Below are 60948 nucleotides of genomic sequence, written 5' to 3'. Positions count from 1 at the left end.
TGGCATTTGGTGTGTCAAAGGCCTGATGAAGTTTAGAGACAAAGGGTGAAGGATCAGTGATTGTGGATAGCTGGGGACCCAAATCTGTAATCACTGAATGCTCTAGAAACACAGTAAGATGTGAGTAACCTGCTTTTCTCCCCCTCTCTGCCCTTAATATGCTTCTTAGTAGATCCTGAAGTGCTGTTTCAACCAGTGACCCATTAATACAGACTTCTGCCTCAGCTCAGATATTTTCAGCCGGAGCAGCTCCCAACAACTCCATGACTGAACCCAAACTGTTGGCATTGGGAGGAGGAGGGAGGACACTCACTGCTCATCATTCTCACTTCCACAGTAATAAAGACATACATAGAGAATTCTACTTCTAAATCACAGAGCTTCCATTTGAATTCAGGTGTTGTACTTTCTACTCCTACTGTATCTCAAAACAGTTCACCAAATCTGTGGCTGTTGAGCAACATCGGTAACCTGAAAAAAACCAACAAAACAAGAAAAGGCCAGTGTTCACAGGATTTGAGCCCGTATCCTGCTGCTTTAACAGTAAGCTTTGTTACATACCATAGTAAACTTGGGTACTTCGTAAACGGGAGCTGTGGTTGAGGGCTGGAGGCAAACAAGATATACAGTATGGAGAAGAGGGTTGAGAGAATATGAATGGGTCCAGTGTTTTTTTATTGTTTTTGTTTCTTTGGGGTTTTTATTCTGCATCAATAGTAGCTATAATGCCATTTATTTACATGATGCCTATTGAAGGTGGTTAAAACCTGACAGTTTGAAATGCATTGCTCCAGATTTCAAAGACGCCATATAATAGCAAACATAATAGCACATAAAGTGCCCAGACAATTAATTTTTCAATGGCCTAGATGGAAACAAAAGGTCTCAAGTGTGTTTTGAAGACAGACAGCGTTATCAGTATTAAACCACGTGAATGGGTTTAACACAGGTAACATTGGCAGCATTGCCATGTGGTGTATAAAAAAGCTGGATAGAGCATTTGGCATGAGAGGTATGATGGAGCAAAATAATTAGTATTCTGACACACTACTTTTCTTTCATAAATACAAATATAAATGGGGGGAGGGGAAGTAGAAGAAACTTATTAGATATTTAAATATACTACCATTATCTATATTCTAAGTGGTAGGGATTGATTTGTGTCAAAAAGCTTTACAATTTCTAGTTGGTATGTATCGAGATCCTAAATAAGGTACTCTGGCTTTGGCATGCAAGTATCTGTAATGTTGGTTTTCATAAACAAGTCTTCATTCACTGGAATTATTTAGTCCATCAGTCCACTACCCTACTAGGATTCTCATGTATGTGTGTGTATACGTATGTATATATAGGGCTTGTGTGTCCAAACTGGTATTTAGTTGGTGTTTAGACTTGACTTACTGATGAAGCATCTGTTCAAAACAGTAGAAGGAACATTGTCCAGAACAGTGGGGTAGGCTTGTGCCTGGTGCCAGCTTTAGAGATGACATTCCCACCCCTCTGTTCTCTTCCCTCCGTGTCCTATCTGCCAGAAGATAGGCATCCTGTTCCTGGCAAGATGTCTTACTTGGGACAAAAGTACCTTTTTTTTTTTTTTTGTTATTAAGTGTCTGGTAACTTTTCCTGAGCTCAGCAAATCTCTTCTAAAATGAAGACATCTCTGCAAGTCCCTACATCAGTCTGGGTAAGTCCAGCCTTTGACAATGCAGGGGTCACTATTCACTGAATGGTTTGAAATCCCTTAGGATGGGCTGCTAATTAACAGGTCTATCAATTTTGTTGTGATATTTCCTCACTCTCGCTGTGCATGATGTGAATAAAACCAGAGTTTTTGAACTATGTGAATACATAAATTTGGTAAAATAACACATACAATGTCAACTCCTGGAGGGGGCTGGATAGATGCAACCTATATTCCTACTTGTTCCAGCTGGTGAATGCTACATTCAGATGGATAAATGCTCTTCAATTTGAGCGGAGTTTTTCCTCTCCACTTTAGTGGAACTAGATTTATTTTTCACTGAAACTTTCTTGAGTTAATGCATCATCAGTGTTCTATCATAACTCAAACAAAAAAAAAAAGAAAGACTGGTTGGCTTCCCCCTCAGTCTAGTTATCATTTTATGTAGTATATTGCTTTTTCATTTAATTTGTCAGTAGTGTATTAAAAGTAATTTACTGCTTCTTGTGCATGGTTCCATGGCACTGATGTTATAGATGTTACCTTGGAACAAAGTTAATATCACGATAGAAGAAATAAGATTTCTAGCAAGCAATTCTCAACTTTTTGCATCCTTGACTGCAGTTAGCAGTAACCCCATCACGTGAGCTCCCTGAGCTCTGAGGCAATGAAAATATAGCACTCACTTCACATTCAGCAGGTTCTGAGCAAAGATAGATTCTTGCTGGGGGCTCAGGGCAGCACAATGAGCCCATGGAAGGGGTTTCTCCTCAAGCAGTTACACCCCTGCTCTTCCACAAAACTTGCTGCAGAGCAGCACGTCAGGGATGGCATCATGGGTTGTAATTTCTGTCCCTTAAAGTGCACTGGTGGGGCTTGTCCAAAAGTTCCAATTTTACCGTAAGTGGTATTTCTTATGCAAACACTTCCTTTTCAAAATTACTTTGGTTTTAGTCATCATCCACTTGTGTCTGTTGTTCCTGATGCAAACCTTCCCACATGGATCTTGTCAAGAAATGCAGACAAAAATGTTCTGAAATGGAGTATGTTCCATGGAGCAATAATTTTCTGTGAGTCTCCTCACCCTGAAAATCTTATATTGAACTGGGGGTAGAAGATTGTTGGGGAAAGGGGAAAAAAGTTGAAATGAGAACTCTCACAGGAAATAGGAAGCCTGGAGGGATTAAGGTTTCAATTCACCTTTTTCAATTTCGGGCAAGCTTGTGCTGCTTGAGAATTGTGTCCTGTGTTCACTCCTCTATGAAATAATGGGAGGATAGGATCATCCTGGTTAGAGACAGGACTTCTAAAGTCAGAACAACTGCACTTGCACGCCTTTACAGTTTTTCCTTCAGCTCTGCTGCTCGTTAGTTCTGTCACTGCACCATCAGCAGCAGCTACTGATCGTCTATCCTGGGGTGATAGACCACGTACTAGTGTGATTTCCTTTGTCAGGTCAAATATCCATGTAGGCTACTGTCTTCGTCCACGGGTACAAACGTAGAGATGCCTTGCAGGCTGAATACAAAGGGAATATTGCAAACAAGTGTAACAGTGCTCTCACTAGAGAATCACTGACACCATTCAGCACCCCCTGTTCCCTGAGCAAACCGGAGAAGCCCTTCTTCCACAGCTAAGCAAGGTACTCCATGAGAATGAAGGTTCTGGCTTTTAAACTGATTTGTTGGATTTATAAAGTCTGAAGCAGAGTTATTAATGTAGTTCATCAGCAATAAACTATGCAACCATACTGTTTCATGGATGTCATTGGAAAACAATCTTGTAATCTTTGTACATCATCTCAGCCTGATGGTTTTGGGTAGGTTTGGTCCAATAAGAAACAAGAGTGCTCATTATATACATGTTCACTTAAAAGTGTATTCTAGACCAGCCATCATTTTCTGGAAGGAGTAGAGATTTGGTTAGACTTTACTGTTTAATAATATATTAATTGTAGGTAGCATTTCTTAGACTAGATGTGTTTAACTACAAGATGCCTCCTGGTATCAATGAGTAAAGATAAACTCATGCACATATGTTATTGGGGATGGTGGGGAATTAAGGAGTAGGAAGGAAGGGGTTAAGGTTGTTACAATATATAATTAAAATGTGAGACTTATTATGGGAGAGTTTCATTGTTCAATGTTTACATGTTACAGATTCTTAACTAAAAAAAAATGGTGCAATTATGATAGTAATATGAGAAGAAAAGGGGAAGCTAAAATACGCAACAAATGCTAAGCAAAATAATGCTTGGAAAAGCCCTCAGTATCTGTCTTATTCAAGGAATAATGTAGATGCAGCTAAAAAAAATGTTACAATGGGGAAAAGAACAGAAAATTGCAAACTGACATCTCCGTGAACTTTTAAATGAAAACTATGGTTCTGCCTTGTCCTGTGTAGATGATTTAGTAGTGGCTCTGCATTTGTGTGATGGAAGTGCAAGGGTTAACACTACCAAATCTCTGATAGAAATATGCCCACTACAAATTTATGTAATTTGTTGTGGAAGGTATGTACAAGACAAGTGTTTTTAGCTATTTATAACTAGAGCTCCATTTTGCTTCACTGCAAGGTCAGGCACTTTGCTTTTCTGAAAATCAAACAAAAAATTTGACTTAATAAAAACCATGGTACACCAAGGACAAACTAATTAGGACAAATGGAGTTTGATTTTGGTATTGCTCATGAGAACACGGAGCATGGCTCTTCTACTGTGCGCTGCACTTCAGAGAAATTACCAAAGTGAACAGCACAGGCTGTTAACAGGATAGAAACAAAAGGAGAGGGTAGTCATGATTAAGAGTTGGTAATTAGTGTTCTCTTCCTCCTTTCTGGGAACATGCTCTGGGATTGGGAAAAACTTGTATGTGTGTGTTAGCAGCGATGAACTGAGTTGTGGTGCTCCAAAAGAGAGTCTGGTAAAACCATTCACCATACACAAGAACATCAGTGGGCAATTGGATGGTGAACTTGTCTGCTGGCAGTATCAGGGTCACAGTGAAATATGTTTGTCACCATTACACCTGGTCATACTGAGTATATATGTTTTTATAGATTTCATCACTCCTGTCCAGCACTTGGGTAGCAGCTGTCATGTTCTCATTGGGTTTGGCTTTATCACCTGCTTGAAAGTAAGTTTACATGTTAGATTTTCCAAAGGCTGTGAGATACAGAGGAAGGACGTACAGTAAACCACTGGATTCTGCTCTGTTATTTTACTGGAAGGGAGAAAGTGGTGGAACATTCTTCCTGATGTACCCCTTTAAAGCTTGTAATGAAAATTGAAAAGCCTTTCCATTTTATGTAGTGAGATGAAAAGTACATTTGGGGATTCTATTAAAATGAACAACTAACCATTTTTTAATCAGAAATGTTTATTTAAAATCATTAAATTGTTTTTAATTTATCATTTATTGATAAATTAAAATGATAAAAAAAAATGACTTTTCATTAAGAACTGCAAATTTCTTACCATCTATAAACTTTGATTCATGTTCTTGACAGGCACAGGAGATACTGTTTTCTTCATCACTTCTGTGAAGTGTGAACAAATGTGTTCTAGAGATTATTTTTAAAAACTGAAGAATAAGCTTGTCTAATTACATAGTTAATAATTCTGTGTCTTCAACAAAAAAGCAGATGTAATAATTACATGCTATGAACAAGAGATGACTCTGCATGAGATGTATTTACACTTTCTAGTAGCACTGAGCAAATGAAGTTATTTGTAAGTCTTCAAGAGGGGAGAAAGAAAATATGGATTTGCCAAGAACAGTGCTACATTTATCTGATTTTGTCAGAAAGAGCAGTAGCTAGATGTTAGTGAGGATTTTCACATTGTGGCATTACCACAGGCAAGAGAGGATCTACCTGAAAGTAACATATGGCTGAACAGGTACTTGTCAAGCCATAGTCAGAGAGCACTTAATACCTCTGTTTTCAGAAGGGAAGGAGTTGCAAATTTTTCTTATTTTATCACTTTGATATCCAAACCTGCGTTTATTTTTTTCTTATTAGACCTTGGCATGTATTTTCTAATTGCTTTCCATTATTCATAAAGCAGTAAAGGTATATAATATGATGCTGTGTTACTTTTCAATGCAGTATTACATATACCTACAGTGTTTGCTATGAAATAATCAGCATGTTGAACTTAATTGTAATAAAATGTTGTCATTCCCATTGCATTTAATTGATGATGGGGTGACATGATTGTCCATGGAAGGGGAAGAAGGGAAGACCACATGTCTCTACAACCTGCAGTGACTGGGGACGCTGCAGCTTTTGTCCCCATGCCCTAAGTGATGTCCCTTTGGTCTATATCTGCATGCACACAGAGTTGGAAAGGAAGGCAGTTATGCTTCCCCTATGGCATGCATGTTGTGTGGTTCTCTTCCTTACTCCTGGGAAGGCACCTCCCTTGGATACCCCTTTCATATGGGAGTGCTCAAGTCCTCAGTGGCACCAGTGCTCAGTTGGCCTGTGCTCTTCCACAGGAGCCAGAACAGCATTTTTCAGCTGCAGAGCTAATCCAGCACTTGCCAGGTAAAGCCTTCCATCACTGATTTTATTTCTGCACAGCTTGGTACTCCTTCTCTGGGACATTTTGAAAGAATTTAGTTAGATCTGCTTACTTTTTCCAAAGCAAGTTATGAAGGAGGATCCAAGGCTTTGGCTCCCAAGTCAGCAGGAATGCCTTGCTGTGGTGCCTAAGCTCAACAGGATGAGGCGGGAGCATCAGCATGTCCATGCACTCAGCATTTACTATTGGCACATTTTCCTTCACGTTATTTGGGCCTCCATTCTACAGCATCAGACTCTTAGTTGAACTGATTCCTAAATTCATTTGCTAATGTTAGCAGCAGAGCATTGGAATGCCTTGAATTCCCAAATCCGAGGACCTTGCTGAAACCCCCTAATTATAACTGCCTTGGAAGAGGTATTCAGAACAACAGTCATTCAAACTCACCAAGTGAGCAAGTTGGAGGGAGGCTCTGTGTGATCCTAGAGTGGAGAAACATCTGGCATTAGGAGCTAGTAAAGGTGAAGATCTTGTGAATATGGCTGGTGTTGTGACCCTGAACAAATACTTATGGAAACTGACATGAATAAAATCAATTGGTAGTAATATAATTTTTTCCCCTCAGGCATTTTGATACAATTATGGAATCTCTGCCAGCACATTTGGAAATACCAGGTAGAACAAGGTAGATTGCAAAAGGCTGTTTTCACAAATGTCACTAACTTCAGTACTGAAAAAAAAAAACTGGAAAAAGATCATTGCTAGGAATTACTGTCTAGGGAAACCTAAAAGGCTTAACAGAGATGTCATAATAATAATAAAGTATTGCATGGCAGTAATAAAGACCTAGGGATGCATGCTACGATGTGTGGGAAATAATGTTTTTACTTTAAAATAAATATAGAGAAATGGAGCATGTGCAACACCTTCCTGAAAGTAATTTAGGTTACGTAGTCTGCTCCACTAACACTTTTAGTATAGACTTGATTATATTTTGATTTAGATTTTATTGATTTATTTTTATGATGGTACATGTAAGTAATACTGAGCATTTGGGGCTAAATGCTGCAAACAATGTCACAGTGGTTTGTAGTGTGTAAGAGAGCTTTTTTGGATGCTTGTGCTATCCAGGCTGAAAGGAGAGGATGGAGTTTATGAGGGTCTTGATGAAGAATAGATTATAACAAGACATTGAATGAATGCTGAAAACAGTTCAGAATTTCGCTGTTTGTGAGGAATTTGGCATAGCCTGATGAAGCAACCAAGGGGAAGAATTCTAGATTCCTAGAAGGGTTTGGGTTAGAAGGGACCTTTTAAAGCTCATCCACTTCCAACCCCCTGCCATGGGCAGGGACACCTTCCACTAGACCAGGTTGCTCAAAGCCCTGTCTGACCTGGCCTGGAACACTGCTAGGGATAGGGCAGCCACAGCTTCTCTGGGCAACCTGTGCCAGTGCCTCCCCACTCTCATAATAAAGAATTTTTTCCTAATATCTAAATGTTTCCTCTATCAGTTTAAAGCCATTCTTCCCTTGTTCTGTCACTACATGCCATTGTAAAAAGCCTCTTTCCAGCACTGTTGGCCCCTTTAAGAACTGGAACGCTGAAGAACACTAATATGTGCTTGGAAAAAATCGTAGTTAAAACCTGATGAGGAGAAGCCGTCATTTCTTCTGGGCTAGCTTTACGTTTACCTGCCTTTGAGACTCTTAGGAGGGCTGTCATGGTGAACAATCGCTCGTGTAGCGAGCGATGAGGCGGTGCCAGCCCGCGTTTCCCCTGGCAGAACGGGGGAGCTGAGCCGAGCCCTGCTCCAAGGTCCCTTCCCCTCCGGACCCACGGCACCGAGGGAGGCCGAGCGGGACGGACAGGGGGGCTTCGGGCGGGGAAGGTAAGGGCGGGCGGGGCCGGCCGGGCCCCTCCCCGCTCCGCTATAGCTGTCGCCGGCAGCGCGGGGCGGGCAGCTGCCGGCGGGGCCGGCGCCCGGCAGCAGCGGCAGCAGGATCCGTGCCCGCCGCCGGTGCGTGGCCATGTGGCGGGCGCCCAGCCCCGTGCTGCGGGTGGCCCTGCCGCTGCTGGGCGCCGCCGTCTCGCTGTGCGCAGGTAGGACCGGCACCGGGCGCGTCCCGCCTGCCACCTTCGGCAACCGGGACGCGTGGCCGCCGCTGGCGCGGGTGTAGCAATCGCTGCGCCGAGCGTCGGGACCCTCTCCCCTTCTCCCGGGACCTTCCCTCACCCTGGGTGCCCCCCGCCCCGCCGTGCGCCCGGTGCTCGACAGCTGTGCCCGCGCCAGGCCGGGTCAGCGCTGTTTCTCGGGAGGTTAAGGAGCTTAATGCTTTTCGTTGTGACCGACGTGTCCGCGCAAGAAATGGGTCAGCTGGGATTTACGGGGAATAACCGGCCCGGGGCTGGCTCCAGCTCGCGCCCGTTTGGGCACTGCGCTCTCAGAAGTTAATCACGGAATGGTGAGGGTTGGGAAGGACCTTAAAACCATCCGGTTCTCCGTTGATGGGTTCGAGCAAGTGCAGCCTGGTGGATCTCACCCCGAGGGCGTTCGGGCGTGCACCCCACGCTTTGCTCGTGCACCCGTAGCTCTGCTGGGTGCTTCAGAGGCAGCTTCGTCCAACTGAGCGCCCTTGGTCACGGTGAGAAGCTCTGGCATCAGCCCCGTGCTGGGTGTCCTGTGGGGCCGCCCAGGGCGGTGTGCTCCATCCTGTCCTCCCAGCAGGACACAGGGACGGATAGGACAAGGTTCACAAGTGCTGGAGGTTTCGGGCGGGGGCATAAAACACGCAGTGTCTAAGTTCTTCCAATACAGGTTCTTCTCTTGCGCAGCAGGTGTTATGAAATATTCATTCACCTCAATTTTTCATTTAAAGCCCAGGCTTATGCTCTCAAACTGTGCTCTGCAAACCAGCAGTTAGGCAGCATAGGATAGACCCTTTCAAACTTTTTTTTTTTATTAGGTTTATTCTAATTTACTTTTCTCTCAATGTTTTCACTCCAGGAGCTTCTTGGTGTGATGCTCATTGCACTCTTGCAGAGAGGGGTGGTCGCAGCTCCAAGCTGAAAGGAAGGACTGTGCCCACCCCCCATCCCAGTGCTCATATAATCCCTTCTTTTGGAAAAAGAGGAGTAACAAGGCTCCACTGTTGATATTTGAAGTACTTCTATAAAGTATTGTACATCTGGTAAATCCTTATTTCCTTCAACGGGTGTCAGACCTGATCTATCTGAGCTCTATGTGTTTGTCTTACCTTTTGTTATTCAAGCTTGGAAGTGAACCACAGATACAGACAGCCCTGTGCTACTCAAGGGTTTTTATGCTTGAACTGAAGCATTGCCAGTGCTGTGGCCATTACTACTTCCCTCTGAAGACTATTCAGTACCCTAATGAATCTCATTGGCTTTGAGTGTTATTTATGTAAAATAGTCTTGCACTGTTTTGCTCTCTGAAGTTTCAGTAGTACTGTCCTCTGGTTTTATTATCCCATTAGTTACCTTTTAAGAGTCTGGATTGGATAATGGAGTGTGTCTGTATGGTCCAGGGTAGGCAGACATCCTCTGCACCCTTACAGCTCTTCAGAGGGGGCATTGAGGGGACTTACACATACCTAGGAGCAGTCTTCAGGTCTTGAGCAGTGATTGCTGTTCAGTGTAAAGCATTTAGCTGTGCATCTGCTCGATTTACTGTATACCAGCTCACACTCCACTGCAAACCTGTCTGATCAGGGTATGTGACTAAGCATGCTCTGATCATAGAATCATAGAATAGTTAGGGTTGGAAAGGACCTTAAGATCATCTAGTTCTAACCCCCCTGCCAAGGGCAGGGACACCTCACAATAAACCATCTCACCCAAGGCTTTGTCCAGCCTGGCCTTGAACACTGCCAGGGATGGAGCATTCACAACTTCCTTGGGCAACCCATTCCAGTGCCTCACCACCCTTACAGGAAAGAACTTCTTCCTTACAGCCAATCTAAACTTCCCCTGTTTAAGTTTTAACCTATTACCCCTTGTCCTGTCACTACAGTCCCTAATGAAGAGTCCCTTCCCAGCATCCTTATAGCCCCTCTTCAGATACTGGAAGGCTGCTATGAGGTCTCCACGCAGCCTTCTCTTCTCCAGGCTGAACAACCCCAACTTCCTCAGCCTATCTTCATACGGGAGGTGCTCCAGTCCCCTGATCATCCTTGTGGCCCTCCTCTGGATTTGTTCCAACAGTTCCATGTCCTTTTTATGTTGAGGACACCAGAACTGCACACAATACTCCAAGTGAGGTCTCACAAGAGCAGAGTAGAGGGGCAGGATCACCTCCTTCGACCTGCTGGTCACGCTCCTTTTGATGCAGCCCAGGATACGGTTGGCTTTCTGGGCTGCAAGTGCACACTGAAGCCGGCTCATGTTCATTTTCTCATCAGCCAACACCCCCAAGTCCTTCTCCGCAGGGCTGCTCTGAATCTCTTCTCTGCCCAACCTGTAGCTGTGCCTGGGATTGCTCCGACCCAGGTGTAGGACCCTGCACTTGTCATGGTTAAACTTCATAAGGTTGGCATCAGCCCACCTCACAAGCATGTCAAGGTCCCTCTGGATGGCATTCCTTCCCTCCAGAGTGCCAGCCGAACCACACAGCTTGGTGTCGTTGGCAAACTTGCTGCGGGTGCACTCAATCCCACTGTCCATGCCACTGATAAGCTGATAAGCTTTTTTACCCCCTGTTCTCTGTCATGCAAATGTGTCATGGTGCCCCCGTATTCAGGTATGTTTGTAGCATTAAGGGCAAAAGTGGTGAATGTTCCTGCTGTTTCCTGTCTGCTTACCTGCTGTGGGCTTCTCAAAATTGCTTCCCCCTCCTGGCTGTCACGACCTTTGCTCTCCATCACCTCCATGTGTGCTGTATCAAAAGCTTTGCACGCTCTTCCATACTCTTCATAGCATTATTTCAAGGAATTAGAGAGTACTCAGGGTGCTGTAAGCATTCCTAAATAAACAAGAGTTGAGGGTGCAGACTGCAGTAAGGAAGAATGTTGCTGTATCTGCTGGTGGCATGTTAGCCTCTTCTAGCACTCAACACTGAACTGCCTTGTATTCCTTGAGAGCCTTTAGGCATAGGCTAAGTTTGTGAAAGTTTGTTTCCCACTTAAAAGCATTTTAATCCCCAGAAAGCAAACCATGAAAACTGTAAGCTATCCCTGATGAATGGCAAAGATGCCTGTAGGTACAGTAAAATGGGTAGGCGTGGATCTTCACTGGAACCATGGGAGTGCCAGGAATTTGTGTAGCTGAAAGCACAGACACACAAAAGCAACGACTGCTTACAGCCAGGTATAATATACATTTGCTGTATAAAAGTGAGAAGCAAAATAGGTTGCTATTGTAAATTGCTACATAATGATAAATATATGAAAATAGCATAAAATTGGACTGTTGCTATATGAGTAGTAATATATTAAAGCAACTTTGTCTTATTATCTTTTTCATGCTTTATAATATCCCTGTATTGAGTTATAAACAGTTGCTGAAAATGCTCTGTGGATCTCAAGTCTGAATGCTTAGCACACTGTTTATTCTAGCATTTCCTATAGGATGTAAACTTGGGCTACAAGTCCGAGGTGTGTAACTCTCACGGCAATAGCTGCTGTGAACCGTCCACTGCGCATCTGTGTATGTGTGTGCTGCTGAAGGGTCCAGTGAGCCACATTCTGCGAAAAGCATCTTTGTTCCAGCTTAATCATTTGGTTTACTTACTCTTTATTAACTGGCAATATTGAAAAGCCTACATGTTGTCAAGCACCAAAAATAGTATGTCCCTGGAAAGAAGTATGGCAGTAGCAAAGCAGTTGTACTTCACTGCACAATTTAATTCTCTGCTGTGTGACAAATTATCAGTATGATGCTGTCTTCTCATTTCTGTGGGTCACTGAAGCTCTGTTTTCCTAGCTTTTAGTAAAAAGCTGTAAAAATAAATAAGCTTTAATGAAACAACATTGATGAGAAGCACAAGCCCAGCTGTGATCTACCAGGGTGTCTACCAACAATTCACACAGATAAAGGACTCTATGTGGGATGAGTGGGTGCCATTTCATTTTGCTTTTTTTTGGAGTAGGCTCTAGATTCTTACCAGCTGTGTGCAATGATTATTGTAGTCTGTAATCTGGCTACGATATTTTGTCGCTTTTGAGGAGCCCTGCTGATACAAGAGCAATACAGTTGCTCTCCACGTGCAGCAGTGCAGCCATTCATCCCTATCAGGTAGTGGATGAGCTGCTGCATGTGCCTGTTGGTTCAGCTGTACACATGTTGGAGCATCTGTCCTGGGTTACGGCATTGCGATGTCACAGCTTTCAACAAAAATCCCTGGGAAAAGGGGTCTTGGATATCGTGCTGAAGCCCCTTGAAGCCATAGTCTGCTACTATATTCTTTGTATCAGGTGCTGCAAGGGATAGGCTCAGGGCTTTTTTCCGTGCTTATTTTTGTAGGCTGGAAATTCAGCTTCTGCCTAGCTGGGAAGGTTCTGATAACCTGGTAATTAACATAACCATGACATGAAAGTGTTGAGCAGTGAGCAGATAATAGGGAAGAGATATTTGGATAATAACTCCCTGTTCAAAAATGTGATTTCCTCTCTTGTAACTGAAGTGCTGTTAGGCTCTGAATTATCATGGTTCGTCTGTAGCTATCAGGCAGAGAACAAAGTCCTAACTGAGACAAAGTTGGATACCTAAATCTCGATGCTATGAATACCCACTGAGGAGGGGGGTTACCTCCCCAGCACCTCTGGACATGTGTAGGTGAATCTGGGCACAAGAAAATCACTCTGGGGGTTGATGGTTTTGTCACTTTAGCACATGTCCTGTCCTGAGTGCTGTCAGAGATGCTGCAGTCCTGAGGTCCCCCAGGATGAAAGGATTCTTCCATTGCCTTAGGGCTGAAGTGATGGATGTAACCCTGGCTGTGCCAGCCCTCCTTCAGAGGTGGTTGCATTTCACTGCTGGATGTAGCCTGGGGAATGCCTTTTTCCAGAACAAGTGGTATTTGCAAATTAAGATTTTCTTATGGAAGAGAATAGGAAAGGACCTACAACAGTCATCTTGTCCAACTGCCAGTATGCAGTCAGAATTTATCTTTTCTGTGCTTGGTTCGTCTTCAGTTTGACAGTGGCAAAAATAAATAAAGTGCACTCAAAAGTCAATGTTTCCTCAGTTCCATGTTTACCAGGAAGCTGATTCTAGGCGATCGGATCAGTATTTGCAGAACTTGCATCCCTCTCACTTCACCAGCAGTAAACATTTTCAGTCTGACATAAAGTGGGGCAAAACCACCATCAGTTAAGTAAAAGGGATGTTTTGGGTTTCCAAATGATTTAAAATACTATGCTCTTCTTAGGACAGCAATTTAAAACCATTCAAATTTTCATCCTAAAAATAGAATTTCATCCTTCAGTACCTACCTATGTTTTTGTGAAAAAAAAGCTGTATTTAACTAGAGGGGAGCTGTGTGGCAATAGAAAAGGCAGTCAGTGTCATTTCCTGGATGTGAAGTACCTTGTCTGACTCTTTTCAGATGTTGGCTATATTCAGCTTTCAGTGCTAGGGATTCTTTTTTATGCAAGCCATTTCACAGTGGCAGTTGGCACTGTGTTATCGCAGCTGCCTCCCCATGGAACTCGTACCCTCAGCCCAACACTGCATCCTTCTTCAGTGCCTTACAGACCAAGACCAGCACGTTCTTCTTCAGCTTTATGTGTAGGCTGTATCTCACAGAATTCTTGCATGCATTGTGTTTGGCCGCGTGGCTTCTGTTTCCTAAAGCACACCTTTTCAAAGCATATCCTGCATAATCAAAACCAATGAGAAATTAGCAAATGTCCTTTGACAGCTTATTCCAACAAAAATAGTATCTTTGGGTTTTGTTGCTCTTTCCCTGCTCAGTTAGCGTTAGTTTAAACGCCTGGCCTCAGCTTCTGTCTACTGTTTTTCTTGGTTATGGTTGCTGAGCTTTTTTAGAGGAGGGATTTTGAGCACCTAGTGCCCTACTTCCAAAATTAAGATACTTGCAGACATTAATAAAATCACTTCCCATACATACTTTTAAGGAATCAGAATATTGGAACTACTTAGTGCTGTCATTCTAGGACATTTTCTTCAGTTCTGGAATATGTACTTTTCCTCTCTTCTCTACAGCTTTCTAGTTTTTGCCTAGTTTGGTATCAGTCCTCTTTGCAGTATATTTATGTAGTGAGCTTTTAATCTATTATTACTCCTACTGCTTTTTGGTTTATTTTTTTTTTCAGAGTGGGAACTTCCCCATATTTTTCATAGTAGCCCCCAAAACAAGGGTTTTTCAACACTTGGCATTACTCAAGGTTTGGGTTTCCTCTTGTGAAGAAAAGCGTTATAAGAGAATGAATGCGATAGGGACGTGCTGTCACGTCCATGGATGTGGAGACCCATGTGAGCAGGCGCGGTGCTTTGGGAAGGAATGCACATCACCGGCTACATGGAAAGATTTGCAGAGTTCTAGTCAGCAATTGCAAGTTAATTCTTCCTCTTGGCTTGGGCTCCTGGCTGCATGCAGGAGGCAGAGGAGTGGTCTCAGCAGCCCCAGCCATCGCTGCTCCTCCAGCACATGCTTGAAGAGGGAGGGTGGGACACAGTGTGAGTACAGAACATGCTTTCTGGACTCTCCCAGCTCTCGCAGCTGACAGGTTAAGGGCTCTCAGTTAGAAGATGGGTTTGTATCTTTGTGCATGGCAGCTTCTACAAATCTCTAGCATATAAGGGTGGAATTAGCCAATGATTTTTTGCATACACTAATGCTTTATCCTAAACAGTGGCAATAATATCGACACCTAGCGCTGTTGGGAAGGGTGGCAAGGCAGCATGAGAAAGCAGAGTGCTTCCTCTTGCTTGTTGTAAGTCTTCTGTCAATAACACCTGTGCTGCCTGAGACTGTCAAGTTAATGGGCAGTGGTGAGTGGCTGATCCCATTCGCCTTCTCAATATGATCTATGATTTCTTTATAAAACTTTCATATCTCCCGAAAGTTGCCTTTGACATGCAAGAGCCCAGTTTCCTAATCTGTGTCCAATCCCCTTTGCCATCTGTCCCATAACAATTTCTACTTCTCTGCGCTTCTGGAGTGTGTGAGGGAAACCAGTCCCAAATGGCAGAACAGGGCACTGGATCTCCTGGCTTCTCCTGGTTGTGCTTCCCTCTGCAAGCTGAGCTGATGTTCCCCAGAGAACGGCAGAGCCATCTCTGTTCTGCATGCTGATATTGGGCTGGTTACTGCACATACGCAAGTGAAGTTGTTTCTTCTCCTGTATGATTTTACTCTCTTCTGTCTTTCAGTCCCTTGGCACGGTGATATTTCTTTGTGATTCTCTGAAGTCTGATTTTTCTATCCTCAGCAAAGCTTGCTGCTTTCTTATCGATTCCCCTTTCCAGATCACTGGAGCAAACAACATGCATTTTTGCAGCTCTGCAGATAAAAGTCTCTCACTGTGAAGGCTGGCAGTTTCCCTCTACCTTTTATCCCAGCTGCTAGCAGGCAAGTGGGCTGACCTCTGGATAAGACTCAAGCAGCTCTGCCTCATGGCAGTGAAGTTTCTTTGCTATGGTTGGTTACCCGCAGTCATGCAGACTCGGTCAGAGAACGCCTGCTGAGGGACAGTGTCAGAGCCGGCTGACCCTGTGGCACCTTTACCTGTGCCTGAACCAGTTTTTGTTCCAGCACCATCATAAGTAACGGACTGGACAATGGGAATTGGCCAGCCTGCAGGTCTTAGGGTCTCCTTTGAAATGTTTTTTAACAGCACTGAAGCTTTTGCCCCCTGGCACCCTCCCACGAGGGGGGTGTCTGGGTTGAGTGGTGGGTCAGGTCCAGGTATGGTCCTTGCAGTACTGCAACACTTCCTCTTATGTGAGGGTGGCCTGGGGGGCAGCTATGTCCTCACACTGTGGTCTGTGCCTGAGACGGGGACCTGGGCAGTGTGGAGAGCCCACTCTCACATGAGCCCCAGATCTCTTAATCTGGAAATGAAAGGATATGTGAAGTGCACAATACAGAATAACTGTACAGAAGGATCGAGGATGGAAACACTCTGGACATTCAGCCCTCCTTCCCATTATGATTAAAGACAACTAATTGCTGTAAGGCCACATAGATATTTGCTTTCCAATTTAATTTTGAAATGCTCTGCTGCCCTGTAGTCACAAGAATAAACTGCTAAGTGTTGTGGGTAGTGCTGGTTTATGACTTAATGGAAGATTAATGCCTTGTTAAATCTGTATAGTAAAAAATCTTTGTTGAAATGTAGAACCTTGTGTGGTTCATAAGAGATAGCAAGTTGCAGTTTTATGTCCCTACAGTTTTTGGTTTATTGTTTTAGTCCCACAGTCTTAGTCAGTTTATGTCAGTTACATGCTCAGTTCTTTCAGTTTAACTGCAGAGATTGCACTATGTCTATTTACTTGTTTTAGTTGTTAGCTGCTTTTGTTACCTGGTGTCTAAACTCATTTTCTTTCATCTGTTGCTCACATGTAGTTTCATTCTTGTTCTTTGATTATCTAGTGCTTCATGTGTTTGAAGCTGACACTTGAGGAAAAATGGATGGAAGCATATAAAAAACAATCTTCTGCTGTGCATCCTTGTGTTAGTTTGTTGTGAATCAGTTGCTGGTTCAGCTATTCCTGCTATGTAAGTTAGTTGCACAATGTATTTGCTTGTACTTGTGTTTTCTTACAGTTGCATTGAAAACTAAATGGCAAAAAAAAACCTGTTGCTTTTTCTGTAAGTCATGCAGGTTATTTTCTGCTCGAAGAGCAAATCGTCCTGTCCTTGATTCATGGTAGGTCTCATCCAAGAAACTGGTATATAGTCTCAGCTCCTATTGCAATAACAAGAGGAAAAAATGCTTGAGAACTACTTGTGTCTTTAAAATGATAAAACCAGGGAACACCTCTTCATCCTGGCCTCAATATCTAAAGGTTGCTTTCCTTGTGTATTGGGCTGCTCATGAATTACTTCCTGGTAACCTCAGTTGGCTGTTGGTTTCTCCTGTTGTTCACTTGGGTCTTGACAAGTGCTGCACTTCTCTTTGCAAGTCAAGGGAGCTGCACACCCCTGTCATGCAGTGTGTCTTTGTAACTGCTGTCCCTACCAAAGGGAGCTCATGTCTCCTCTTGCTCTGACCCTGCGCTGGGCTATGCAGTTGGCCTTGGCAGGACAGTGTGCTCATGATGCTTACAGAGGTGCAGCCTCTGCGGGGAGCTGTTCTCTGGGGAGATTTGGCACAAATTTGTTAATGACTGGTGGAGAATTGCATGCTCAGAACTGTAACCACTGGCAACGAAGTTTGGATGCCTAACATAGCTCTCTGAGGCTATGGCATATTTCAGTTGTTCACTTTCTCCTAATTTCCCAACCAGAGAATGCAATGTTTTAAGTGAAATGTACTTGTGCTTGAGTAAATAAAGAGTCATGTTCATTACTGGATTAAAAAGTGCCTTATTTTGAAACTTTGGGAGCATATTTTCCTCCTGCCTCTTTGATCCTTTTCCCTTTAACTCCTTCACAGTCACCTTACTCCACTTCCCTGGTTCCTGTGGTGATGGAAGTCCTGACTTTCTTCCCGTGAGGAAGACAGGACCATCCCTGGGAACAGAGCTGGAGATATGTGGTGTTCCTTTCTCTGGGATAGAAAAGGAATTTCTTGCTGCCTGTAGGGACTTGCAGAATTTCAGTCAATATTTGCAAGTTCTTCCTCTTCCTTTGTGCCATAGAATGGCTGCTTGGGAGGGGAAGCATGGTTCAAAGGTGGTGTTGCTTGAGCAGTGTGAGACACGTGGGAGATCTTTCGTCATAATGCTGTTACCCCTCTGGTCTGTAAACTGACGGGAGTGTCTTGCCAGCTTCTCTGGGACAGTGGTGTGGTCAAAGTAGAGCGGAAACTATGCAGTGACGTGAAAGCTTGAGATGCATTGCTAGTTATTATAGGTTGCAAGATTATATAGGTGAGTATGGATGTTTTTTCCATATAAAGAAAATGGTAATAGAGGAAGTTGTCATGGATAAACTGAAAGAGCACTGAGGCATGCCTGATAGATCAGCATGGATAAGTCGCAAATTCTGGCGAGTCCTGTGTCTCTGAGGTTATCAGTGGGGATGGTGATATGGGCTCGGCCAAGTTCGAGTGGCTGTACAGGTATCTGCGAGGAGCTACACATGTGGTGCAGTACGGGAACACAGCCCATCCCTGGCAGTGTTCAAGGCCAGGTTTGACAGGGCTTTGAGCAACCTGGTCTAGTGTGAGGTGTCCCTGCCTGTGATAGGAGGTTGGAACTGGATGGTCTTCAAGGTCCCTTCCAACCCAAACCATTCTAGGATTCTACCGCACTGGGTAAGAGCTGATGGGGTCCCCCTGTTCAGTGGGACCAGGAGCAGGAAAAGAGTGGATCTTCTCATGGGCATGTTCAGAAGGGTCCAGGATCCTCTTCAATTCCCTTGAGGTGAGGCAGCTGAAATAGCACAGGTGCAGGAAAACGTACTTTCATGGTTGCATTTTAAGATCATACTGCTCTGTTAACAGAGGATTCTTGATGTACATAAATGGTCTTGGAAACAAGGTTGGGTATTTGTATCTGGTTTTCTATATGAGAAATTGCGCAGTAGCACAGGCAGATTATCTAGGGAACCTTGGGCTTCTATGTTTGTAGAATTAGATTTAAAAGTGGTCCATGTAAATTTTCTGGGAGGAAAGAGTTTTGTCTCCCCCACAACTCAGACTTGTCTTTAAGTAGTTTTAGCCACGCTGTTTTCCTGTTTGTTGTTTTTTTTTTTTCCTCTGTAAGGGCAGCATTTATCCATGGGTGAGCAATGGCAGAAAATGCAGTGCTAGGAAAATACAAAATATGAGGCTGAAGGGAGTGCAGGTTTTGACTCTTGGTAGGACCCCTTTGAATCTTGCTAGCAGCGGAGACATGTGAAGCCTCCATTCTTGCTGACCAGTGCGTTATTCCCAGCTCTCATGATGTTGTTCCTTTGACTTCCAACACACATCTGCTGACAGTCCAGACCTGTTCCAGGCCAAAAAGTCTTTGTTTAGGAAGACTTGGCTGGAGCAGCTGATGTCAGAAGCAGGATAGCTCAGGGCTGTTGAAAGTAGCAGAACAGAGAAGCCTCTCTTTGGTGCTGCCAGTGCAGTGCTTCCCCTGCCCCAGCTCTGAATGCTGCCACTGAGAAGGGAGAGGGTGAAACCTTGTCCAAGAGATGGGGGAAGAGTCTGGTGGAGTCAGGACTGAGAGGCTGTGGGGGCTAATGCTGAGGCTGGCAATCCCATAGGAGGGAAAGCAGGACCAAGAGCAAAGACTGAAGCAGTAACTGGGAGAGGGTGAAGGGAGAGACATGTGGATGGGATGGCATGTTGGTGAGGCTTTGGGAGCTGGTGGGGTATGACTGAGTGCGAGCCACCTTGGGAGGAGCTGATGTGCTGGTGGGGAGGTGTGGACACTCCTGGGGACAGCCCCTGGCATTAGGTGGCAGTGGGGATCTGGAGCTGCCTGATGCTGGGGGAATGGGAACTGGGATGGGGTGGGATTTGGGACAAAACAGGACAGCTGGAAGGAGCTGGGTTGAGAAGAACAGGCTGCAGGGTTTGTAGCTAGGGCAGTGGTTATCAGCTTTTTTTAAAGGAATGATTAAAAAGGCCAACAATTCAAGTGTGGTGGGACAAACACACCTTAAAGTGGTTTTTTTTTAGGATGTAATGGTTTTGGGTGCGGACAAGGGTTTTTTTCTTTGTACGCTCTTCCACTTCTTCCAAACTGAATGTAGTGTTCCCATCAGAAGTTTGCGTGCCTGTCTTGCATATGTCTGTGATCTCAGTAGTTCCAAAGGAGAACGGGGAATGCTTGTCTTGGTCTCTAGGACTTTCTAGTCTCCAGTGGGCATGAATAATTCCCTGCAAGTTGAGTTCAACATGCTCCCATCCCGGCTCCTCCCAGCTTGTCATCAGGCAGCTGAATGCGTTCACTTTCAGAAGCAATAATGATGTAATTGGGTTGTACTGGGAATTTTGACCAAAACCTTCTTTCTTTTTATGCTTCTTTGTGTAATGGCTTTTTGCAGAAACAACTCTGTGGGGAGCTGGTCTGATTTCCATAGGTCTGTGAACTTTCAGTTGTGGGCAGTAGATTGGACAAATCGGTTCTGAGCAAAACACTCAGAACTAAAGAGAAAAATGGGGTTAGAGTCTTTCATTGAAGTAGAAAGAAAAAAGGACATTGAGCAGAGTAAAACACTCTGTGAACACAACAGTAGAAAATACTGGTCTTCAAGCGATGGCATCCTCTGCTTTCCCAGCCAGGTGAGCCAGTGTCCGACTGGTATGCTTGCAGGGCATCCAGCCAGTGGTGGGTACAAGTAGGGTCGAGGTGGTGCATAGCTCCTTTCATTCTGGAAATAAGTGACTGTCTTAGCTTGATCAGAGAGGTTACAGGGTCCCTTAGCCGTCTTGTTCTCACCCTGTGCTCACAGTGCTCAGAGGGATACCCTAGAAGGTGTTTGGGACTTGCAATGACAGTTTTGTTCAGCTCCTTTCAAGTAATCTACAAAATACCAGGATATGGATAAGACTTGCGGTTACCTACTGTGGATGACATTGTAAAGACCATTTCCCATTTTATTTTTAGGTGATGAGAAGGGGGAGAAAAACAGCATAATGATGTGTCTGAAACACTGAAGGCACTTGCGACAATCTTATACTCATTTCCTCAAGTAATGGTTTTATTTTGCAGCATTGGTGACGATGTGTCTGTTTTTCTTCTGCTAGATCTGTTATTTATTTGGATCTGATGAGTCTTGCTCCCGGCATCTGTTCTAGGACTATGGTAATATCTTTAAGGAAGAGATTCACCTGTTTTGTTGCTGAATGATTGATTGTGTTCACTTCCTGCACAGAGAGACAGCCAAAGCAGACAGACGGTGATATGGTTTCTAGCGTACCCTGCATCCAGGATAAACATGAACATATGGTGCCAAGGAAGTTTGTTGTGGGGCTAAGCTGAAGATAAACACTACAAGCTGTTATTTCAGAAGGGTAGCACAGGATGAAGGTTGTAAAGAAAACAAATAGTGTCACAGAAACCAAATTGCACTGACATCTGTCAGGACTTCTCCGTTCCTCCAGAGGCTCTGAGATGAGTCCCTGCTCCTCCTGCCACGTGGTGAGCACTGCTGCAGCCATCGGTCATCACTCCTTCCCCCTCAGCTGTGGGTGTGGGACACAATAAATTACACGAAGAGCCAGGGCATTCCTGTATAAACAAAGCTTTTGCTGGTTGTCAGCTGGGGGTGATGGTGTAGACTGTTTTAGGTCCTAGTATGATCAGGGAAAGGTAGCAGAGAGTGGGGCACACTGCCTTGTCAGGGGCCAGCTAGATCGGAAGAAAGCTCTTCTGTTCCTGGTGGCCATCCTTGTTTCCTCATACTTTTACTTTTCAGATGTTTGTTATCTTTAACTAAAAGAAACAGCCCCCCTCTGCCCAATTCCCCAAAAAACAGAACTGATTTATGGATAAGATTACTTTTTAATCATATTATTTTTAAATACCCTGGCTTCTGTAAGTAGAACAGGGGTCAATCTTGCAGGGTTATGACTGACCTGAGAAGGTGTACAGGGTGCATTTGGGGACCCAGTGAAGGACTGTTTGCACAAAAAATTAAAGAGAGCAAGCCTTTGTACTCTAAAATGAGGGGTTTGTTGTTTTGCTGGGGTTTGTTTTGTTTGTTTGCTTGTACAGAAACAAAACAATCACATAAATTGCACTTAAAGACAGGTTTGGTTTTCTTTTTTTTTTTTTTTTTGAAATTGATTTCAGCTGAAGGTTAAGGTGCCTGAGCTATCACTGCTGATATGGGCTCTTAAACTTGGCATGAAGCAAGCAAAAATTCTTTGCTATGAAGCAGGTGAAGAAAACAAGGAAAGCAAAAAAAAGTATAGTCGACATCTGGTGTTTCACTGAGATGACGTGGCTTTGGTTTCCACCTTCATCTTCCAAGAGTCTGAAAAAATGTAGTAGCAATTAAATGTGTTTCTATTTGATTTGGTGAGACATGAAGGTATGGTAAAAAACATGCAAAGTTTAGAAGTCAGCAGACTTTTCCTCCAAAAGAAATCAGGAAGCTGTTTGTGTGTCTGAAAAAGGTGCATCATCTCAGAAAACACAGGGTGGAAAAGCCCATAGTTACTTCCTGTGTCTGTCTGTAGGGTGTCAGGTGGTGTGTGCCGGGATCTTGCATCCTGGTGCTTCCTTGGACTTGTTTCTCTAACCCAGTCGGCTCTGGCAAGATGTGTGTATTGCTAGCGTGGCGTGGGTGGCTGGCATGAGTGAGGGCTGGCCATGTTCAATCTTCTCCACCATGCAAGATAGATGCTATGTACTTCCCTGCCACCAAGGACAAACTGGTTTCAAACTTGCCATCTGTATATGTTTGGGACCTGTGCTGTCAGGACTGACTTCCTCCAGTGTAGGCAATGTCCTCGGTGCAGGACCTGTGCTGGAGCTCCCATGGGTGCTCACGGTGGCCAACTGGCCAGACAAGCTTGCATGGTTGCCATAGGGGTCTGTCTTCTCGGGGTCTTCTCACAGAAGCTGGAAACCTCTTTTTCAGGTCTCAAGTGTGTGTGCCAGCTGTGCGAGCACACCAACTTCACCTGCCAGACAGAGGGTGCCTGCTGGGCCTCTGTCATGCTGACCAACGGGCGGGAGGAGGTGATCAAGTCCTGTGTCTCCCTTCCGGAGCTGAATGCACAGGTCTTCTGCCACAGTTCCAAGAACATCACGAAGACCGAGTGCTGCTACACTGACTTCTGCAACAACATCACCCTCCGCCTGCCTGTCGGTAAGTGCTTCTCGAGTGCAGGACACTGTTCAAAGGCTTGTGTGACAGCCTGAGAGTGCAGAAATACTGTGCAGAGGATGTGACCCTAAGAGCCAGCTAAGTGGGATTTTAAAGGTTGTCTGTAAAACAGTACCTATTTTTTTTCCTGACTTGTTTCAGATGGGACATTCTAAACTGCAACACTGTCTGGGGAAGAGAGAATTTCTTCCATCTCCTAAAGATATTCCAAATGCTGTCTTTGATATCCTATGGGGCATTAACAGTGAAGGTGAAAGGAAGTGTCTGAAGGAAAGAGACTTGTAACCTCACAGGTTATTTGCTGGAATATCTTAAGGAGTTTTTTATTTGAACTGGCATTAGTCTAGATGTTGGGAAGATGGTATCTAATGTACTGGGGACTTTCCATGGGGCATGGATCAGCAATGTATAGCAGCTGTGAATTAGCAATTGTGAGGAGCTGAGAGCTGTTAACTGGTGTTATCACAAGGAAATAATGAAGACTTTGCACTGGCTGAAGTCTTACAGTCTCAAACATCTCTGCACACAATTTAAAAGACCTGCTTTAGATGGCTCAGATAAGAATTAAGTCTAGAGATGTTTGGAAAGAAGATGAATAGTTGTAGGTGCTGACTGCATTGTATATGGGAAATGCACCCGTGATTTTGGACAGACAGATATCTGGGTTGGTGGAGAGGTTTGACCCGTGATGTGGCAGTGCCCTGGTGTGTGAGGAGCTGTTCTCCTCACTGTCCTTGGCCAGTCTGTGTCACTGAGTGCCATATCTTTGTGACCTGGACTGAGGAGCAATTACTACAGCTGATGTTTTTGTGCCTGTGCTTCAGGAGCAAGGGGTATGCAGTGGCTCTGTGGTGGCCAGGAAGGCAGAAGTGTCCTCCCTGGCTCCTACAGCATGTAGGGTCTTCTACTGTGGGGGGTGAGAGGGGTAGAGGGCACCGGGTCATTTCTGGGGGATGTCCTTGGCTGATGACGTTTCAGCAGTCTTGTTAGTCTGTCTTGAACTCTGGGATTCAGTAGTTCATTTTAGCAGCTCATAAGGCAGCTTTTCTTTGGTGTTAGATTGGTATCATTGATTCTTGCCCAGCAGGGGTGAGAAAGTATAAGATTCCTGGTCCCAATTAGAGGGAGGAAAAAGATTTGCACTTCCAGAAGCTCTGTGTATTGCACAGCTGGTGCAGTACTTGAGTCTGCCAGACTCAAAATTGTGTAATGAAGTTGATTCAGTGCTTTTAAAAAATAAATATTTATACTATTTTCATGTTTGACTCTTCTTTCCAATATTTACATTTAATCCAGGCTTTTTTTTAAAAAGCTGTAAAATATACTACCTTATCAGATGATACCTTTTTATACACTTATGCGAGTGAGAGATGTTACAGGTAAGAAAGATGCAAATTAATACATAATTTGCAATTATAACTTGTGTTTAAGCTGCCTTCATATAATCCTTGCCAGAATTTAAAAGGCTTTTACTGGAAGCACTTGTACGATACAGGAAGCACATCATGTAAGATGCAGGAGGCAGACCAGGGAGTTGCTGTGGTGGCCTTGGGTACCAACATCTCCTGGTGTGAACAGGCAGATGCTGGATGCTACCAGAAGAGGGAAGGGCTATTCCAGGCTACTCCAGGCGGCTCTAGAGGAACCAGCCTGGGCAGAAGGAGAAGCCCAGCAGCTGGGTGGTCTGTACCCCCCTACCTAACGTCACCTATTGCTTGAGGCAAGAGCAAAGGTATTTAAATGTTTTTTTTTCCAGCTGACAAGAGAAAGGAGGTATTAATAGTGGTCATGCTCTAGAAATGTAGAAATAAAATGCTATGCTTTTTTTTTTTCAAGTTGGGATGCTGGACTCTTGGGAGAAAACTGCTATTTATAGAGGAGCGGTGGAAGCATATCTGTCATCTTGAACTGGTAGTTGCAAAACCTCTGGTTTCATATTTCAGTACCAGGGAAAATTACTTAACTTAATTTTTAGCCTGAGCCCTTTGCTCTGAACATTTGAGAGAATTCATGTTAGTCAGAAATTTAACAGTGCCATTGTTATTTGATTGCTGGTCTTTTCTGGCAGCTCTCCTTCACATAATTCATACTGCAGGAAAGCTTCATTTGGGCCCCAGTGAAAATAACCTTTCTAAGGAGCACTGCTGAGTGTGTAGGTGAGGGAGCTGGGCTGTGCAACTGGCCTGTCCAGGGTGCCTCTGCAGTACCCATGCCCTCTGCAGTAGGAGGTTTCGAGCAGTGTACCTGTCTTGTGGTTTAAGCCCAGACGATAACTCGGAACCAAGCAGCTGCTCACTCACTCCCCATCCCTTCTTCTCCCACCCTGCTCCAGGCTGAACAGGGAGGAGAACTGAAAGAATGCAAACCCCAAGGGTTAAGTAAGACCAGTCCAGTAACTAAAGTAAATACTGTGGAATGGAATACTTCTTTGGCTAGTTTGGGTGAAGTGTCCTGTCTCTGCTTCCTCCTGGAAGTAATTTCCAACTGAATCTTGAACTAAGGTAAATCAGAGAAGAATTCTTAAAGAATATGAAGCTACAGTCTCTTCTCCCAAGTAACAAGCAATAGGACAAGAGGTAACGGCCTCAAGCTGTGCCAGGGGAGGTTTGGACTGGATATTAGAAAAAATTTCTTTACAGAGTAGGTGATCAGGTGTTGGAACTGGCTGCCCAGGGCAGTGGTGGAGTCACTGTCCCTGGAAGTGTTCAAAACCCATGTAACTGAGGTCCTTAATGACATGGTTTAGTGGGGAACTTGGCAGTTCTGGGGTAATAATCGGACTTGATGATCTTAAAGGTCTTTTCCAACCTAGTTGATTCTGTGATTCTGTGTGCCCCTCCTCACTGGCAGAGCATGAGAGACTTGAAAAGTCCTTGATCAGGGTAAGCGCTACTTAGCAACAACTAAAACAGTGGTGTGTTATCAGCATCGTTCTCAGGCTAAAGCCGAAACACAGCACTGCACCACCTGCTAAGAAAGAGAATAATAACTGTTACAGCTGAAAAACCAGGGCAACATCCTGAGGAGGTGGGCTGCGCCACAAGGAAAACCATTTTGAATACCATTGCCTAGGCTGCCTTTATAGGTACACTCCTGAGCTTAGGAAACTGGTGTTTCCAAAGTGAGGTTTTAGGCAATTCCTTGGTCTGCTTGTATTTTTTGTTTCTTTCTGGTCTTATACGGCACTTAGAAATCCAAATCCAGATCTTGGGCTCCTCTTTGACTGGGATAAACAAAAATTAAAGTGGAGGCTGGAGCTTTGGCTGGCTTTTCCTCTGGTTGCTGTAGCTGCCTCCAGCTGGGGACACAAGACTGCCCTTCAGTGCCTCTTCATGGTGCCCTGCTTTGGCTTGTCCCGGTGTTAATTACCAAGGGCTGATGTTGTAAATGTATCAAGAGTGATTGGAAAACAATCAAATGACTTGCAGCGTGCAGATCTGAGTGGATAAAGCAATTTGTTTTGACAGCCGGTATATGAATTTCCGTAGTCAGACTGCAGATGGCATTGCATGCCTCAGACAGCAGCAGAGCGTGTGTGATTGTGCCTTGCATGAGAGGAGGTTACTCTTGCTTTAGTTGGTTTTACAGCGTCTGAAAATACACATCTTTAGGGACAGATTCAGCCTGGATATCTGCTTTTTATATGCTTCTCATTGGCAGGGATTTCACTGCAGTATTTTGCATTAACAGGTGCTAAGTTTCAAGGTGTAGGATTAGTTTGTGGTAAGGAGGGGTCTTCAGTGTTACCCTGAATTCACTTCCTGGGTTCTACTGTTTTTACTGGGATACTTTCTGCCCCAGCAGGTTGCCTGAGGTGACCTTCCCCTGCCAGTGGGATGTCATAACAGGGCTGCAGAAAATGACCAGCATGCCACTTCCTTAATGGAACTTTCTATGAATCTCCCTCTGTATGAGAAATTGCCTCTGTGCACCTCAGCATGCAACAGGCTATTTTGAGGAGTTGCTAATAAAATCTAGAAGACTTCTTCCAGTTGCAGACTTGTGTGTCTCAGGATTTTCAGGGCATATTTCAGATCTGGGAGACAGTGCCTGTGGTTTCTGATCCAAATCCGCTTGTGGGCAAGATATACCCTGCGCACAAGCCTGTGCATAGATGACAGACCTTTACCTGCAGCCCTGAAGTGGACTATGGAGCTTCTTATAACGTGATGTTTACATTTAGCTATGGTGGAGGGGCCAGCAAAATTGGTGTTGCCCTCAGTTACCTTATTAGTTGGAGACAGTGAATTGGCAGCTGTTGAATTGCTGGCGCCTGAAAGCTCAGACACTTTATATTTGTTACCAGATATAGGTCAGAGGACCTCTTGAGATCTGGTGTCTTTATTTGCATGTCTATAGAAGTGTGGTGAAAAGCTCGTGCTGCTACTCATTCTACCTCTTGATCTGAAAACACCTAGTGACACTGGATTCTAAGCCTCCATCTTTACAGATACTGATAACTGAAATTGGGTGGGTGCAGGTGAGTTGGCAAATTTGTCACAGATTTCTGGGCTTTCTGACCAGGCTGCTTTCAGAGGCTGGCTAAAGAAAACGTCAGCTTCTAAGAAAAAATCATGGGTATGTCTCCAGTGAGTACAGCCACATGTCCGTGAGTTGGTGGGAAAATTCAGCACAGCAAAGAATTCTCTGCTTTTAGGGTTTTGCCTTCAGAAGTACCTCTGTCATTCCAGCAAAGGCAGCACACAGCAAGAACGGTCTCCTCTTTGCTGTTTTGGGTGACCTGGCACAGCAGCATCTCTAGAACTTGAGATAAAAAGCGTATGATTTCTGTTCTGTATTTGCATAATGGAAAATGAGTCAGAGAAGAAAGGAGGCTTTATGCAACAAGATTAAGCTAATATTGGGATTAACAAACTGAATAATAAGTAATTTGCCAGCTCTCTTCTTTATTCTTATTGACCAAACTGTACAAAGGCTCAAATGGACCTCATATCACCTACAGTGGCACACACTGGGATGAAATAAAGGAAAATGTAATAGAATTGTTGAGACAAAAATCCCTGGAGTGTATTCATATTGCCAAGAGAGATGAATGCTACCACTTAGACTAATTGTTGGGCAAGATTTTCATAGTTGCATGAACAAATACTCTTCATTTACCTGTTTAAAAATGCCTTAAAGACATTAAAGCCCTTAGGAGAATGGATATGTTAGTATTAAAGAAGTCAGATAGAACTGTACCAAGAGTTTGATAAGGTACATATTAATGTAGAAAAGGAGAAAAATCAGCCTTCAACTAATAAAATTCTGAATGAAAGCCAGTGCTCAAATACAAATTGTAATAGTTTATGGACCTTGAGGGATGTGCGGGCTGTGCTGCAGGGTGCGATACAGGGCAAAACTCTGGTTTTCCCTCTCCTTTGTTTTTGGCGTTCCTCATTTGTTATTGAACAGGATGAAAAGATCTCACTTTCTTTCCCCAGCATGGACTTGGTCCAAGAGTAGAGTTAGAAGGAAGGTTTGGACTGTGAATGAAGAGACAAAACACAATTATTCTTACTAACTAGCCTAAAATGTTAGTGATGAATAATAGCAAGGAGGATGGGGAATGGAGCAAAAGAAGAGAGAAGTGCCTGGCTGGACTGATTTCTGAGGTTCTCCTCCAAAAAAAACCCTGTGGGGAGAGCCCCAGCCTGTCATAGCTGCTCTGTGGATGTCTCGTTCTGCAAATACTTCATATGCTTTTGTCCATCTTGGCTGTCCCGTATTCGTGTTCTCAGGAGAGACTGGTAAAAATACAACCATGCAAAGAGGAGGCAGGGCTGGGGGGAAACAGCACTTCATGTAATGCATCCATTTATCTCATAGCTGTGTTCCTGATTGGTAGGTTTGCTTGAACTTCTGGATCCTTGAGCAGACCTTTCCCAGCTGATTTCTGAATGTCCTGGAGGGGGAGATGGGGTCTGTAGCCATGGTGGAAATGAGATAGACTTCATTATAGACTTTAGTCCAAATTGTGTATTTTTGAAATTGTTTAAAAGTATTCTGTATGTCTGACTAGAGCCCCCCTACAGATGCACTACATCTGTAGTGTAGATGCATTACAGATGTAGTATTTTCTTACCACATTGGAAAGAGTGCATATTTCCAACCCCCTCCCCTCCCCCTGAGTAGTTTAGGAGCTTAAACATGCATAGTTCAGGGCTTTTAGAAGTTTTTCAGTGCCCATTATATGTTAAAAGCAAGGCAAATGCTGTGTGTAAAATGTCTTTTCCACTGGAGGAAAAAAAAACTCCTTCCTTTTTTTTTGCTGCCTAAAAGTACTATTTTGTTTACACAACTTGGAATACAACTAATACCATATTGTGAAATTGATAGATATTGCCAGATGTTCTTTTTTTACTTCATACATGGCAACATGTATTCAGCTTCTATTCTTGATTAATTAGTCATTGAATAGTACATTCACAATCAGATTGCAAAATGTTGTGATTAATGGTGCTGATTTGATAGTTTTAGGTAGTCATGAGGGGTTTTCTTACTTCCCAAAGAGTTTAACATTGCACAACTGCTGTAAACATTGCCACGTTTACTGGGTGATTTTGCCTTTAATGACTGTTTTTACCTTATGTGCCATGTATTTTGCACCGGGGCTGTTTGTCACTGGTCCTGTATGGTCTATGCTGTGAGACACCCCAAGGATCCCCAAAGGGCCGTGGTGCACAAGCGCAGCAAGGACATGGCTGCTGCCCTGGCTGCAGGACCCCCTGCTGCGAGGGGTCAAGACTGAAGATGGCCTGTTATCAACTGTACAGCAGAAACCTCAGCGCTGGTACTTCTCAAGTCTCCTACATGTGCTCTGTGAAGAACTGGAAAGGGTTTGGGTAGTTGCCACCAGCCTTGATCCACAGTTTGGTACAGCCAGTAAACTGAAGGATGACAAAGGAGGTTTCCGGTTGACTCCTTTCAAGAAACTTCTCTAGACAGTCAGGATCTCTTCATTTGCCAGGAACTCTGTGGAGACCTCGTGCAAACTGGCCCAGACACCTCAGCTTCCAGTCTCACTGCTAACTTGCCTTCTGCACTTGACCTCTCAACTTAGCAGCATCTCAGAGGAGACCTGTAAGCATCACTGAGCTTGGTTTTATTCTGAACAACTGTCACTGCATAAGTCATAAAGCTGGTGTCTGTTTTCCTGATGCTGGATCTCGCTCTCCTGAGTGGGTGTAAGAGAGTCTTTGAATTTTGCTTGTGCTTTGGTCTGATGTCCTGCTCTACACCTCCAGAACGGCCGCTGGTGTCTCTGTGCTTCCTCCACGTTAGTGTCTCTGTGCTTCCTCCTCCATCCTCTTGCTCCAGCTGAAGCTTCTCCTGCTCCTTGCCCTAAAGTCAAAGACAGCTTTGCTGGCCTACAGTGCTCACAATGTCCCTGCTAGACCTGCTGCTTTCTCCAGCCTGCTCTGCTGCTTGCCTGGCTCCCAGAATGCCATATGGCAGGGAAGTAGCTCTAAAAATTAAGTTCTATTGCGGTTCTCTCGCAAAGCTCTCTCTGCAGTTCTTTGATGACACAACTTGTGTTGATACACGTTTTCAGTAAAAATGAATTGGGTCACTTTTCTGTTAAAATTGAAGACTTTTTTTTTTCTGTGAGGGTGGTTTGTTGCCCCTTTTGAATATGCACTGAGCATATTCTGAGCCCCTTAAAATTCTTCTATGCAACCTGTTTCAGTAGTTTGCAGTGTACAAACAGTGCACCACAAGTTTCAAATTGTCACATCCCAGAAGCCTAAACCGCATTGTTGTCTGTCTTACTGTTGGCAAATCTAGGAACCAAACCTAGATTTGTGGAGTAAATTACAAGGTAGTGTAGACATGGCCAATGTAGTAATGTGGCTGTAGCAGTGAAAACTGAACAATGAGAAGAGTGCTTGTGGAAATGGAAACTTCTCCACTAGCCTTGCTCTGTGCCTCAGTCCTTTGTGCTTGTTGTCATCACGCAGTTACTCTCATAGCTGCCAGTCTGGAACTGTGGCCCATGCAGCCTCTCTAAATACAGGCCAAGGTGTTGTTGCAGCAATGGGGCATACAACGGGCTCAGGAACAACTAAGAAAAGCTAAGCAAAGTAGTGTATTGTGCTCTTAGCAATACTTGGCCTTTCTCCTATTTGAAGTACTGCTGGAGCTGCTTTCCAGTTTCAGGAGATCCTGGAAATTTTCATATATATCCATAGGTATGTATATTTTTAAGATAAAAAGCCAATGATAACTGTTACTCTTTTTTGCCTGTACAGGTTTGCTGCCTGTAGCATCCAGCCTGCAAGGAAATGGGCATGAAAGCAAAGAAAAAGAGAAGTGGAGATTTTTTGGAAGTTTGAATCTGTAAAGAGTGGTGCTCTGGAACAAAGGTAGCTGTGAAAAAAAAGAGGGAAGAGAAGGAGCTGCGAGAAGGGACTACTGTGACCCAGCAGCAGACACTGTGTTGACAAAGTGGAAAGACTCTCCAGCAGAAGACGATGTGGGTGCATGGCAAGACTCGCAGGCAAGAGCAGCAGGCACTGGTGAAGGATGCGACACCAGGACCAGTGCTTGCCCCATGCCTCTCTGTTGGCATGTGACACGTGCAGGATCTGCAGGTGCTTGAGATCATCCACAGTAGGACTGCTTGTGGTGGGGAGAATTGCTCCTCGGTTCAGGACCTGTAGCTTGTGTTCCTGTCTGTGGAGATGCCCTTCTGAGTCTCTCTTCTGCTTCTGTTCAAAGCTTCTTGATTATTTTCCTTTTAATACTCTTCACACTGGCCTAAGAAAAATAAAGTTTTATATTTTGTTAATTTCATGGTATGTTGTTTTTCAGCAGTTGGTGGGAAAACCTGACATTTTATAGTAAGCATCTTGTGCATGTTTGTCTGTCATAGCCGCTCAGATAATAAATCTGCTTAGGTCTGCAATGTGGGCATTGGTTTGGGTGATGACACTAGAAGTGCTGTGTTATGAACACCCAGAGGACAACTCCTCATCACAACACAACGTTCTAGCTCTGTGCCTAGCTGCACAGCATGGCAGTCTTCCTCTGCAGCCTTCATCATGCATGCAGTATTTCCCAGCCATGCAGTCTTGCGTAGCCGAAGCAGCTCTGCAAGGCACAGTGTTCGGTGACAGTGCCCAAGTTCCTGTGACTTGCTGCATTTCCTATCTGCTTCGGGAGAAGCCTCTGCCATGTAGACACATAACTAAAAAGAGCTTGGGAAATCACCGTGTGTCAGTTAACAAGCAGCAGTTGCAAGGAGGAGTCCTGCTTTCAAATCCTCTTAAAAATCTAGCAGATAACCCCTTGAGTGTCCAGCTGAAGTCTGTTAAAGAAAAAGCCTGCAGGCAAGATGTAACAGCTTTGTTTTCAGAATGATTTGAATTGTGTGCCATGAATAGACACGGGGCCTTCTGTTGTTAATATTTGTTTCTTTTCTTTTCTTTTCTCACTTAATCATAAGCATATAGTGCTAAAATTTAAGGAAGGGAAGAAAAAGGAGCAAGTTAGCTTTCCACAGCTAATGCTCTTGCCACTTCTGAAGACTGAGCGCATGGCTTGATGAGGTCCATTGGAGAAGTATTTCTATTGTAATAGTAACTGGAGGAAAGTAGCAGTCAATGCTGAGGGCCATCAGGCTGCTTCTGAGTTACTCTCAAGATCTGGATTACAGCATACAGGTTGCTTAGCTTTTTTCTGAAGGGAGAGAGGGGCCGTTCATTTTCTAAAATGGCAAAGGCGTGATTTTGGTGGTGTGGGATTCATGATTCTTAAATCTTCCAAAGCCTTTATTTAGATCCACTGTTTGGTACTCATGATTCTGAGTGTTGAGGCATTTTGGGGGGTTATTTTTTTTTGGGGTGGGTGGGTACAGTGTTGGGGTTTTTTCTTTGTGTGTTTGTTGTTGTCATTTTGCTTATTTACAATTTTGGGGTCATTAAGGTTGACACATTGTGTGTGCATGTGCAAGTAAATACCTTAGTAATGTATTCCTATAGCTTCCTGATATGTTTTGTTTTACCCTTATAGTTTGAGAAATGGAAAATAATCCAGGACAGTCCTGTTTCTTGACTCTTGTGAAATGCAGCTTCATGAACACAAGTTCCAAAACTGTTCTGTCTTAGAAATCCTTGTAACGCCTTATTTACTAGAATTTTGTATTTCTGTATGCATCGTTAGGAAATATTTTTTTCCAAGGCTTTGTTTTCAGCGGGGGCAGTGTGCTGAGAAATTTACACACAGGCTTTCAAGTGTGGGAAGGGCACTGTGCTGCTGGTTACAAAGCTGATCTGGTGTTGCTCACTGAGTGCAGACTGCATGCATGCTTCTGCTCCTCTGTGAGGAATGCAGGTTGCTGACTGCTGGAGTGGTGGGCAAGCTGGTGCAGCCCTGTGCATAGATTGCATCTTGGTGGGACCTGCAGGTCCTGTCTCTTGATCTTCTGTGGTGGGGAGGTGGGAGATCAGCTAACTGCAGACAAATAGTTCTTTGCTAACAAAACAAATTAGAACCGCATACTCTGCAGGGTTTCTGCTGCGTTTTTGCGTTTTCTGCTTTTTCTTTGCAGTTGCAAAGAAATGTTCTTCAGATGTTTGCTGTCTTGAATAGTGCAGAGAGGTGGGGTGGACTAGCTGGAGAAGCTGGTAGTTAGTATGTGTTGTGTTATGAGAAGTCTGCGTGTGTTTAGTAACCAATCAGTGGGGATACAAGTGGGCAGTACCCTTCATGGAGGGGAGAGCATGTCTGAGGAGCTTTCCTGGGGCTGTTTGGGGGTAGGCATAGTGGTGGTCTGTATGGCACCTTACCTCCAGCTGCGCTGCCACCAGCCACATGCTTCTGAGCATTTCTGCTGGTGCTGCCCTTAGGAACTGCTGGTAGGGCTGGTGGGGTGGTCTGCCTGAGGTGGTGGTGGTCAGCAGTGCTCACAGTGCTAACCCGAATCTGGGCTACCTGCAAAAAAAGTGTGGTGGGAAAGACTCCGTAACTTACAGAAATGCGGTCTGTCTCACTGCTGCCAGTGCTGGTCAGGGCAACTGTGGGAAATCATTAAATCTAAGTATGTTGTTGCTCCACAGCCCTTCACTTACTGTCTTTTTCCCCTCTTTTTCCTGTGTCTAACAAAAGCATCGGAGTCTCCCAGCAGAGCCAGCACGGGACCGGTGGTGCTGGCGGTGACAGTGGCGGTGCCAGTCTGCATCCTGTCCCTCGCGGCGGTGCTGGTGGCGTGCACCTGCCAGAGTCGGCGCTGTGCCCGTGGCAGGGCGAAGCAGCCCAATGTGGAGGAGCCGCTCTCCGAGTGCAACCTGGTGAACTCCGGGAAGACGCTGAAGGATCTCATCTACGACATGACGACCTCTGGCTCCGGCTCTGGTATGTGGGGGCTGCCCAGCTGCCCTCCTGTTGCCTTCACCGTGGCTGCCTTTGCTTTGCCACCAACATAAAGAGCAGATATTCTTGATGGAAAAGGCACATGTGCCACCTTGCTTGTAGGGATGTAAAGAACATTGCCAACTGGGCACAGGGTGCCCACTGGTGGGGGTCTTAATTCAGAAGGTCTCACACCAGTGACAGGTTTTATGTCAAGGGAAGTTTTGTGCTGATACGCTTGATGACACCTTACAGCAGAAATAGGGCTTTGTTTGCTCTTTTTCTGTCAAATTGTGAAAGTTTGATTATTTGAATGGAAAAGTTAAAAAAGTTAACTCAGAAGTCAGTTTCAAGTCTGAAACAAAACATTTCTGGCTGAAATTTTGTTTTCCATTAACTACATGCCTTTTAAGATTAATTTATTATACTTCTTGATTGCTTTTTCACAGATACAATGAGTAGACTTTGGCTTTATTTATCCTGAAGTTTCAACTGTCCATCAGTATCCCTGAGCTAATAACAGGGCTTTATTTGTGCTGAGCCATGGTGGAGGCAGATGGAGTCTTGTGCGTGCTGGTGCAGTTTGTTCTGATTTCAGCCGAAGGGCAAGTTTGCTCATCTCTGCCCAGAGCCAACCCAGGGCTGGCCACCGGCAGCCAGGATGAGCCTGTTTGAAGTTAGTACTGGCTGCAGGGTGAGGCTCTGTTGGAGAAATGGGAGGGAATTTGAGTAAGCTGATCTTCAAACTGTATTTTTCCTGCTCATTATTTTGCTGTTAAAAGCAAGGTTGCCTCGATTAAAAAGTAACAACAACAACAACAACAAAACAACAAAAAGACCCAAAACAACAACAACAAAAAAAGACCAAACTAAAAAAACAACAAAAAAAAACCCAATCATTTATTTTAAGCCCCAAACAAGCATGGTATCAGGTCAAATGAGGAAGGAGTTTATGGCCAGCAAAGCAAAATGAAACTGCCACAATAATTTATTTTTCCTTTTGAAAATTTCACCCAGAACAAGTTGACTGCAAAACAACAGTAGTCCATATCAAACTCAATTAAGTAGCTCAGGTCTTGGCATGCTCCAAAACCGTGCTCTGGTCTTCAGTCTGCACGGTGCTGGTGGCACAGAGGGCTCTCTTCAGCTTGCTTCAGAAGTGACACTGTTATGCCTAGTAACAGACATAATGTGCACTCATCTGGCAAGTAACATTCAAAAGTATGATTTTGGGAGATTTTTGTTGGGAAAAGATATTCCCTTGGTACTCTCTGAAAGCAAAGTCCTGAGAACAGCTCACTGAAAAATGTCCAGCTTCAGGATTTATAGATCACTGCTATGTCACAAATACTCATATCTTTTCTTTAAACTAGGTTTACCTTTGCTCGTACAAAGAACCATCGCGAGGACTATTGTCCTGCAGGAAATTGTGGGAAAAGGCCGATTTGGTGAAGTCTGGCGTGGAAAATGGTGTGGGGAAGATGTAGCTGTGAAAATCTTCTCCTCTAGAGATGAGCGATCCTGGTTCCGTGAGGCAGAAATTTATCAGACGGTTATGCTGAGACACGAGAACATCCTGGGCTTCATTGCTGCCGATAACAAGGGTACGCTGTGAGTCCTGCAGGAAATCCCAGGTGTCTGTATCGGAATTGCTTTCACTGCCCTGACTCTCATCTGAAACACCACTTTGAAAGTCACAGCTTTCCTTGAGCTCCTTCCTCATGGTGTGGCCAGAAGACTTGTTCGTTTGCATGCCTGAGCTGGCCACAAAATAGGAAAGGCTTTTCTCGGATGATTCTTTTTAAAGCTGAATAATTCTTGTTTCCTCTGGATAGATAACGGGACATGGACGCAGCTCTGGCTTGTCTCCGAGTACCACGAGCAAGGGTCCCTGTTTGACTACCTGAACAGAGGCACAGTGACAGTGGAGGGCATGGTGAAGCTGGCGCTGTCAGTGGCCAGTGGCCTGGCACACCTCCACATGGAGATTGTTGGCACACAAGGCAAGTGCTTCCCCTCTGCTTGTACTTCAAGTGTTTGAAGGAGCTTCAGCAGTATTTGCAAAAATGGTTATGGGTGATATGGTATAGGAAGGCATGTTACAAACTGTTAAACTGCAAGACACAGTATTAGCGTGAGTGTGGTACAGTATCAACAGAGAATAGGATCTTCCCTCTTTCTTTGTCTGCTTCTCCTTTTACATCTTTAAAGAGGGTGCCTATGGGAGCAGCTGTGCTAAAAGGGAGTGCCAGTGAAGGATTTGCTGAATTAACTTAGAGGGTAAACTTGCCACTTTCTCTTTTTGTGTTTTATTCTTGAAATACCAATGCTGGGACAAAAATGTCCTCAAGGGCTTTTTTTTGTTTGTTTGTTTAATTGAAGGCATTTAGCAGAGCTGGACTTGGTACAAAATAGGCTTCAGTGGTTTCTCACAGGGTATGGTAACAAAGTTGAACAAAATTGGGTTTTCTTCCTTGCTCGTTATGTTAAAATTCATACTATTATCAAAACTGACAGTGCTTTCTCTTTCTGTGAACAGGCAAGCCAGCAATCGCTCACCGAGATCTGAAATCTAAAAACATCCTAGTGAAGAGGAACGAAAGCTGCGCCATAGCAGACCTGGGCCTGGCAGTGAAGCACGACTCGGTGCTGAACACCATTGACATTCCCCAGAACCCCCGGGTTGGGACCAGGAGGTGGGTGAAGGTGGGCTGCTGACTGCTGGGATGGCTCCTCTGTGCCCCTCGGCCCTTTCCTCCATTGGTGACTTCCTCCTCTGCTTTTGGCATGTCAAGTGTTGGCAGCAGACCGAAGCCCTCTGTCCCTGCTGGCTGGGTGCAGAAGGCAGTTGCCAGCCCTGGGATGGGATGGAACACAGCAGCCCACATGTGCTCTGTGGTGTGGGTGTCTAGTGTCGGTCACCCCATGTGCTGCGGGGCCCAGGAAGTGCATCATGCCCAGCACCATGAGGAATCATGGAAACGTGTGTGGATGTAGGTAGCTGTAGTGTTGCTCTTGTGATTTGCCTGCCTCCACCAGCATAGCTGTTGGTAGTGAAAGGTGAAAGGCAAGCAGCAAAGCAGAGCTGGAGACCAGTGCCTTTAAGAGAGGACATGATTTGTTTCTACTGGTAGCCCATCCCTGTCTGTCCCTGGGGTTTCAGGTGGCTTAGTTCATAACAGTCACTTGAACTGCATAGTGTGAAGCACTGTCTCAGACTTTCTCAGTGTTACACTCACCACCCAGGACAACTCTGTCTCTTACCCTCAAAATTGCTATCAAAGGAGTTTCTCTGTTCCCTTTTTTTGCAGTAGGACCAGCTGCTCCCTGGCTCCAGCATGCAGCAGTGCAGCTGCAGTTGTTCGTATGTACACGCTCCAGCAAATTAACCTTTGTGTGCTTTAAAGGTATATGGCTCCTGAGATACTTGATGACGCAATGAACATGAACATCTTCGAGTCCTTCAAGCGTGCAGACATATACTCTCTTGGGCTAGTATACTGGGAGATAGCCCGAAGGTGCTCTGTTGGGGGTGAGGTTTCTGGCCTTTTCATAGAATCCTGGAATGATTTGGGTTGGAAGGGACCTTAAAGATCACCCAGTTACGACCCCCCTGCCATGGGCAGGGACACCTTCCGCTAGACCAGGTTGGTCCAAGCCATGTCCAGCCTGGCCTTGAACACTGCCAGGGACTGGGCAGCCACAACTTCTCAAGCAACCTGTGCCAGTTTTTCACCACCCTCACAGGGAAGAACTTCTTCCTAATATCTAATCTACATCTCCCCTTCATCAGTCTAAAGTCATTCCCCCTTGTCTTATTCCTACCTGCCCTTGTAAAAAACCCCTCTTCAGCTTTCTTGTTGGCCCCTTTAGGCACTGGAAGCTGCTCTAAGCCTCTCTTCTCCAGGCTGAACAAGCCCAGCTCTCTGAACGTGTATCCATAGCAGAGGTGGTCCAGCCTTTGGGGCACCTTTGTGGCCTCCTCTGGATCTGCTCCAACAGCTCCACATCCTTCTTATGTTGGGGACCTCAGAGCTGAACACAACTAATTTTGCAGTCCAGACCACTTTTATCTTTAATAAACCAAAAGCACTCTCAATTATCTTGGCAGTATGTGGTAATAGAAAACTGTCATGGAGCTTTTGTTCAGTGTAGTCCCAAATATTCCTCTGCTCTCTCCCATTGCCTGTAAAAACAATTAGAGTTTATTCTGGAGCAGCTACTTTGGATTTTGTGTTACATGCACAATAAATCTTTCCTAGGAATCATTGAGGAATACCAGCTGCCTTACTATGATGTTGTGCCTTCTGATCCTTCAATAGAAGACATGAGAAGGGTAGTTTGTGAGCAGAAGCTCAGACCAAATATTCCAAACCAGTGGCAAAGCTGTGAGGTAAAAGCAGTTTTCCTGTTTATTACAAAGCATATTTAAATTAAGGTGGAATTTTTCAGATGTCCAGCCTCTTTTGAATGTAAATGTGTTTCAGATGTCTAGCTCTTTTTCAGCTCCCAGATCAATACAAACTGTCTTTGCGCCCAGTGCTGAACTCTCTCAAATATAGGTCTTAATCCATGATACTGTTGTTGGATTACTGTTTCGGAGAGCTATATTTTATCTCTGGGTATTGCTCTTAAAAAATAAAAGCAGGAGGTGATGGTTTTATTCTTGACCTGTTCATTTAATTTCTTGTTTGCAGGCGCTGCGAGTGATGGGCAGGATAATGCGTGAGTGCTGGTATGCCAACAGCGCTGCGCGGCTGACCGCGCTGCGTATCAAGAAGACCATCTCACAGCTCTGTGTGCAGGAGGACTCCAAAGCCTGATGGAGCTCCCTGGAGGACAAGAGGGGAATGAATTCTTCTGTTCACCTTTTAACATGTGACATTATTTTTATGTTTGGTCTACCTCAGATAACATAGTTCAGTATTTAAGTGCTCAAACCAGAGCACTGACATCTAGCTTCGTATTTGGCCACTGGAAGGGGCAACTTTTGACTTGTAGATCGTGTTTTATACAGGAAGTCAATGACTTGCTTTGGTTTTCTAATATTAGACACTAGGGTAATTGCAGAAAGGAGCTTAAAACACCACAGCAGTGAAAAAATACCTTCTGCTGTTGTGCTTTTTATCATACTCAAACCCCAAACATACTGGAAATAACTAATATTGCTTAAAGCCTGTTTGCAAGGGAAACAACAAGTTCTATCCTCAAACCAAGTAAAAGACCAAATTTAATCCAGCTTTTTACATATTTTTATGCAGGTATCTGAAAAGGGCCTGTCAGTAAAATGCATTTTTAAACACTCTATTTATCATTACCAAAGCAAATAAAAAAGATGAAAATTCTACTAAGTATGTATGTTGTGAACAAAAGCATCTAGTCAGGTTTTTATTAACTTTTATTTTTATTTTCTTGGTTTCATATACTATATTATAGTTAGTATCTGGAGTTATTTCACTCTGTTGATTTGTTTATTGAGCATATTGATTAAGAGACAATTTTTATTTTTAGTAGTAGGAAAAATAATAGAGGCAATACTTTTCTGATAGATATGTAGGGGTGGAATAGGAGGAATTCTACCTAATCTGAGAGAGTATATATTTTTAAGCAACATTTTGCCAATCTGCCACTGGTAACATTTTTTTAGTGCCTTTTGATGTTTTAGGGGGAAGCTTTAACAAAATTAATCCTTGGGAGACAGCTGAAACCTGGCAGAAAGGTTCGTTTCTCATTGGAGTGACATACTGTGCACCCACCTCACTGTGTTGGAGGATATGGGGGTGCCCATGCAAGCAGTGACCAAGGCTTAATGTTTCAAATGTACCTGCACTCTGGACTAGGTCACTGTTGCTGTTGTCTGTTGTGGCCTAGGGATCTGTTAAAACGCAAATCTAAAGCGCTGATGTCCTTGCACGAAGCCAATACAGCCTATTCAGAGGCTTCACATGGATTTCTGTAACAGCACCAGGCTGGAGAAAAGTATAAACATGTCTAATGGCATTTCCATAATACTGCAAGCTATTGAAAGTGGGGTGTTTTTTCAGAATTCACTGAGGTTCTGGCATTTTGTGAATTCTGCCCCACTCCGTGGTCCACACATTTGAATACAGTGTATTTTTTAATATTTTTAGTAGCCAAAATTATACATTTCATAATAATATGGTTCTTCAAATGTTTTTGAATCTGAATGGTCCATGGAAATTAAGCCCAGAAGTCTTTCCAGAGTAGTAAAGCTTTGCAAAAATTCAGTGTAGCACAGGCAGCTCTGTGGAAGCAAGCTGTTTGCTAAGTATGTTATTTAAGATCAATCTTTGACATGTAACCTCTTGAACTGGAGCTTTTACATGGAAAAATGGGTTAAACATTTACTGAGTGGGATGCTCAGCAGTATCAGTACTCCATGTTTCATCCTGACACTAGGACATTATGGACACTTTATAGATGTTAACTGTGCTGTAAATAGGCTCTAATGCCATTTACCTGTTTGCATAACTTTTAGTCACTCCTGCTTGTGTTAAATACTGTAAGTCTTTGCATGGTCTGTTAGCTGAAAGGTGTGGAGTATTTCTACTAAATTGCTAGTAGATTTTTCTCCAGTATGCTTTCTGAGACGGAATCAAAGCCATCCTATAGGTTTAATTCTTGTGTGCTTCAACTGCATAAACTACACCAGGGAGCTCAACAGATGCGTTCTTTCGTAGCTGTTGGAAGGGTGATTGTTGCAACTGCATGATCTGAAGCATGATCCTGACTTCAGTATCAAAATATTTGCAAACAAAAGATCCAGCATTTGTTCTTATAGAATATAACTTGAAAAAATTCCTTATGTTAAAAAGGAGCAATCAAAGATTTATTTTAAATGGGAAAAGGAAATGTCTTATCCACTGAAATAAAAGTAATTTTAAGTAGTATTAGGACTGCTGCTTCAAAAGTGTGTAAAATGTGCAGATGAGATGCACTTTTCAGAATTGCTGTAGCACTTGTGAAGGTGCCTGAAAGGAAATGGTCTGTCATTCCAGAGCTCCTGGTGCTTGTGAACCCAGTTAGCTTGTCTGAGAGAAAAAGAATGTTTGTGACCAACCAGAGAAGTGTGTTAAAATATGCATTAAACTGAGTCATTTAGAACAATTAACAAAAGGAGAATGTATCAAAGAGTGAAGCCTACTCAAGCTACTAGGGTGATCTGCTAGTATGGGGTACCCATGTACAGCTAGCCAGTGGAACTCTGGAAACAACTCCAGTGTATTCCTGGATGTCTGCTCCTCGCAGTGTGATGCACTTGCATAATCACAGCACTGCTGGAGTGATCAATAATGAAACAGAAGTAGTTGATTAAAATAATTCTGAAATAACTGAAGGAAATTATTTAAAAAAAAAAAAATACTGCAGTTTCAAAAGGAGGCCAAGTACACTTGCCCGTACGCTGACAGCAGGTACACCTTTTGTTAGCAGTACAGTTTGTGGTTGAGCAGGTTCATGACTGCTCAGGAAGGAGTGGAGGAAGGAGTGGTGTTTGCTGACCAGCGTAAAGGAACCATCTGGTTGGAAAGCCTGTGATGTTTGTAGCAGTCTCGATGCATTGAGACCCATTGGTGAAAACTCAACCAGTTGCTGTACAAAACGCAAGATGGCCAACGGACACCATTAGTTTCTCTTATACCACTTTTAAAACATGTCAGGTTTTTTTTTGCCTGAAACGGAGGCATTCCTTGAGCTTCGCAGGGAGAGTTATCAGAATGCTTTCTAGAGATTTTTCTTCCATTTTAAATTGTCCTATGCACTTTTTACCCTTAGTATCCTTTGAAAGTATCTATGCCTCTAAAGTGTATGTGATAACTGCTCCTGGGGATTCTTTCCCAGGAACTGGATTGCACGGTGGAGGAATTTGGTGTCTATGCAGAAGCTCCTCTGGGTCAGGAGCTGTGCTAGACTGAAGTCATGCTGTGAAATTAAAAACCCACCATTTTGGCATAAAACGCTTTGGTGACCCACTCTGTAGAGCTAGGAGGTGTTTCCAGGAAGGTTTACTGGGTAGCAGGATGGTGGACTGGTGAGTGGGGACAGTACTACCTGCTCGAGGCTGTGGATCTGGTGCTGCCACTGCTGTGCTGCTGGCAACTGCTTGGGTGTTTCTTGAAGCCCTCCCCTGCTCTGGGGATTGAGGTAGCATTTGTGCCTGGTGTAGCTACTGCAGTAAATATGGTCCCTGCCTTTGCAAGGCTCGTGTGGCTGTTACAATGCCCTTACACTACAGCTCACCCAGTTTTTATTTGCACGGTGGTGTAATGAAATTGGACAAGATGTGCAGGGAGGACATAGGCAGAAGCTTGCATTCCTCTGCTGTACCGTCCCTGGGGTGCTGCCTGTTTCCCTTGCTTTTTTTCAGTTAAATCTTGCTTCAGACACCAGTGTAACCACCATCAGTAACTTCTTTTTAGTTGTAAATGCCACTTGCTTTTTCCTATCCATTTGGTCAGTCTTATGGGGTAGTGGATTTTTAGGCCATGTCTGTCTGACTGGGCTGCACCTCTCGCAGCTCCAGCCCCGGGAATACTTTCAGTCTTTTCTTGTGCATAGATGTTATGGTCTGTTTGCCCTAGCTTTTAACTTAGCTCAATATTTTTGCACTGGTTTTCTTTTTTTCTTTTTTTTTCCCTGAGAGGTGAATGTACGTTTTAGCAAGCTAAACATAACTGAGCCAAAGGGTTGATGTTGTACTGGGCTTTAAGATGTTTGTAAGCTATACACTCCTTTAAACAAAACCAAAGAACCCTTGTTTTAGTGGCCTTTTCCCTCAATGTAGATTTGTTGTGTTCAAATTTAAGAGCAGAGGTTATGCTGAGACACTTCGTGGTTTTAGGGAGCCTTAGGTTTCTTGAGAGTTTACTGATGTTCCTGCTAATCTCCATTTAAAGCACAAATTCTTAAGCTCATAGAAGTTTCCAAGCTCAAGGATGCTCAAGACCTGTCACCGCATTCAGCCTCTCCTAATTGATGCTTCTAGCTTGGAGGAGTTACTAGTCTTTTAAATTCACTTCTAATAACAACATAAACCTTAATGCATGGAATATGAACTGAAAGGGAAAGTTAATTGCCATATTCTCAAGCACCTGATTTTTTGTTTCCTTAAGTGTTCCCTTCAAGTACCCCTTGAGAAATCGAAACTCTAATCTATTTTGCACTTTGCTACTTTTATAGTCATTTGCACTTAACCGAGATCATTCCCTCATGTAACCCTATAATGAATCCTTTAATATTTTAGTCATTGTTATGTCACTTCTTTTTTTGCAAGAGGTCCAGGAATTATAAATAAATTTCTTTAGAAATATGTTTAGTCCCTACAGCGGGTTCTTAACGTTGAAAGGATCAAGATTTTCTTGCAGTCTCTGTCTGGATCTCATGTGGCTGTTGGTGGGCTCAAGGATGTCCCTGGCACATCCTTGCTCATAGGAAGGAAGTTTTTGTGTTTCCTTCGTTGATGCTACGAATGACATCTTACTCTGCCTCACCTCTATGTGGACATGCTTAGCACCAGGATTTCTGTCTGCGTCAGGTAGTGCTCCTGCATGGCTCCCACCCGTACCACAGATTTCACTGGGAGGATGTGTGGGAAGACTCTCTACCACATTGTTTGTGGTGTGCAGATATAGGTGCACAAAAAGTGATGCATGTTCACAAAGGTTATGGCTCAAAAGTTCCTACTGTGGTTTAGTTTCAGTTTTGCAGAGCTGTTCCTTGGCCTGCATGTGGAACCTCATGCCACTGTGCATGAGTGCTACCAGCAGCAGCACCGAGAGCTTGTCTTCTCCCATGAATTGAACCATGGCAGTGCCAGCTGTGCACCTGTGATTCCAAGTGGTGTGGCAGGTATCATACCTATGTGGCAGGGTACCCCAATCTGTGTGAAGTTTTCAGGGAAAGACATCTGTGTTCTGTTTTAACAGGCAGTACAATTTATGACTGTATGGGAAATACGCATTAAGAGGTACAATATATTTCTACAGAATATAAGAAATGTGCAATAAGTAATAACTTAAACTGAATGTATTTTTGGCATAAATAGATTGAATGTATTTTGAATGTAGCTGTTATATTTGCGTCTAAATCTGCTGTGGTTTTCAGTCCCCAAAGAGAAATGCGTGTTTTGTCAGTCTACAGATCAGTTTCTCAGTTGTCTGTTTTTTAAAGGAGCATTAATATTTTATCTGGAAGTATTGTAATATCTTAAAACTTCATATAGCAGTACAGTGGTAAAAATTCAACCTTCATATTGTGAAATATCTGCTCTAGTGTACACTGCAGCAAGTTGTTTCCAAAACTACTGCTAAAGTTATTGCTTGATATTGCAGCTGCCCTGGATGTAAATAATTTGTTTCAATGTTGTATTTTGTATGCATATTTTACATACTGGTATACTTTGGGAAAGATGTGGTGATTTTAATAAATTAAGCACACTCTGCCATTGTGTTCCCATGAAGTGTGAAAATATTTGGTTTTAGTGTTTATTTATGTGAGGGGAAAAGGGCTGAGGGCTGTTTCAGGTAACCTGTGACACTGGAGTTTTCAAACATGAACCAAACTCTACCGCTGGCATGTGCTCCCAGCCCTTCACCCAGCGGGGCTGGGGGAGGCTGCCATCAAGCATGGGGTTCTCAGATCTGTGCAGAGACTGGGAAGGGGCAACTTCCTTCTGTCCACCGCTTCCTCATCTTCCTATTGCTTGTCTTGGCTGATGTGCTGTGAAATGGGGAGTAAGTCACGCGTGAAGAGTGTCCTGCGTGCTTGCCATACTCCTGTGCTGGTAGGGACCTGTGCAGCTATGGTGTGTGAGCTCTGCCTTGCTGTTCCTCCTTGCGCATGCTCTTCCTGGTGCATAGCAGACATGGTGGTTCACAAAACATCCAGCTTCTGCTTATATAGCAATGATGAACCCTTATTCTAAAAGAGGTGAACAGCTAGTTAGCACTGGTGCTGAACCAGGGTGTTCCTTGCACCCTTGTGCCTCTGCGTCTGCGAAAGAGCAGCTTCTCTCCCATTCTGGAAAACATCCTTCCTGAGAAAAGGGTTTACTTCTTCAACCTGCAAGGAGGAGAGTCTGCTCTTGGCCTTAGCACCTTGTTCTTGAACCTGTGCTGATGTGAACTCTGAGCTCCCTTTCATACAAGAGTCCCTGGATCCCACTCTTCCAGCTATTTAGGTTTCCAGTGGCATAAATATGAGTGGCACCCACTCACACAGAGCACTTCAATTCTGTAGTCAGCTTGCTTGGAAATTCCCCTAACGTAACTATGGCCTAGGGCTTTAAGTCAGACTTTATTCAAATTTAAGACATGTCAAAATGAAATCCACCATGCTACTAAGCAAGAGAGACTTCCATGGCTTTTGAAAGATACTGTGGGCTTTGGTTTTTTTCTTCCTAAACAGAACACTGTATTATAGGCAATTACGTGTGATTTCAGTCCTTCTGCAACAGAGTGGGATCGTAAGTACACTCTCACTTTTTGGTAACTGCATGTTTCCAGAAAGTTTCTGGAGTGGGTCCCCAGTGGAACAGCAGCGGCTTGTGGCTCATCTGCAAGCATTGGCTGCTGTCCCTGGCCAGGGCTGGTGTCCTATTGCCTGGGAGGGTGAAACGCTGCACTTCCAGCAGCCTGAAAAATTAATGCTCCTCGGAGATCCCTTTCTCCAGCACGCATGGAAGAGAAGCAACTTGCCCCAGTGAACCAGATGTGTGCTTTAGTATGCAGGTGCCATGCCCTGTCTGCTACATCCTGGCAGCACCAGCAAAATGCCAAGTGCTTTCATATGGGAATAAGTGCTCATGACAGACTGCTTGGTGGAGAATTTTGGTCTAAAAGAGAAAGGACTAATCTTAATTTTCTTTTTGTTAGGTAAACCAGGTCCACAGGAGTCATCAGTGATTCGGAGAAAACTCCAGGAACAAACTCGCCAGCAGAGTTTCAAGTTGACAAGCAGGTATTCTTTATTGCGGCGCCGGGAGACACGGGGGATAGCTCCTCCTAACGTGTGTCCCCGAATTGCTCTACAGGTCATCCTTATGTGGTCACTGAGCATATTACATCATTTTCCAAAAAGTTTCCGGCATGCATACAAAAATGTGGTGGTCTTTAAGGGTCGTTTACTTTTCCCAACAAGCTTAATTAACATTACAGACATAGAGATCATCCTGGCCTCTACTTATCAGTTCGTTTAACTGCTCTCATCCTGGGCATCTGCTAGTCCAGGATACTCCCTAGTAGATGCTTACACCAGTTTAATGGGTTTATTAACACCCCAAGCATAGCAATCATCCTGTCCTTTTACTTATCAGTTAGTTTATCTGTGCCCTCCCTGGACATCTGCTAGTTCCAGGTACTCCCCATCCCCAGGTCCTGTCCTTCTGTTCTGCTTTTCTCACACCTGTTGTACTGAGGTCCTGAGGGCCTGAAACTATGTCAATTACCTTCAAGCACCGCAGTTATTTTCATTAAAAAGCCATCAAATTTAACATTACTTAGAACTGAATACATTTTGTACTTTTGTGCCTCCTTGTTTCATCAGTAGAAACCTGGTAGCAGAGGAGAAGAGCCAGCTCATCAGGTTCCTGTCCTGCAGAGGGTGGCTCCCCACTCATTCCTTCTTCCCTTGTAATGTGAGTGTGGGCAGAAACTCAGCAGGCTTCTCAGCCGTGGAAGGGTGGGTGCTTCAGAAGCAGGCAGCTTTGCATGAGCTGTGCTTGGAGGAAAGTCTCCCATCCTCTTCTGTGCGTTTTAGAGCTGGTTAACAGCGAGCTTGAACGTAAAGCATTGCTGAGACACAAACCACTGCTCTTTCATTCGTAAGGATGCAACTCACCTCTGAGCTCTGAAGCTGGTGTTTGCTGTCCCAAGCTGTGAGTTGAATTCACAGACATGTCAGACTGGAAACTGCAGTAACTTAGCATGCAGTACAGAGAGGCTTTGTTTTGGTACAGAAGTTGTAAAGTTTAGTTTTCTGTGACTTTTCTAAGCAGCTCAAGGAGGATGTAGACATGTGTGCTAATTAGTACAAAGTACTTGCATGTGTGTGCATGGTGGAGAGGAGCTTGCATCTGCACAGGACGTGCCAGGCACCCCCAGTCACTGCTGGGAGATGCATCATTTAGTTTACAGCTATGGAATGGCACAGTCCTGTTGGCAAATGACTGTGGATTTTGGAAAGCTGTTGCATCTTGTTTTCTTTCAAATATTCTATTCTTTCCTGGGCTTGATGGTGTGTGGGAATTTAGAAAGTGTGTGAGATCATGACAGCCTAAGATATGTATAGGAAATTCATAAAAGAAAACAAAAAAGGAGAGAAAATAGCAAAAATCAGTAGTCTCCAATCATTAGGCTGGAGCATTATTATGCTGCAGAGGCAGAATCTCTTCCTCTTCCATTAAGTGTTTGATTACCTCTTGGTTATTTGACATCAATTTAATTGCACTTTGTCATTGCCCATGCATCCTGTGGCTGCAACAGTCTGGATGGTAGGACAGTGTTTTATAGAATCATAGAATAGTTAGGGTTGGAAAGGACCTTAAGGTCATCTAGTTCCAACCCCCCTGCCATGGGCAGGGACACCTCACACTAAACCATGTCACCCAAGGGTGTGTCCAACCTGGCCTTGAGCACCTCCAGGGATGGAGCATTCACAACTTCCTTGGGCAACCCATTCCAGTGCCTCACCACTCTCACTTCCCATGTGCTTACCACGGTGGAAGCAACCACCAGATGACTGGAAACACACGCTGTGCTTCACGCCACTGACTGGAACACTATCCTGAGCCTTCAGAAACAAGTCTTGTGGTGACATGGCACCCCAGAGAGAATTGAGTCAGACAATGGAACTCATTTCCTGAATAAGCTTGTAGACACTTGGGCCAAATAGGATGGCATTGGGTATGTACATCCCTTATCATGCACCAGCCTCTGGGAAAAGCAAATGGTACAATGGACTGTTCTTATCTCAAGCTATGGGATTTACATTCTTCTGATTCTCCTCCCCACACCTTCGGAAGCAGGGCAGGGGGAAGAATGGAGGGAGTGAGTGAGTGGGTGCGTGGTTCTGAGTTAACGGCTGGGCTTAAACCATGACAAAACTTCTTCCTTATATCTAACCTAAACTTCCCCTGTATAAGTTTGAACCCGTTACCCCTTCTCTTACCACTGCAGTCCCTAATGAAGAGTCCCTCCCCAGCATCCTTAGAGGCCCCCTTCAGATACTGGAAGGCTGCTATGAGGTCTCCATGCAGCCTTCTCTTCTCCAGGCTGAACAGCCCCAACTTTCTCAGCCTGTCTTCATACAGGAGGTGCTCCAGTCCCCGATCATCCTTGTGGCCCTCCTCTGGACTTGTTCCAACAGTTCCATGTCCTTTTTTATGTTGAGGACACCAGAACTGCACACAATACTCCAGGTGAGGTCTCACGACAGCAGAGTAGAGGGGCAGGATCACCTCATTTGACCTGCTGTCACGCTCCTTTTGATGCAGCCCAGGATACGGTTGGCTTTCTGGGCTGCAAGCGCACACTGAAGCCGGCTCATGTTCATTTTCTCATCGACCAACACCCCCAAGTCCTTCTCCGCAGGGCTGCTCTGAATCTCTTCTCCGTCCAGCCTGTAGGTATGTCTGGGATTGCCCTGACCCAGGTGTAGGACCCTGCACTTGCCCTGGTTGAACTTCCCTGCTGGGAAGCACTTGTGTTTCACAGCACTGCCCTAGCAGGAGCGCCCATCTTTGCTCTCTGGAAATTTATTTCCAGTGAAACAGAGAACAAATCCCAGGAGGTAAAATTGGGTATGTTGACACTTCAGGCTCTCTCATGGATGAAGGAACCTCTGCAGGAGCAGGTCATGGGCAAACAGCTCCATGAACCCGCTCCGTGCTGGGTTGTGCTGTTGACGTAAGAACTGACACATAACCACCGGGATGGTTATATGAGGTGCCTTATTGAGGCGCCGGGAACCAGGGGTACGCACCCAAATCTGGTTCCGATTCCTGTCACATCGCGTTAGCAATTTATACACTAAAAATTTCGTAACTAATACATATTCAACACAGATTACATCATTGACTAATACATATGCATCAAAGATTGCTACATCAATCTATTACGACATCAGCCTCTTCTGCGCTTGCGCCGCCCCCTCTGGTGGTCGCCCTGATGAAGTAAGGAGTCTTCCTCAGATGAAGTAAGAAGTCTTCCTCAGGTTGTCCTCTTCACCTTCTCTCTCTTCTGGACGTTAGCATTCTCTTATCTTCACCAGGATGCTTCTGGTATGCCGTTTTTGGCTATCTTAAACTTAGGTTCTGCTTGGGTAGAGTTTTACAATACATACACCTATACTCCCCTCACCGTATGCAGTTATGTTAGCTCTTGCTACCAAGACTACCATTATATCATGTAGTTACAGAGTAACTATGATACAAAACGGCAAAGTCTTCTAATATACAAAGCCTCACTATTGATTTATAAATTTCTCAAATATAATCATTTTACTATTTTATATGATTATTTTATTGTAAAAACTTCACCCTCTCTAACAGTGCTGGTGAGGATGCAGAATGGCAACAAGCTTCGGGTAAAACAAAGTTCACATGATTTGTTTCATTCTCCTCTGGGCTGGACTGAGAGAAGCCATAACTTACAAAACTACATTGCAGGAGGGATTTGGTCTGACTGGTGTCTCAGTGCTAACAAAACTATGGGAAAATTTAAGATCAAATTGATACTCACCTGAGTTTTTGTAGTGTGTGTGAGAATGTAATACTGAAATCTACTCATTTAAACATTTGAAATACTAAAATCTATTTCATTTTAAACCTTTTTGAGATTACTTTGAATAACAAAGAAGATGGACACGGATGAAAATTATCTTTTCAGGAGACAGCAGTATAAATAGGATGCTACAATTCAGTGGTACTGCAGTTGTCTGAGTATCTTCCATTACAAACAAGCAGTTATATATATTGTGTATACATGCAGCGTGGTGCCCTCTACCTGCTCCTGAGAGGGGGTAGAGCTGCTAAGCTGTACAGGAGTCTATCTGGTGTATTCCTGTATTGCTTCTCATGTTTGATTCATTACAAAAATCCCCATTCTGATTTCACTGGTAAGTTAAATGAGAAGTGCTGGCAATTTATTGGCTATAAACTGATTCGGAGAAAACTCCAGGAACAAACTTGCCAGCAGAGTTTCAAGTTGACAAGCAGGTATTCTTTATTGCGGCGCCAGGAGACACGGGGGATAGCTCCTCCTAACGTGTGTCCCCGAATTGCTCTACAGGTCATCCTTATGTGGTCACTGAGCATATTGCATCATTTTCCAAAAAGTTTCCGGCATGCACACAAAAATGTGGTGGTCTTTAAGGGTCGTTTACTTTCCCCAACAAGCTTAATTAACATTACAGACATAGCGATCATCCTGGCCTCTACTTATCAGTTCGTTTAACTGCTCTCATCCTAGGCATCTGCTAGTCCAGGATACTCCCTAGTAGATGCTTACACCAGTTTAATGGGTTTATTAACACCCCAAGCATAGCGATCATCCTGGCCTTTTACTTATCAGTTAGTTTATCTGTGCCCTCCCTGGACATCTGCTAGTCCCAGGTACTCCACATCCCCAGGTCCTGTCCTTCTATTCTGCTTTTCTCACACCTGTTGTACTGAGGGCCTGAAACTATGTCAATTACCTTCAAGCACCGCAGTTATTTTCATTACAAAGCCATCAAACTTAACATTACTTAGAACTGATTACATTTTGTACTTTTGTGCCTCCTTGTTTCAAAACGAGTCACCAAGATCATTGCTCGGGATTGCCATTTTACACTTCATGAATGTTTGAAAAGCTAATACAGAATCAGAAACTCAGGCTATGTAGAGATCAGCAATCTAAAGTTTCAGGGCAGTTCCAACCCTCATCAAGAGGCTTGTGGTTGAAGATTTCTTCAAAATCAGCCCCACAGTTCATAATCTGGTATTCTGAAAAAATTGTTAGGGAAGCAGAGAAAAGCACATGGGGTAGATCATCAGCTATGCTGAGAGACTTGTGGGGTGATACTCATTTGAGTACTCAAACCGTTATTCTGAGTCATCGCATGGTTTACCAGTTACTTATCAAGTGGAAAAGTTTGTAGTACAAAGGACTAGCTGCTTAAAACAGCTTGCGTGGTTTGTCTGCATTTTGAAGTGTAACAATATAAAACCTCATTCTAAAAATATAGAATGTTTCAAACCATGCGGCAGATTTCATCACAAAGAGGGGCTTTGCACTCTTATGAGTCTGTATCACAAGATCTGCAGTTATTCACATTAGACCAACTTGCAAGAACATCCTCAGGTTGCATTTTCAGCAAGATCACTGAAGAACCCAGTTCTCTTTTCATTAAATGCAAATCAATTCTAAGTCTGTGGGCATCCATCCAATTATTTAAATGCAAAACCAGTCCCTTAGTGTCATGACAGTTTAGGTTTCCTTTCACAACAGCTAGAAATTTGTAGTTCACATAAGCTGTATAAAGAGAAGGGAAAATGGTTAGAGCAGAAACTGAATGTGCTTGGGAAGCCAAGTCCAACCTATGGAAGTAGCAACACTGAGAAAGCAGAAGCTTGATTTGACAGATAATGTTGCTATCAAGCAGCAGCTACTTGAAGTATCCCAAAGGTATCTCAGGGTTGTGGTCCTTCAGGAGGGTTCTGTGCCCTGAATCCAGGGCTGAGAGCATGATTTGGAGCTATTGCAGGGTGGTGGGGAAGAGCAGAGCCTACAGTGCCCAAGCTCCGTTACGGAGCAGTGCTGCTCCTGGAGGTGCTGGAGAGGCTGCGGTCTCCACTGATGTGTGACAGGGAGTTCCTCTGCAGACATCAATGCTGGAAATACTTCTGGGAACTGGGATGCCTGTAAAGAGCCTGGGAGCTCTGGGACTGGAGGGGCAGAGATGCGGATTGACCAAGGACTAGATCCCCATGGAGGAGCAAAGAAGCAGCTCTCTGGGGTCTGAGGATTCAAGATGAGGATTTTCTGCTTTCGTGCCACAGAAACAGGTAGGAGGAAACGAGAGCCCTGGCAATATGTTTTCTCTGCTCTTCCCTTCTTCATCAGCCTTTCCTGAGTTTGTGTCTGCCCAGAATGCATCAGCACCATGGGCACACTGGAGGAGATCTGAGGAGTGAAAAGATGGTACGCTCATAGCACCATATTGCTAATCTGTCAACAGTAACAGCGCGTTAGAGAGGTCTAATGTGCAAGACTGACATTAGCGGCAGTGCTGCCTGGCACCTGTATGTCATTGTGTATAATTTGATTGGGAGTTCAGCACTGAGCTGACTTGTCTGAAGAGCCTCTAAGGTCCCACGTTTTGCTCTGATGGGAGATTGTATTTGTTTCTCCTCTCAGCTTGGCTGGAGATGAGTCACTCGGTTTCAGCAAAGTAAACGAGGGTTGCCTGAGGAACTGAAATGCATTTTGTTTGTTTTCAAAGGCACTTAGCAGGGTGATTGTGGGCAGGAAAAGGGGAAGAGGCTTTGAGTCACCACCATCACCGCATTACACAGCATGCTTTAGCAAGTAAGCAAACGCCACCCCTGAGGCACAGCTTCCTGCTCTCAGGAAAAAGGAGAGTTTTCTCCCTGTTGTGCATTACTTTTTTAACTCTTTTTTTTTTTTTATCCCCCGAACAAGTACCATGGTGAAGGCAAGTGAGATATAAACTGGGAGAAGGGTCAGTGCCGCTCCCTTAACCCAGAGGGGTTCCCCGTTGATCTGTCCAGACATTCATTCTTCATCTCAGAGGCAAAGGGCAGATATGTCAAACCATCCCTGTGGTGCTGCTGTGACATGCAACATACATCTGTTCCCGTCTGTCTGTCAGGAGAGGGACAGGGACCGCAGGGCCTTATCCATGTCAGCCATAAACCCCCCAGCTATGTGGATCAGGTATTTTCGGACAGGGTGTTCCTCTGTTGCAAGATGCTGAGGTTTTAAGGGATGAGTATTTAAGATGGGAATGTACCAACACTTCAGGAATGCAGGGTGATGAGCGGATCCCCTGGAGCAGGGTAAGCCCCATGACAACATTTTCTTGGCGTTAGGAGTTCCTCTGCTCCAGCAAATGCTTTCCTGAGCACCAGGAGGGCAGAGCATGAGGGAGAAACATGAACTTCAATGATGCCAATAGCACCTGCAGATTGAAATGATTTGAGCTTGGCTTAGAATATGTTTTTGTTTTTTTTTTTTTTAAATTGCAGATACCTGCCGAATATAAAAATGTTCCAATGGCCATATTTTAAACAGGTTAACCCAGCCTTTGTCTGAAGAAAGAAACAATGCTCCTCAAGATCTCTGGGAAGGCACAGGTAGGCAACATCCTTCACATAAACGCTCAAACATGTGCAAAGGCTTGAGGGAGTTAGAAATCATCTGTATCAAGGCATCAGGACTGCTATGGAATAAGAACAAATCCAACCCACTTTTCATTACTTATCCCAGAGCATTGCCAATATTTCTTCAAAAGAGGAAGATACTGTTTTCCTGTCTGCTGTATCACCAATACCTCCTGCAAAATGGGGGTTTTATCTGGCATTCGTCAGGCTACAAGTTGGGTGTCAGGAAGCAGAAGTGCTGGTCTGCCAGCAGCCTTTCTTTCTGGGTTGGCAGAAAACCCCACTTCTAAAGCCAGCATACATGCACACATTCAGCTGAAAAAGCCCACACAGGAGGGAAGCAAAGGGCAGTCTAGCAGGCTGCAGGAGACATCAAGGTCTGTTCTTTGGCTGCTTTGGATGGCTAGCAGTTGGTGCCTCCAGCACCTAGACAGGGTCTTCAGCAATCACTGGTGGTGACTGGTGGAAACCAATTCTGCAAAAATTCCTTTTTCTTGAAAATTTTTGATTTTGTTTTTCCTTAAAATCCTTTGTGAGATGACAGCAATGTAGCACAAGTTCTTTAATTCTCATTGAAAAATAACTGTTACAGCTGAAACCAGGACAGGGATGCTGGTGGGATGGTCTCAAGGGACAGGTTTCAGCTCAGAGCTCAGCTTTCCTGGGAAGCCGTGCACCCCTGTCCTGCACAGGGAGGAGTGTGCTATTTTTTCTAACCCCCAGGACTTGCAAGTCGTGCCAAGGCAGGACTGGTCAAGGTGCCGTACTCCAATGAGCAGACAGATGAGGCATCTCTGCTGGGGATGTGAGTGACTTTGCCTTTGCCAAGTCTTTTCAGATCTGATCTCCAGCTCTGACCATTTCTAAAGTGATACGGTATTTTTCAGTAGCACACAGCTATCATTCTTATAGAATATTTCACTTTGCTTCTAAAATTACCGGGAATTTTGTTTGATGGCAAGATGAGGTATCACAAGATTAAAAAAGAAAAAAAAATGTGAGGGAGATCTTTACCAAGAAAACAGTCCAAGCACTTTGAAATGTGTGTGAAACATTCTGTCCTTTTGGGCATGGCAGAGCAGCTAGAAGGATGTGGGGATAGATGCGGATCCTGCTTCTGTGGGAGGAGCAGCTGGTGGCTCTCCTGTGTGGGTGCCGTCATGGGACATGTGCTGACCAGTGGTGCAAGGAGCGAGAGGGAAGGCAGCTCCTCCCTAGTGAGGTGACGCAGTAAGGGCTGGGTAAGTAGTAGCAAGAAAATAAACTTAGTGAGTCAGAAATATGATTAAAATCAGCTGTGCAAAAAAAAAAAGCAAACAAAAACCTCCTGTGTTATATAACTCATGGGAGTTAAATTTTACTTACCTTTTAGTTGAATGTCCCATCCCCCGTGTTCATTGTTGTACTTACTCTGAGTTTCTGCCAAGATTGTGATGTGATCTATAGTGCTTTGCAGTCCAAAACCAGACTTGTTTCCAGCATAAGAGAAGACACGGGTTTCTTTTTTAAAATTATACTAATTTTACAAACTTGTTCTGCTTTTCACAGTCCCTTACATAAAAGCTGTTATCTTTTCTGTGGGTGAGCTCTCTTGGTCACAGCTGGACACCCATCCCAGCACCTCCTCCATCACTACTTGTAGGGGCAGAGCACTATAAAAGGCATGTGAATCACCTCTGAATTAATCTGTTGTGACAGCTTACAACAGACTGCACTGGCATTCCACAAGGTTAGCAGAGACAAAACTGAACTGCCCTCTCCCCATGGTGCACCTCTCTCTCTGGGAGGTGGGTCTCCTACTACTGAGTGTAGCAATACTTCATGAAGATGCATAAAAAGTCTCTACTGAGAGAAAGGAATGTAACTTGTACATTTTTACTACTTCTCTATTTTGGCAGCAATAGCCATGCTTTTCCCTTGCGAAGGTTCAAATGCCAGCTAAGGTTAGTTATGGAAAAGCTCTGGTTCCTTTGTAGAGTTAGTCCTCAGTGTTTGTCCAGCTGACTCAGCAAAAAACGTCAGTGTGTTTCAGATGAGTCCCATCAGGATGTCCAGCCTCTCTCAGTGGCTGCTCCTGGCCGCTGGCAGCAGGCAATGCTGGCTGGCCAGGGGCACAAGGCTCTGGTGAGCAACAGGTCAGATGATAACTGGAATGAAAAAACAACCCAACAAAAAATCCTCAGCGTGACAAAACCTCCTAAATGAGTTTGCTGCTGGAACAAAATCCTTTGGAAGAGAAGAACCCCTGTCAGAAAACTTGATTTTAGAGCAACAGCTTGCCACATGTGTCAGTCCATGCTCTAGCCTGTGCAGACCAGAGCAAGATCCCGGTTGGGATCGTTCTGCTCCAGGGGGACAGACGGCTCAGCTCCCTGGCTGCTGGCATAGCCTGCCAAGGGGGTGTGCATGAGAGGGTCCCTGGGGTGTCACTGGTAATTGTGACCACCCCACCTGCCCGCCCGGATGGCCTCAGTGCATGCGCCTGGCCAGGCACAGTGCAGCTGCCTTCCTGTAGCTCCCATCATCCTCCCCTAGCCCTGGCCAGCCAAGGAAGATGCAAGGATGACATTTAGGCAAGGCTCTCCCTGGCACTGTGCCTGTCCATGGCTCTTCTGTGGTAGCTCCTCATGTTCATTTCTTCAGACCCTGCACTTACTTTGGTGTTTGCTCCCAAAACTGCTTTGTTGAGTAAGCCATTGCTCCCTACCAAAACACAAGCTGCAGACATTGCTCTGCCTTTGCTCTGCAGTCTTCAGCTTCTGCTCTCAGTCTGTGACTTTCGGTTCTTGCTTTCCTCTCTGTGGCTGGAAAGTCATGCACTAACACCATTATCCAAAGAAAGCATTATTTTCCCATCTTTCACAAAGGTAATTTGAGCAATGCAGGCTACGTCGAGCAAGTGGGAGAATGAACAACTGGAATGCAGGCAAGTGTCTGAAGCAAGTAGTGCTTTAAGGATGAATCATTGCAGAGAGAAGAAGCTGTTTGGTGAGAATTGTGCGCAAGAATGGAAAAATTAAGCAGATTTCTTTAACTGCCAAGCTTAATTCTTAACTCTTCTATGAGCACAACACATACCAAGTGCCCTGGTGATCTGCTAGAAGAGATTTATGTAACATGCACCTAAACCACAAGTCACATGGCTGGCTTTCCGGTCTTATACTTTTTGATCACGGAGGGGTGAGTGTATTTTAGTTTCCTCAGCCACGCTGCAGCATTTAGCAATGCTGGTTTAAATGATCTTCCACTAATATAGCTTTGAGGTGTCTCAATCAGCAAAACCATAACGCCAACTTCATAGGCTTCAGTGCTGACCCTGCTGGGGGGGAGCAGGCTCTGCCAATGGACAACAGGAGGATCCAGCTCCTGGCCAACATAGTGGGGACTCTGCCCCGCGGGCGCAAGCAGGTATGGGGTTGTTTCTATGTACTTGGAGGCTGGTGGCTCCTTCCAGCCTGGAAAGCCGCTTTCTGCCTGTGCCTGCAGGTACCAGCAGAAACGTCCCGGTTTCCTCAAGTGACTGCTCAGGTTCACTGTGGCTCCTGGTGTCAGGGTGCTAGAAGGATCACCATCAGATGCCTTTAGCCTAGCTGGTTTGGGGATTGCAGTAAAATCTTTTCAGCATCAGCTGTGTGGGAAGCTTTTGAGAGGAGCAAGCAAAGAAGTGTTCTGCTCGCAGGGGCTTGGGTGCATGTAATGCTTTTGCAGCTGAGATCTGCCCTGGCTGTATTTCTTCTCTGTTTACAACAGTACTGTGAGTCAAAATAGGCTCTTGCTGTCCAGGATTTCCTTTAAACTGCATTTACTTCAGTATAGCAGCCTGGCTAGACTGCTCTTTGTGCTGCAGTGCTGACAGAAAGCACCTGAGTTATTTCCATCTGGGTTTTGGAGTATTTTGCTACAACTGTTGGACTTGATGGGCTGTCTCTGGCATCTGGGCTTTTCCCCCAGAGCAGTATATTTCTGCTGTTTGCAAATGGAGTTCCACAACACTCTCTCTTGCTGTTGCTCTAAATTGCCAGGTGAGCAATTCCATCTTTGGTCTATTTGTCTAGCATGAAAGAACCTAAATAGGAAATGTTTGAGACACATGGCAATCTGGAAGTACTATTAGAAAACTGGTACATAATATCTGCTCACTTAAGGCTTTGTTCAGTAAAGGAAACACAATCCTTTTCTTTGTACAAGTGTGAGGAGATAAAGGAAAGCCAGAGCCAGATTAATCTTGGGAACGCCACTGCTGGGTAGCATCCAGCTCCCACAGCTGAGAAGGAGCAGCCCTTTGTGCAGCAATTGCTGCTGGTGCAAGGGGAAGCTGGCAGTAATGGCTGTGACACTGCTGTGTTTGTTAAAGATGACTTACAACACGGGCATCAGGCCCGACAACTGGTCTGAACAGACCATATGTACCTAATGCTCACTGGCCTGCCATTAGCTGTTTCACCTGGTGTGCAGTTTATATTACACGTGGTCTCTCCCTCCTCTCCTTTTCTTTCAACAAGTAAACGTATGTTTCTATAGGTGATCATGCTGTGGCATCATTTTATACTGCTGAAGCCCAAGATGTGCGGCTGTATAGACTACAGTCATTTCAGGGATAATGTAATTCCTTATTTGTGTTTCATTTTTATGGGAAAAATCAATGTTTAACACTGATCCTCACTTTCTCCAGAGAACTCTTCAAGCACAGGTCTACCTTGCTTGAAACAGGGATCCTAGGTACTTGTTGCCATGCCCATGCATCAGTTGACTCAGAAATGCTGTGCAACTGACACAAGAAACTGCAGAGAAAATTGCCTGCAGATACCTTAATTTATGTGTGCTTTCTACCTTTTCTGACTAGTGATAAGTTTATAAATGCCCACAGATTTTTAGTGGGAAGGTATAAAAGAAAGGTGAGGTCTTAGTATAATAGAGATATGATTTGGGCACTTTAGAGATAATAGTTATAGCAGTAATGGGAATGATGGCAATCCCTGCTTTCCAGAATCTTGGAGCCTCACCCATTTCAGCTTTTTGCAGGGCTCCCATTGTTGGAAAGATGCTCTGGTGCTGTGTGCCCATCAGCCTTCCCCAAGAGCAAGAGTGCCTGTGCAACCCTGAGGAGGGAGCAGCCCATGGCACAGGGTGGCCACAAGCCATGCTGCGGAGCTGGCTGACCCCTTACTCTGTGTGGTGCACTGCAGTACAAAGCGAATTGTGAAGAAGGAATATTCCTTCTGTTATTTGAAAACACAGGGTTGCTATATAGTGTGTTTTGGGTTGGTTTTTTTTTTTTCTTTATTTTTCTTCCTGATTGTTTTGTTTGTTTGTTTTTTAAGTGCGCAAAATAAGACAAGAGCATTGTTGACATTGCTAGAACCAGTAGAATGTCCATCTCTGATGCCCAGTTGGATGCAGGGGTTTTCTTGAGTGGTTGAACCTCTTGGCTTCCCCAATTCTGGAATCCTCAGAAATTGCATCTCCAGCACTCTGGGGAAGAGTTTTCTGCTCCAAGCATTTTTGGTGTCAGATTCAACCTGAAATTATCACCACCGCACAAGAAAAGCCTTGTGTTTCTTTGTTTTATATTGGCTGGTGGTAGGGCAGCTGTCAATTTTAACTTATTGCAGGGAAGATTGGGTAGCTAGTGGGAGGTTTTCTAATAAAGTTGGAACAGGTACTGCATTACCATCTGCCAGTGAGGATGCCCAGATGTTTTCTGGAGGTGAACAACTGAAACAATAGTCTGATTTACTAAGAGTACCCATGTTGGTTTTGTTTTGGCTTTATTTTTGGAAATACTAAATTTTATATTTAAAAAGTTCAGGAAAATAAGAAAAGCTGAGCTATAGCCTGTTTTTCAGGGCTTAATTTCCAACATAATAAAAACAAACATGAATTCCTTCATCTTCCTCATGCCAGTTAATGCAATCCTTCACATCAGAATGTGTTGCAGTTGATACTTCATCTTACAGCAATGTTAGTTAAACATCCTCCATGGGCATTTATATCAGACCAGTTATGGCTTGAAATTGTTCTCTAACTCACTTGGAAAGGAATGCTAGGGTGAAGAAAGTCTTCTTGGGCAGGAGGGAGCACCTTTTTCCAAGGTTTGTGCACCCGGAGGTCATTGCTGTTGGCTGTTGGATCTCTGCTGTGCCCGGCTGAGCTTGCCATCAGCATCTAACAGGTGGCTTTGAACATGATGAGAAGCTGTCTTGAATCCTGGACCGTGCTGCTTTTACTCCCTATCTCAAAGTTTAAGTTCTCATTTCACTGAGGTGGAGGCTGCGTTGGTACAAACTGGGGGTGGGAAGCCAGCAGATAGTTTTAGTTTTCTTCTAAACGACTGATTTTAGCCATGTGCCTCAAAGAACCATGAGCCTACTGACCATTTTTTGTTCCCATTTCTGATTACAGCTTGCCTTAGCCAGATCCAGCTCCTTGGATGACTCCTCCAGGCCACAAAGGTATGACAATATTCCTCTATAATCACTGTTATTTACTTATTCCACATGAAATGTGTGTTTTGGGAATCTTCCCATTTAGCTGCCCTAGTTGGATAAGGGTACAGGGCAAAGAGTGGTACCCAACACCTGGGATGGGCAAGTCAAACTGTTAACATTTAGTTTGAGTAAGGAAAGAGCAAGCACAACCACTGCAACATCTGAAGAAAGGCGTCATGATACCCTGCTAGCACAAGGGTGGGCAACGATGTTTTGGTTGGAAATACAGAGTGCATGAAGTGGCAACCTGGCATTCATTTGGAGTTCTGTGCATTCTTCTTACAGACACCTTGTTGCTATATTGAAAGAAGATAAAGAGGCATTTGGGTTTGAAATCCAGGTAAGGCTTAAATGATAAGCTGATCCATTTAAAAATAAAATATGCTGCAAGCTCTCAAGTGTCACATCCTCAAAATTAGGTTAAGACAGCATAAAGCAGAGAAAGGTATCTGCCAGTTCCTCACGAACTCTGAAGAGCTTACAGCAATAATACAGAACTAGGATGCATTTCCAAGTTTGGTTTGTTTTTTTTTTTCACAGCAAAGGTCACAGATGAAAATTTCTGGCCTGCTCACAAGT

The 60948-nt window shown here is 44.3% G+C and overlaps 2 protein-coding genes across 3 annotated transcripts in view; both read left to right on the top strand.

Annotated features, from left to right (window-relative positions):
- The first annotated feature begins 8178 nt into the window (after positions 1–8178).
- ACVR1C (activin A receptor type 1C) lies at positions 8179–44942 on the top strand. Its single transcript, XM_062637840.1, has 9 exons — positions 8179–8309; positions 22882–23112; positions 34240–34485; positions 35856–36086; positions 36318–36485; positions 37022–37178; positions 37890–38014; positions 38745–38875; positions 39180–44942. Exons 1-9 carry the CDS (start codon positions 8237–8239, stop codon positions 39303–39305), a joined length of 1488 nt encoding a protein of 495 aa, XP_062493824.1. The 5' UTR covers positions 8179–8236; the 3' UTR covers positions 39306–44942.
- A 12100-nt stretch (positions 44943–57042) lies between these two features.
- The window catches only part of CYTIP (cytohesin 1 interacting protein), a 12863-nt gene continuing 8957 nt past the window's right edge, over positions 57043–60948 (top strand). Inside the window, exons 1-4 of one of the 2 annotated variants that reach the window (XM_062637835.1) lie at positions 57043–57289; positions 58403–58483; positions 60284–60333; positions 60655–60709. In XM_062637835.1, the coding sequence (XP_062493819.1) occupies positions 57224–57289; positions 58403–58483; positions 60284–60333; positions 60655–60709 (252 nt within the window). In that variant the 5' untranslated portion in view covers positions 57043–57223. The remainder of the gene's footprint in view (positions 57290–58402; positions 58484–60283; positions 60334–60654; positions 60710–60948) is intronic. The other variant, XM_062637837.1, reaches the window with a different exon arrangement.

The sequence above is a fragment of the Pezoporus occidentalis genome, unplaced genomic scaffold (assembly GCF_034315485.1).
Source record: "Pezoporus occidentalis ecotype Australia unplaced genomic scaffold, CSIRO_AGI_Poc_V1 ctg54, whole genome shotgun sequence".
Classification (NCBI taxonomy): domain Eukaryota; kingdom Metazoa; phylum Chordata; class Aves; order Psittaciformes; family Psittacidae; genus Pezoporus; species Pezoporus occidentalis.
Note: the sequence above shows the minus strand (reverse complement) of the source record. Positions and strands in the feature narration are given on the sequence as shown.

Excerpts from the sequence above, each read along its gene's own strand:
- ACVR1C (XM_062637840.1), top strand. The coding sequence starts at position 8,237 with ATGTGGCGGGCGCCCAGCCCCGTGCTGCGGGTGGCCCTGCCGCTGCTG. Across the intron at positions 23,113-34,239 it reads CACCCTCCGCCTGCCTGTCG|CATCGGAGTCTCCCAGCAGA; the intron begins GTAAGTGCTTCT and ends GTCTAACAAAAG. Across the intron at positions 38,015-38,744 it reads CCGAAGGTGCTCTGTTGGGG|GAATCATTGAGGAATACCAG; the intron begins GTGAGGTTTCTG and ends AATCTTTCCTAG.